This window comes from Pristiophorus japonicus, chromosome 18 (genome assembly GCF_044704955.1).
Source record: "Pristiophorus japonicus isolate sPriJap1 chromosome 18, sPriJap1.hap1, whole genome shotgun sequence".
Taxonomy (NCBI): Eukaryota; Metazoa; Chordata; class Chondrichthyes; family Pristiophoridae; genus Pristiophorus; species Pristiophorus japonicus.
In genome coordinates, this window is record NC_091994.1 from 32119316 (window position 1) to 32191404 (window position 72089).

The following is a 72089-nucleotide window of genomic DNA, read 5'->3' on the forward strand; positions in this document are numbered from 1 at the left end:
CCCAACCCGTGACCAATATGTCGTCCTGAAGGACCACCGTGTGTGGTACCGACTTCAGTAGGCTCTCCATGTTTCTCTGGAAGATCGCTGCAGCCAACCGAATTCCAAATGGGCATCTGTTGTAGATGAACAGTCCCTTGTGCGTGTTGATGGAGGTGAGGCCCTTTGAAGACTCCTCCAGCTCCTGCGTCATGTAGGCCGAAGTCAGGTCAAGCTTGGTGAACGTCTTGCCTCCTGCCAGCATCGCAAATAGGTCGTCTGCCTTAGGTAGCGGGTATTGGTCCTGTAGCGAGAAACGATTAATAGTTACTTTATAATCGCCGCAAATCCTGACCGTGCCATCACTTTTGAGTACTGGAACGATCGGGCTAGCCCACTCGCTGAATTCCACTAGGGAGATGATGCCCTCGCGTTGCAGCCTGTCCAGCTCGATTTCCACTCTCTCCCTCATCATGTGAGGTGCCGCTCGCGCCTTGTGGTGAATGGGTCGTGCCTCTGGAACCAAGTGGATCTGCACCTTCGCCCCGGAAAAGTTTCCAATGCTTGGCTCAAAAAGGGAAGGAAATTTGTTAAGAACCTGGGCACATGAGGCCTCATCAACATGGGATAGCGCTCGGATGTCATCCCAGTTCCAGCGGATTTTGCCCAGCCAGCTCCTTCCAAGCAGTGTGCGGCCATCGCCCGGGGCAATCCAGAGTGGCAGTTCATGCACCGTGCCCTCGCAGGTGACCTTGACCATGGCGCTGCCCAGGACAGTGATAAGCTCTTTGGTGTACATTCTCAGTTTCGTGTGGATGGGGCTCAGGGCTGGTCTGAATACCTTGTTGCACCACAGTCTCTCAACCATCTTTTTACTCATGAAGGATTGGCTTGCGCCAGTGTCCAGTTCCATGGCTATGGGTAAGCCATTCAATTTTACGTTTAGCTTTATAGGTGGACATTTCATCGAAAATGTGTGCACCCCATTACTTCAGCATCTGCCTCCTTTCTCTGAGGCTCGAAATTGCTTTGATCCACCATGGACCGACCTTCCTCTGCCACGTGGTGGTTAGCAGGTTTTTCAGAGCTTGCAGCTCGTTGGAGGTGCCCCATTGTTCCACAGCTCTTGCAAACATACCCTTTGAAGTGGCATGAATAGGCTGAATGGAAGCCTCCACAACGCCAACAAGGTGTGAATTACCTTGAATTCACTCTTTGTTGCGGACTCTGAGTCATCTGGGTCACCTGAGGCCTGCTGGCAGTTGCAGACTCATGGGTTCTGCCCTATACATTTCTGCTCGCAAACACAGTTCCAGTTAATTTAGGAACATTGCTAGCACTTGTGTGCTGAGAGATTTGTTTGGTGTGATCACTGGTGGACATAAACGCCTGTGCTATCGCAATGGCCTTACTGAGGGTCGGTATCTCTACAGTCAAAAGTTTTCGTAGGATGGTCTCGTGGCCAATGCCCCAGTACAAAAAAGTCTCTGAGCATCTGCTCCAGGTAGCCATCAAACTCAAATTGTCCTGCAAGTCGCCTTAGCTCATCGACGTAGCTCGCCACTTCCTGACCTTCAGATCGCTGGCACGTGTAGAATCGATACCTCGCCATCAGCACACTCTCCCTCGGGTTAAGATGCTCCCGAACCAGTGTATACAGCTCCTCATACGACTTATCTGTGGGTTTCACCGGAACCAGAAGATTCTTCATGAGGCTGTAGGTCGGTGTACCGCAGACTGTGAGGAGGACCGCTCTCGTTTTTGCAGCGCTTTCTTCTCCGTCCAGCTCGTTGGCTACAAAGTACTGGTCTAACCGTTCGACATAGGCTTGCCAGTCCTCACCCTCCGAGAACTTCTCCAGGATGCCCACAGTTTGCTGCATCTTTGCCTTGGATTCGTATTCTCATCGCCAGTTATTGTGTTCCTAATACAGATGAGACTGCACACAGAGAGGTTAAAGTAGCAGTGACCTCAGTCTTTAATAAGACACTCCAGAGTGAGTAACAAGTCTTAGGGGCTGGCTTATATACAGTGCTCCCAAGGGATGCTGGGATCCCTTGAGACTTCAGGGGATGAGCTCCCTGGTGGTGGAACATGGGAGTGCATGCTTTACAGATACACAACAGATAAATATTTGGAAAAGATAACATTTAAAAGGCAGGGGAAAGGGGCTAAGTGGTAGCTCTTTCAGAACATTAAGCACAGTTTTACTTCTGTACTGTAACAGTCACACATGCATGCACAGCAGAAGATGCAGATTGCATGCATTGCATTAGGTGCGGATGGCACTGTGTGCAGATTGCATGTATTGTGTGTGTGGATTGCATCTATTGCATTATGTGTGGATCGCATGCATTGCATTATGTGCAGACTGCATGTGTTACATTGTGTGCGGATTATATGCATTACATTGGATGCCGATTGCATACATTGTGTGTGTGCAGATTATATGCATTGAGTGCGTGCTTAAGAACATAGAATTATGAACAGGAGTAGGCCATCTAGCCCCTCGAGCCTGCTCCGCCATTCAAAAAGATGATGGCTGATCTGGCCGTGGACTCAGCTCCAGTTACCCGCCCGCTCCCCGTAACCCTTAATTCCCTTATTGGTTAAAAATCTATCTATCTGTGACTTGCATACATTCAATGAGCTAGCCTCAACTGCTTCCTTGGGCAGAGAATTCCACAGATTCACAACCCTCTGGGAGAAGAAATTCCTTCTCAACTCGGTTTTAAATTGGCTCCCCCGTATTTTAAGGCTGTGCCCCCTAGTTCTAGTCTCCCCTACCAGTGGAAACAACCTCTCTGCCTCTATCTTGTCTATCCCTTTCATTATTTTAAATGTTTCTATAAGATCACCCCTCATCCTTCTGAACTCTAACGAGTAAAGACCCAGTCTTCTATCTGTATGCTGGTTGCATACATTACGTTGAGTGCATATTGCATATATTGCATCGTATGTGGATTGCATTGTGCATATTGTATGTGTGTGCATTGCATTGGGTGTGGATTGCATGCATTACATTATGCGGATTGCATACATTATGTTGTGTGCGAATTGTATGCATTGTGTGTGTGTGGGGGGGGGGGGGGGGTTCAGATTGCATGCATTACATTGTGTGCAGATTGCATGCTTTGCATTGTGTGGGGATTACATCGCGTGCGGATTGCATTGTGTGCGGATTACAGGAGCCCTTTAAACTGTCTGCTTGCCCCACCTGGATCTGCGAGTCTCGCGATGTTTGAGACCATGTTTTAAAATGGCTACATTGTAGCCGGGTTGTGTTGCGAACGTCAGCCAGTGATAGTATCCTTCCTTCTCCAGCAGTGCGCAGCCTGGTGCCGGAATTCCTCCCGGGATTGACGGTGAGTGTCCTGTTCCCGGCGCCTAAAGGTTGTAGCGGTGATTTTACGGTCGGATGTGAGTTTTGCCCCTTTTTATTTCGAGGGAGCGCAGCCCCGGACCTGCCTTGTTTACAATTCCAGTGAAACTGATCAAAGCTTTCCCGCGCACCGAGGGCATTTCACGTTTCCGGGTTTATGTTTCAAATCACTAAATGCTTTTAGGATCGAAGGAATTCCTTCATTTGGATACACTGGGATTTGGAATAACCCTGGGATGTTCCTTGACTATCATGTGGATGTAATTCCGGGAAGTGTTTGGGAGATTTAGTCAGGGTCTCAGTAAACATTTTGGAAGAAACCCTCAACTGCCTTTCACCTGATGAGTATTTGATTTTAGATCTGGGATGCTAAACTTCAGAATAGTCTTTGATCCATAAAGCCTCTTTACCTTAATTACAGGACAAATAAGCCCGCGAAAATAGGACGTAATGTAGCACAGAATTTGTAATTATTATAGTGCAAAAATTCGATTCATGCTATATTTATATTGCTCATCTTTAGTCTGAAATCTGGATTATGTGATCAAAACTGGATTAATAATTCGATGCCCTGCTGCCTTCTGTATCCCAGTGTTATTAAAACATAATGCATGAAGGAATAGGCCTGTAGAATGTTTACACACTATGTTACTAATAAAGCAGATCATATCACAGCATACTACTCTCATGATCCAGCTTTTTTGCATTTATAACGAGTCTTGGTTGGTGCCCTGGGCATGAGGCCTGAGGCCAGTTAGAGTGTGCTTCCAGTTGAAGTTTCTGATTGCCAGGTATTTGCAAATTACATATTCCAAGCCAATCTGCAAACTTTCCTACTTGTAATTCACCTCAACATGGAAATAATTGGGTTTCTTTCTGTTTGCATCTATCACCTTCGGTAGTGTTGCTTATGGCCAATCAGAGGATATGCTGTTTTACAGTAGGGTTGTTGTACAATGTATTAGTTATGGTGACTGTATAGTGGTTTGAAAAAGAGCAATGTTAAAGGTATAGCCATAGAATCATTCAGCCCTACTTTTCACTGTTCAGCAAAAATGGGCAATAGCCTACTTAGATGGGCGATCAAGTGCCAAAAGTCTAGCCCATAGAAATTTACAGCACGGAAGGAGGCCATTTCAGCCCACTGTGTTCGTGCCGATAAAGAGCTATCCAGCCTAATCTCACTTTCCAGCTCTTGGTCCGTAGCCTTGTAGGTTACGGCACTTCAAGTGCACATCTATCGAGGTACTTTTTAAATGGAATGAGGGTTTCTGCCTCTACCACCCATTCAGACCCTCACCACCCTCTGGGTGAAAATAATTCCCCTCAAATTCCCACTATAGTGTAAGCACGAAAATGGGATTAGACTGGTTTAAGTGGAGAAAAACACCAGTGCAGACTTAGTGGAACTTTAATGTTCTAGGATTCTGCATTAAAAATATTACAATAGAATTATGCTTTGCCTCAAATTTTGTATTTCTTAAAGAGCAACAAATCAGAACTACACTTTAAGCAGCGATTAGAGAGGGGGAAAAAACACAAATTGAGCCATTTGTTCCTGTTGCTATTTTGTTCCCTTAGCCTGCTGACTGCACGCAAAATACAATTTAAAACCACATAAAGAATTTGCAAAAATGTCAACCTATTCATCTGATTGTCTAACTTGTTGGAAATGCATCTGTTGAGTGTTGTCCCCTGAAATGTAACCTCTGTCAGGGGCTGAGGGCTGGAGTTTGACTGAGGCTGAGATTTGTGTGTCTGGTCTGGCTCTAAGGATTAGGTGATCCACCCAGCTGCAGTCTGTTTGACAGCCTGAGTCATTTCCAACCAGCTCAAATTGTCCTTGCCTGTTGTAACTCATGCCAACCTGCTATGACTTTGTCCTGAGCCATGAGAATTGCCTGGAGCCTGTTACTGGTCATTAGACAGTGTCTATGCCTAGCACCAACCAGGCTAGTTTTCAGCAGGCTAGTACTGTGTTTTAAAATATGTTAAATGCTGAAAACGAGCTTGTGACCAGGGAACAGTGTGAACAGGCCAGACCTGGGCTAGATCCTGGTCTCATAAACTGTAGATTCTGGAAGATGAAATCCTTTCTAGTGCTGGCTGTCAGACCTCTGGTCCACCCATCCCAGTCTTGCCAGATCCTAGAATTTCTCCGCACCCTGCCATGGTGCCATATTCTGGGAATTCCCCCTGTGAACTGGACCCCACATTCAATTGCCCACTCCCGGTGCTACCAAACCCCAGGACACCAACAAAGCTCCCAAATGCCAGGAACACCACTTTCCCAGCACTGCTCGGTCCCAAAATCCATTCTTGTGTGGGCTGAATTAGCTGATTTTCGTCAGGGTGTTAAGTGCACTAGAATTGACGTCAGCACCCCTGGGCCAAGGAAGGGAAAAATTGTAAGAATTCCAATTTGATCATTATCTAGTAACTTGGTTGTACATCCATACAGACCCCATCTCAAATGTTTTTCTGTATATGTGCGAGTCCACCCATCCCTGACAGTCTTCTGGCATGCTTCAGTATATAATGCACCCTCAATTATTTGCAGTGTTCTGTCTGCGTTCTCGAAATATGTGCATAATGGGAAATCTATGGGAATTGGAACTGCTTATCAAATTCAGACCAGCAATCTGCTGTGTTATTTTGGGGACTCGAGCTAACAATTTATATTATTCTCTGCATTGTGATAGATAGATCATTGAGATTCCACTGTGGCTCACTCTAGGCAAATTTGTAGCAGCTTTCCAACGACCTTTATACTCGCTGCTGCTCAGTAAAACTCCTAACGCAAACTCATGCAAAGATTTGATCGGACTACAGTAGGAATAGGAGAAGTCCATTACAACCCTCGAGCTTGTTCCGCCATTCAATTAAATGATGGCAGATCTGTATCTTGACCCTGTCGGGGGCTCACCAGTGAACTTGCTCTTTTAATTTACAGCAGCTTTCATTTGAAGACCGGATAATTTAATATCAGCATGAAAGTTTACGGAAGCAGCTTCCATCATAAACTTAAACATGGGAATTTATAATGGAAATAAAAAACTAAGAACAGAATGTATGACTTTAAAATAGGTACCGAATTGTCTGTGTGCCTTGGTCTGATTATCCTCCACCCTCTTACAACACCATAAGGGGATATACTCATAAATTAATTAGTCATTTTTTAAATTTAAATTTGCTTAGTTTAAAACTAGAAGTTTTGCTTCCGATCTCTAGAATTTTAAGTACACAACCTGCATATATTTGAAAATCATAAATTAATCTCCCTCAAGACATCATTTTCAAATGTGCACAGTAGAATGAAATAAGTTAGTAGAAGCGCATATCATGCTTGATTATATTCCTTAAATAAACTCTAATTGAATATAGGTATCTTTTTTTTAAAGAAAAAATTGGTTTGGTACCAAAATTGTGAGAAGGCTCTCCGGCTCATCCTTGCACAGCTGGAGCTGTGAGCTCGTTGCCCAAGAGCTCTGCTCTGTTACTGTCTATCTCTTGCATGCATGAACTCCTGAAAGATAGCAACTTTAATCTTGTCATTTGGACCTTTTTGAGTAAAGCTGTGATTGGAATCGTGTTTATATTTGCTGAACTGCATTTCACAGTCTGGTAACTAAATTAAGACGTAATTGTTCTGCTAATTTGTTTAGAAAAAGTCCAGAACAATTGATTTCAATCAAACTTTTGTTTCCTCTCCAGACAGAGGCATCAGATAAAGTCATTTTCTCTGGAGACTGGTGTCGCACCTTCCCCATCTGAGGTATTGTCTTACCATGAGCCCAGTCCCAGTCCTGGCACAAACATGTCTCTCAGGACGGAGCCAGAGAAGGGAGTGGTAGCCACCAGCCAATCAATGGAGGGTATGAAGCACTGAACGGGATTACAACCAGCCTTCCTTTAAACTATTCAGTGTCATTTTGTGTGTTTGAATGCTCCCAAGTGCAGTTTTGTTGAAGTACCATTTTGTTGATTATTTAATTGAGCAGTTTGAGCCATCACAGAAGGCCATTTGATGCTTTGTGTGTGTGTGTGTGTATACTTGGCTCTTTAAGTGAATTCTGCTACTTGAATCCTATTTTCCTGCCCTTCCCCTATATCCTTTATTCTTTCAAACACTCAGCCAGTTCCCTTTTTTTAATAGGTTTTAACCCTGCCCTAATAGTCACTTCTGCGAAAGCAATCCTAGTGCTTGCTTTGCTTTATTATGGCCTTGCTAACCTGTGTTGCAACTTTTAGTGATTTGTGTATTTGTACACTGATCCCTTTATTCCTCTACCCCACCTGGACTCGCACCCTCCAAGTAATATTCTTCCTACCAAAATGTAATACCTCACATTTACATGTGTTGAACTTCATTTGCCCATTCTACAATTTTATTAATGTCCTCCTGTAATTTGTTACAGTTCCCCTCAGTATTGACTCTCGCTCCCAATTTGGTGTCATCCGCAAATCTAGAAATGTGTTTTTGATTGCAGTCTAAATCATTAATATAAATTGTGAACAGCAGCCCCAGCACTGATCCTTGTGGAACAACACTACCCACTTCTGCCACAGTGAATAGCTGCCTTTTACCCCTACTCTCTCTGCTTTCTGTCTTGAAGCCAGCTGACCATCCATTCTGCTACTTGTCCCCTGACTCTGCATTCTCTGACCTTGTTCATCAGTCTATTACGGGATACCTTATCGAAGGTCTTTTGAAAATGTAGTAAATTACATTTACTGCATTACCCTTGTCCACTCTCTCTGTTACCTCTTCAAAAAATTCAATGAGGTTGGTCAAGCAAGACTTTCCATTTTGAAATCCATGCTGACTAATCATTATTATATTTTTGGCTTCTCGCTGTTCTTAATCTACACCACCTTGTTTCCAATTTGCAAATCAGTAGAAACAATGTTATACCATTTACCTTCTCAAAGCTTTATCCATACTCTATTTTTAAAAAAACCTCTTGGATTAATATCCATCCACCCCATTAATTTTCTCTCTCCTGGGGAGAGGAGTGTGTGGATATTATTTTCAGATCTTCATTAGATATAACCTCTCATCCTGGTGTCATTCCAATTAAGCTATCCTGTTTTCCATAGCTCTTAACATTCTTGCTATAATGAAGTGCTGAGAACTGCATGCAATACTCCAACTTTAAAGTAGCTAATGTCTTGTATAAATTTTTATGCCCGTTTTAGCATTCTCTGGCAAAATTTGATACTAGGTTCATCTCTTCCATGAGACTTGCATCTTGCTCCCGCAATCGCCTTCTCCCATCCAAGGCTTCGTTGCCCTTTCTGGCCCTTGTGCTTGCCAACAAAATGAAAGCCCTTCATACTGGCACTCCATTGGAAGAAGGACTAATTTTCCTAAGCTATTAACTCATTGCTTCCTGTGATGTGTGTCTGTGCAATACTGTTTGTCAATCTTTTAAGAGACTGCCTCTATATGAAATGAAAATAATCTAGGAACTCTTCTATTCATTTAGCTTTAATCCTTGCACAGGTCTATAGGAATTCTATAAGAAGTTGTGCATATGTACCATAAGACACTCTGGGCTAGAACTTGCACATTAATTTTAATAGGTGGAAAATTGTGCAGCATATGCTGACTTCACTTAAAGTCTCTATCTCGTCACATTGCACAAAGCTCTCTGCTAGGGGGTGCTAATTCATAAAAATCTACTTTCCATTAAGAATTTACTGAGAGGATCTTTAAAAATTACAGACACTTGGCTCTTTTAGGCCATGGTTGATTTTGTTGTTGGTACATTGCCAATATTATTGCCTCTCTGTTTCTTTTTAAATAAGTCCGGATAAGTGGCTTTAGCCTGTACCCTTTAGTAGTGGTGGTTTCCTGCTTTGAGTTTAATGGAGAATATTGTGGGCATCTCAATAATTTACTGTGATTTCGGGTTAATTGTTAGCTCTGAGCAATACTAACCTACACCTGGCAGAGAATAAATATGTGACTTTTAGCTTATACGAGACTTGGATCTGCTTCTGGAAACTGTAGTCAAGGCAGAAACATAACTGTAACGTGGATATGAGATGAGGATGGACCAGGCGTGATTGTGATGTTCCCATTGATCATAAATCAAGAATGGACATTTGGATCAGGTACCAGATAGATTCTAGTTTCCATGGGAGCATAACCTTCAGGAGAAGAGAAGGCGAGATTTTCTTTTTAAAGTAAGATTCTACATGCACAACAAGGAGATTGTGTTATTTTAAATGTTGTCATCAGAAGGTTTTCACCTCATTATGCAGTGACTAGATAAATATAGGCTGCATTGTATATTTGGGGTGTTCAGTGTAGGTTAAGGTCCCAGATTGGCAATTTGAAACGAATAGTGATGGTGCGATTCAGCCGCTGGAGACTCCCTAAGGACTGCAATCTGGATATTGCTGGCCGTCCCATTGAGGTGTCCAGCAATGAGGGATAACCGGAAAAGGGTCATGTATGAGGCACTAGCTTAGGGTGCCTGTGCTTTCTTCCATTCGGGTTCAAGGACCTGACCATTGCAACACTATTGCAGTATCCAACAGCACCTACCATCACACTTGCTCCTTCTACTCAGCACCTGGACAGAGCCCTAGGTTAAATAGCAGGGCAAGCACACCAATAGTATCACGAGGTGGAGACACGGGCCTTGCAGCGTATGTTTTCTGTAAGTAGCACTAAATAAATAGTGTTTTTTTCTTAGCATAGATATTTTATTGGTCGAACTGTGGAAGGTAATGAGTGCTGGGAAGGGGCTGAAAAATGACAATTTGGCTGCAGTATATGCACTGTGTGCCATCCCCTGGGGAAGGGGGATCAATCTGTTTTCATCATTATAAAAACAAAGTTGGTCCGTGACAGGATACATTTATTATTGGAAGTAGTTCACAATCACCAACCTTCGTTCAAATCTCCTGCACCATCTTGCACTCCTCCTCTTCTTCTTCGGGCCTCCCTTTCTTGTCTTGCTGCCCATTTTTTGGATGCAACAGTATAGTGATAATTTTGAATACTTTGTACTACAGAACCGCACCTATCTGGTCCAACCAACAGAATCTCGCTTCAGCATCCCTGTGGTTTTCTCGACAGCATCTCCAGATTATCGTACGAGCCTCATTTGTTTTGTGCTCTGCTGCTATATGGGGGTCTCTAATTGGAGTATTGGCCATAGCTACAAAGGGTGGTCTCGACCTCTCATGAGCCACCACCTTTCTCTCTGGACTTACAACCACTGCAAGGACCCTGGACTACTGAAGAATAATAAAAGCATTGTGGGTTCTCCTTTTAACATGCAGGATCATACTTCTGTGGTCTTAACCTACCTAAGCATTTATGGAGTGGTGATACTTCCTTGTCATGCATGTGTTTGGGTGACCTGTGGGGCCTGATGGCCAATGAATCAAGCCCCATAGACACTAACTATAATGACCTAGACTATTGGGAAGCCTGTCAGGTGGTAAGGTTCTGTGCCAGTTGGTATCTCCTTTCCATTGAGAGTTGCGAATGTGCTTCCCCTGTCGAATATTGCATCAGTCACGTCATCCGATCGTTTTACTGCAGGCAGACTTATCCTAGATGTCACCTGTGGCAGTTTGGGACGATCATGTTACATTTAGAAGCTTAATACAGGTGTGAAGACCCTGTTACGTTTGACTCTACTCTCATTTCTTTTTGTCTTCCATCTCTTGGTTTACTCTCCTAGGTGAACCAGTTTCCTTTGACCTTGAGCGTATCTTGTAGCCTTTGTATTGGGTAGAAAATTTCAGGAGTTTTACCAAGGGTCGCTGAAGGAAAGGTAATACATGTTCCAAGACATGATGGTGTAATGATTGGAGAGGACTGTTGAGGAAGTGAAGTTAGCATGAGCTTGTTACTCTTATCCTTTGTTGATGGAAGTCGTGAGCATGGGACGTGCAGTCAAAGTTAATTTGGAGTTGCTGTAGTGTATTCTGTAGATCCAGGCTATGCTGTAGCCACATTGCACTGATGGCGGAGGGGTGAATATTGAGCCCAATAACGGGCGCTGATCAAGTCAACTGCTTTGTCTTGGATTCGGTTGAGCTTCTGTAGTATTGCAGCGACTGGTGGTGAGTATTCCATCGTATTCTGACCTGTTCCTTTTTAGATGTTGCCGAGGCTTTGAGCGGTTAGGAAGTGAGCCACTCGTCAGAGTACCCAATATCTGTCTTGCTCTTATAGCCATATTGATGTGACTTGTCTAGGTTAGGAAAAGAGGAGATGCAACGAGACCTGGGTGTCATGGTACATCAGTCATTGAAAGATGGCATGCAGGTACAGCAGGCGGTAAAGAAGGCAAATGGTATGTTGGCCTTCATAGCTAGGGGATTCGAGTATAGGAGCAGGGAGGTTTTACTGCAGTTGTACAGGGCCTTGGTGAGGCCTCACCTGGAATATTGTGTTCAGTTTTGGTCTCCTAATCTGAGGAAGGATGTTCTTGCTATTGAGGGAGTGCAGCGAAGGTTCACTAGACTGATTCCCGATATGGCGGAGAGACTGGATTGACTGGGCCTGTATTCACCTGGAGTTTAGAAGGATGAGAGGGGATCTCATAGAAACATATAAAATTCTGATGGGACGGGACAGGTTAGATGCAGGAAGAATGTTCCTCATGAGGGGGGGCTGTCCAGAATGAACCAGGGGACACAGTCTAAGGATAAGGGGTAAGCCATTTGGGACTGAGATGAGGAGAAACTTCTTCACTCGGAGCGTTGTTAGCCTGTGGAATTCTCTACCGCAGAGAGTTGCTGATGCCAGTTCATTGGATATATTCAGGAGGGAGTTAGATATGGCCCTTATGGCTCAAGGAATCAAGGGGTATGGAGAGAAAGCAGGAACGCGGTACTGAGGTGACTGATCAGCCATGATCTTATTGAATGGTGGTGCAGTCTCGAAGGGCCGAATGGCCTACTCCTGCACTGATTTTCTATGTTAAGCCTCTAGTCAATGGTGACTCCTCCCCTCTCCCCCCCCCCCCTCCCCCCCCCCCCCCACAGGGTGTTGCTGGTGAAGCGGTTGAAGGTTGGAGAAGATTGCTCAAAGTGTGTTTGCAAATAAACTCCTCCCAATCCAATTCTTTTCTAGTTTGTGTCGGATAATTTTTGGTTCTTCGCTTTATCCCCTTTTCAAAGTTGGGTTAAGTAGTGCAGGATTATTAAATCTAGATGAAAAATAACGAACGTGTTGAGAATGGATGAGGTATGTATTCACTTACTAGCGCAAACCTGTCTAGACTGGTAACGGTGATCACAGTTTATGCCAAAGCCGCGGCCTGCATTTGGGGTTTGCTGATTGATTATGTTTAGGCCAGAGGATGGGACGACCTTGGATGTAGCCTGGAGCCAATGAAGGTTGAACAGGTTCCCACTAGTGCTATGGTTTAGTTTCACTCCAGCGGGGAGCTTGTTGAGCGTGAGATGGAGCATTGCAGCGAGGAAGAGCGTCGCCGCGATGATGCAATCATGCTTGACCCCAGTCCGGACGTGGATTGGGTCTCTGGTAGATCGGTTGGTCAGGATCTCGGCTTGCATGTTATCATGAAGCAGGCGGAGGATGGTGACAAACTTTTGGGGGCAGCTAAAACTGAGGCTCCATAGTCCCTCACGGTTGACCGGGTCAAAGGCCTTTGTGAGGCCATGGACCATCTACAGTAGACACCTCAAAGCGCTGGAGAAGTATCACCAACGCTGCCTCCGCAAGATCCTGCAAATCCACTGGGAGGATAGACGCGCCAACGACAGTGTTCCCGATCAGGCCAACATCCCCAGCATTGAAGCACTGACCACACTTGACCATCTCTGTTGGGCGGGCCACATCATCTGCATGCCCGGCATGAGACTCCCAAAGCAAGCGCTCTACTCGGAACTCCTACACGGCAAGCGAGCCCCAGGTGGGCAGAGGAAACGTTTTAAGGACACTCTCAGATCCCCCTTGATAAAGTGCAACATCTCCACCGACACCTGGGAGTCCCTGGCCAAAGAGCACCCTAAGTGGAGGAAGAGCTTCCGGGAGGGCGCTGAGCACCTCTTAAGTCTTGTTGCCGAGAGCTTGCAGAAAACAAGCGCAGGCAACGGACGGAGCGTGCAGCAAACCAGACTCCCCATCCACCCTTTCCTTCAACGCCTGTCTGTCCCACCTGCGACAGCGACTGTAATTCCCGTATTGGACTGTTCAGTCACCTGAGAACTCACTTTTGGTGTGGAAGTAAGTCTGCCTCGATTCTGAGGGACTGCCTATGATGGTGGTGGTGGTAGTGTTTCAACAAGGAAGAAGTGAGCATCCACCTTGAGATTCACCTATGTTGAGAGAATCCAGGGGAGCCATTATTTTGGATATGTGTGATGAAGTATAGTAAAGTTTGTAAATTACTGTAAGTAAACACTCTCATGGACTGAATATAATTCACTTACCTGTTTAATTTTGAATACATTGTATGTTGACTTCTAGCTGCCTGTGTCATAGAATGACCGGCTATAGAATAGCATTGGCGGAGGCCCAGGAACAAGTTCCCCTCTTCTATTTGTTAATGGTGCAAGTTGGAATTGGGGAAATAAAGAAGAAAAATAATGACACAAAAAAATCTTGCGGATGAATTTTTTGGCTTTTACCAATGATTATTTTCTTGTACAAGAGGGTGTAGGCTAAATTAAATAACTGCATTATTTATCTATTTTGTAAAAGAAAGTATTTTGGACGCTTTGATGTAGTGTAATCAAGATTGCAGCAGGGGGCGTACAAGAATAGGAAATGGGAAGTTCAGCTGTACTGAGCTCTGCCATTTTCAGTCTTTTCAATTTAAGATGAATATTCATAGTTTCTGAAGTATAATCAAGCCCTAATGGAAGTCTAATCTGGCCCAAATTCTGGCCACATTTCAATTTGTTTACTTTTGGCCACCTTCTTCTATGATCTATTGAAAACCTGATGTATGAATAATCAAAATAATAAAACATTTTTAATGAGCCCAATCAAACAAACTATATCCCACAAAGGGGCTTGCTGTGGAATTAATCCAGTCTTTGAAGATACATTTGTCTGTTTTTTCTTTAAGTTGATAATTAAGGCTCCAAGGGTTTAAAAAAAATACACACACACACACACCCAACTGAAAGCTATAATTTCCATCAGCTGTTTCAAATCTGAAATTGCCATAGATTCTGGTCAATTATGGGCTCCAGTAATGGTCGGCATCATGTGATGTGGTAATGAATTGGTTAAAAGCTGGTAAAGAAACATGGAGGGGAAAAAATCATTTAGGTTGGTGTACAATACCACTTTTCATTTCCTTTTTTATCTTCAGTCCAAGCCTGCAGGACTGTGCTCCAGTTAAATCAGAAATCTCTTTGTTCTCGCATTTTTCGACCACTGTTAATTGGCAGTCTATTCAGGTTAACATTTCCTCCTGTGCGGGCCAAGAATTGAATTTGTTATAACCAGTTCCATCATTTAATCTTCTAATTGCCTTTGAGAGTTTACAGAACTTCGATTGTCTTTCCTTTCCATCAACCTTTCCTTTTTGTTGTCTATCTCCCACTCCAGGCCTACATTCCCTCCTCCGTGGTTTCTGGTCATAGAATTACAGAAGTTTACAGCACAGAAGGAGGCCATTTCGGCCATCGTATCCACCCAGGCCAACAAAAGGCTATCCAGCCTAATCCCACTTTCCAGCTCTAGGTCCGTAACCCTGCTGGTTACAGCACTTCAGGTGCACATCCAAGTACTTTTTAAATGTGGTGAGGGTTTCTGCCTCTAACACCCTTTCAATCAGTGAGTTCCAGACTCCCACAACCCTCTGCATGAAGAAATTTCCCCTCCAATCCCCTCTAAACCTTCTACCAATTACTTTAAAGTTATGCCTCCTGTTTGTTGACCCCTCTGTGAAGGGAAATAGGCCCTTTTTATCTACTATATCTAGGCCCCTCATAATTGTATACCTCATCAACATAGGCAGTCCCTCGGAATCAAGGAAGACTTGCTTCCACTCTTAAAATGAGTCCTTAGGTGGCGGAACAGTCCAATACGAGAACTACAGTCCCTGTCACAGGTGGGACAAATAGTCGTTGAGGGAAAGGGTGGGTGGGACAGGTTTGCCGCATGCTCTTTCCGCTGCCTGCGCTTGGTTTCTGCATGCTCTCGGCGATGAGACTCGAGGTGCTTGGCGCCCTCCCGGATGCACTTCCTCCACTTAGGGCGATCTTTGGCCAGGGACTCCCAGGTGTCAGTGGGGATGCTGCACTTTTTCAGGGAGGCTTTGAGGGTGTCCCTGTAACGTTTCCTCTGCCCACCTTTGGCTCGTTTGCCGTGAAGGAGTTCCGAGTAGAACGCTTGCTTTGGGAGTCTCGTGTCCGGCATGCAAACAATGTGGCCTGCCCAGCGGAGCTGATCAAGTGTGGTCAGTGCTTCAATGCTAGGGATGTTGGCCTGGTCAAGGACGCTAATGTTGGTGCATCTGTCCTCCCAGGGGATTTGTAGGATCTTGCAGTATACACCTCAATGAGGTCTCCCCTCAGCCTCTTCTGTTCCAACGAAAACAAACCCAGCCTATCCAATCTGTCCTCATAGCTAAGATTCTCCACTCCCGGCAACATCCTCGTAAATGTTCTCTGTACCTTCTCCAGTGCAGTCACATTCTTCCTGTAATGCGGTGACCAGAACTGCACGCAGTACTCCAGCTGTGGCCTAACCAGTGTTTTATACAGTTCAAGCATAACTCACCTCATATTCTATGCCTCGGCTAATAAAGGCAAGCATTCTGTATGCTGCCTTAACCACCTTCTCTACCTGGCTTGCTACCTTTAGGGATCTGTGGACATGCACTCCCAGGTCCCTTTGTTCCTCTACATTTCTCAGTGTCCTACCATTTAATGTGTGTTTCCTTTCCTTGTTAGCCCTCCCCAAATGCATTATCTCACACTTCTCTGGATTAAATTCCATTTACATAAGAACATAAGAATTAGGAACAGGAGTAGGCCATCTAGCCCCTCAAGGCTGCTCCGCCATTCAAAAAGATCATGGCTGATCTGGCCGTGGACTCAGCTCCACTTACCCGCCCACTCCCCATACCCCTTAATTCCCTTTTATTGGTTAAAAATGTATCTGAATGTATTCAAATCATAGATAATGAGCTAGCCTCAACTGCTTCCCTGGGCAGAAAATTCCACAGATTCACAACCCTCTGGGAGAAGAAATTTCTTTCTCAACTCGGTTTTAAATTGGCTCCCCCGTATTTTGAGGCTGTGCCCCCTAGTTCTCGTCTCCCCGACCAGTGGAAACAACCTCTCTGCCTCTGTCTTGTCTATCCCTTTCATTATTTTAAATGTTTCTATAAGATCACCCCTCATCCTTCTGAACTCCAACGAGTAAAGACCCAGTCTACTCAATCTATCATCATAAGGTAACCCCCTCATCTCCGGAATCAGCCTCGTGAATCATCTCTGTACCCCCTCTAAAGCTAATATATCCTTCCTTAAGTAAGGTGACCAAAACTGCACGCAGTACACCAGGTGCGGCCTCACCAATATACTGTACAGTTGCAGCAGGACCTCCCTGCTTTTGTACTCCATCCCTCTCGCAATGAAGGCCAACATTCCATTCGCCTTCCTGATTACCTGCTGTACCTGCAGACTAACTTTTTGGGATTCATGCACAAGGACCCCCAGGTCCCTCTGCACCGCAGCATGTTGTAATTTCTCCCCATTCAAATAATATTCTCTTTTACTGTTTTTTTTCCAAGGTGGATGACCTCACATTTTCCTACATTGTATTCCATCTGCCAAACCTTAGCCCATTTGCTTAACCTATCTAAATCTCTTTGCAGCCTCTCTGTGCCCTCTACACAACCTGCTTTCCCACTAATCTTTGTCATCTGCAAATTTTGTTACACTACACTCTTTCCCCTCCTCCTGGTCATCTATGTATATTGTAAACAGTTGTGGTCTCGACACCGATCCCTGTGACACACCACTAACCACCGATTTCCAACCTGAAAAGGACCCATTTATCCCAACTCTCTGCTTTCTGTTAGCCAGCCAATTCTCTATCCATGCTAATACATTTCCGCTGACTCCGCGTATCTTTATCTTCTGCAGTAACCTTTTGTGTGGCACCTTATCGAATGCCTTTTGGAAATCTAAATACACCACATCTATCGGTACACCTCTATCCACCATGCTCGTTATATCTTCAAAGAATTCCAGTAAATTAGTTAAACATGATTTCCCCTTCATGAATCCATGTTGCGTCTGCTTGATTGCACTATTCCTATCTAGATGTCCCGCTATTTCTTCCTTAATGATAGCTTCAAGCATTTTCCCCACTATAGATGTTAAACTAACCGGCCTATAGTTACCTGCCTTTGTCTGCCCCCTTTTTTAAACAGAGGCGTTACATTAGCTGCTTTCCAATCCGCTGGTACCTCCCCAGAGTCCAGAGAATTTTGGTAGATTATAACCAATGCATCTGCTATAACTTCCGCCATCTCTTTTAATACCCTGGGATGCATTTCATCAGGACCAGGGAACTTGTCTACCTTGAGTCCCATTAGCCTGTCCAGCACTACCCCCCTAGTGATAGTGATTGTCTCCAGGTCCTCCCTTCCCACATTCCTGTGACCAGCAATTTTTGGCATGGTTTTTGTGTCTTCCACTGTGAAGACTGAAGCAAAATAATTGTTTAAGGTCTCAGCCATTTCCACATTTCCCATTACTAAATCCCCCTTTTCATCTTCTAAAGGACCAACATTTACTTTCGTCACTCTTTTCCTTTTTATATATCTGTAAAAGCTTTTACTATCTGTTTTTATGTTTTGCGCAAGTTTACTTTCGTAATCTATCTTTCCTTTCTTTATTGCTTTCTTAGTCATACTTTGCTGTCGTTTAAAATTTTCCCAATCTTCTATTTTCCCACTAACCTTGGCCACCTTATACGTATTGGTTTTTAATTTGATACTCTCCTTTATTTCCTTGGTTATCCACGGCTGGTTATCCCTTCTCTTACCGCCCTTTTTCACTGGAATATATTTTTGTTGCGCACTATGAAAGAGCTCCTTAAAAGTCCTCCACTGTTCCTCACTTGTGCCACCATTTAGTCTGTGTTCCCAGTCTACTTTAGCCAACTCTGCCCTCATCCCACTGTAGTCCCCTTTGTATGCTCGTTTGAGACACTACTTCCTCACTCTCAATCTGTATTACAAATTCAACCATACTGTGATCACTCATTCCGAGAGGATCTTTTACTCGGAGATCGTTTATTATTCCTGTCTCATTACACAGGACCAGATCTAAGATAGCTTGCTCCCTTGTAGGTTCTGTAACATACTGTTCTAAGAAGCAATCCCGTATGCATTCTATGAATTCCTCCTCCAGGCTACCCCGTGCGATTTGATTTGACCAGTCGATATGTAGGTTAAAATCCCCCATGATTACTGCCATTCCTTTTTCACATGCCTCTATTATTCCCTTGATTATTGTCCGCCCCACCGTGAAGTTATTATTTGGGGACCTATAAACTAGGCCCACCAGTGACTTTTTTTTTTTTCCCCCTTACTATCTCTAATCTCCATCCATAATGATTCAACATTTTGTTCATTAGAGCCAATATCATCTCTCTCAACTGCCCTGATATCATCCTTTATTAACAGAGCTACCCCACCTCCTTTCCCTTCTTGTCTATTCTTCCGAATTGTCAGGTACCCCTGTATGTTTAATTCCCAGTCTTGGCCACCCTGCAACCACGTTTCTGTAATGGCCACCAAATCATACCCATTTGTAATGATTTGTGCCGTCAACTCATTTACTTTATTTCGAATGCTGCGTGCGTTTAGGTAGAGTGTTTTAATACTAGTTTTTAAACCATGATTTTTAGTTTTGACTCTTCCTGCAGCCCCCTTATCTTCATACATATTGTCCCTTCCTATCACCTTGTGGTTTACACTTACCCCAGTGCTACTCTGCTCTGTTGCCTCCTGCCTTTTGCATTCTTTCTTGGGGTCCTGTTCATCTGCACTCTCACCCACTCTAACTAGCTCAGAGCCCTCTCCTGGGTTCCGAATACTCCTCACATTGAGGCACTGAGCTTTCAGCTTGCCTTTTTATTACACTTTGACCCTTTAGAATTTTGCGGTACAGTGGCCCTTTTTGTTTTTTGCCTTGGGTTTCTCTGCCCTCCACTTTTACTCATCTCCTTTCTATCCTTTGCTTCTGTTTCCCTGCATTGGTTCCCATCCCCCTGCCATATTAGTTTAATTCCTCCCCAACAGCACTAGCAAACACTCCCCCTAGGACATTTGTTCCGGTCCTGCCCAGGTGCAGCCCGTCCGGTTTGTACTGATCCCACCTCTCCCAGAACCAGTTCCAATGCCCCAGGGGACCCCTGCACTACCTTCCTTGCACTGCTCTTCCTGCTGGTCTTCCATTCCCTATCTGGCTGTGGACCCTTCTCCTGCGGTAAGACCAACTCGCTACATGTGCTACTCACGTCATTCTCAGCATCGTGGATGCTCCGGAGTGAATCCACCCTCCGCTCCAATTTCGCAACGCGGTCCGTCAGGAGCCGGAGGTGGATACACTTCCCGCACACGTAGTCGTCAGGGACACCGGAAGCGTCCCTGAGTTCCCACATGGTACAGGAGGAGCATAACACGTGACCGAGCTCTCCTGCCATGACTTAACCCTTAGATACACTTAAATTGGTGACAACACTGTTACAGGTTACTTACTGATATAAAAAAGAAAAAGAAAAACTACTTGCCAATCACTTACCCCTTTGGCTGTGATGTCACCTTTTGATTCCTTTCTACTACTTTTCTGCTTTTTCTCCCGGCTGGAGCTGTAGAAGCTGGGCCTCACCACGCTGCTCCCGCCGACTGCCGCTGCCTGTGGAACACCCGCTGGGCCTTTTATAGGCCTCGCCACGCTGCTCCTGCCGACTGCCACTGTTCTGCCCACCTGACCAGTTGATTGATATTTTCCTGCAGTCTGCAGCTTTCTTCTTCATTATCAACCACACAGCCTATTTTTGTATCATCTGCAAACTTCTTAATCATACTCCCTATATTCAAGTCTAGATCATTGATGTATACCACAAAAAGCAAGGGACCGAGTACTGAACCCTGCGGAACCCCACTGGAAACATCTTTCCAGTCACAAAAGCACCCATCCACCATTACCCTTTGCTTCCTGCCTCTGAGCCAATTTTGGATCCAATTTGTCACTTTGCCCTGGATCCCATGGGCTTTTACTTTCATGACCAGTCTGCCATGTGGGACCTTATCAAAAGCTTTGCTAAAATCCATATAGATCATCATCATAGGCAGTCCCTCGAAATCGAGGAAGATTTGCTTCCACTCTAAAAGTGAGTTCTTGGGTGACTGAACAGTCCAATACAGGAATTACAGTCTCTGTCACAGATGGGACAGACAGTCGTTGAAGGAAAGGGTGGGTTGGGAGTCTGGTTTGCCGCAAGCTCCTTCCGATGCCTGCGCTTGTTATCTGCATGCTCTCGGCGACAAGACTCTAGGTGCTCTTCCTCCACTTAGGGTGGTCTTTGGCCAGAGACTCCCAGGTGTCGGTGGGGATGTTGCATTTTATCAAGGAGGCTTTGAGGGTGTCCTTGAAAAGTTTCCTCTGCCTACTTGGGGCTCGCTTGCCGTGTCGGAGTTCCAAGTAGAGCGCTTGCTTTGGGAGTCTTGTCAGGCATGCGAACAGTGCGGCCCATCCACCTCAAGGGCCTACTATCAGCAAGGGCAGACATCGACAACAAGGTTCAACACCGCCTCCAGTGCGCCAGCGCAGCCTTTGGCCACCTGAGGAAGAAAGTGTTTGACGATCAGACCCTCCAATATGGCACCAAACTTATGGTCTATAGGGCTGTAGTGATTCCCGCCCTCCTGTAAATCCTGTTAGTCAGACATGACATTCCTTAACAAATCCAGGCTGACTGTCCTTGATTGATCCGTGTCTTCCTAAATGTAGATTTATCCTGTCCTTCAGGATTTTTTCCAGTAATTTTCCCACTACTGAGGTTAGGCTGACTGGCCTGTAATTACTCGGTCTATCCCATTCTCCCTTCTTAAACAAAGGTATTGCAGGCTCAAATTTCCCCAGGAGTTGCACCGTTTTTTTGGAGTAAGTAGCTTTTTTTTGGAGTAACTTAAATCGCAAATTTCCCCATTGCTCCAGTGTAAGTCAGTTAGTTAGGTTTTTTTCTAGTTTTGTTTGTTCTCTCCAAAAGGGGGCGTGAGAAGCCACTTATGCCTCTTCTGGCCATGGAAGCAAATTTGGCCAGCGAAAAGTTACTCCAAACTAACTTAGGCCAGTGTATGTGGCCACTTTTGTAGGCACCGAAAAACCTAACATTTAAGAAATCAGCGCAAGTAGCCAGAGATGGCGGAGGAGTGGTGGTGGGCAGGGGGGGGGGCTAAAGACCTTATCACAACAGCTGCACAACATCATCAAAAATAAATGAAAGATAAATCAGCTACTGAAAATAGAGCAGTCCTACCTTGCCGACTGCAGAACGCTAGTCCTCCTGCCAGGGCTAGGGGCGGCAGACACCATGACTGTAGGGGTGAAGGATTTTTACTTTTTACAGTTGTCCCTAAATGTTGCGTGGTTCTAATGGAACATGATTCAGTTTTAATGCAAAATATCTTTTATTGGATATTTTACAGTGCACTTCAACGACAACAACAACAAAAGCAAAACAAGGCTACACCCATCCCTCACCCACATCTCTGGGAAAGTGCACTTCCTCCTGAGGTCGGTGATGGTGGGGGGCGTTGGGGTCCCGGCTTGGGTCTCGCCGGTGGCTAGTGCGTAGATTGAAGTGGGAGTGGCATTTGAGTATCTGGCCTTTGTGCCCTAATTGCAGAAGCTCGTGGCATCTGCCATCGTTTGCACACCCTCTGAAATGCCCACCCTCACTTCCTGTCTCAGTGCTGAGATTTCAACCGACCGTGTCACTACCTTATCACGCACTCCATTGATGGCCGCCAAGAGTGATCTTGCGAGGGCATTGGTCTCCTCACCCAATGACAGAACCTGATTAATCTCTGCTGAGGGCTGCATCTCAGGAGAGACTGGTCAGTTTCTCCTTCCCCTCGCCGTGGGTCTGCCTAGTGGCACCACTGTACTATGGACTGATCCATATCGCGGTCAACATTCTCCCGTGAACACATTTCCATTGACCCCTCCTCCCCCCACCTGCCTTGGTCTGGAGCGCATGCATCTGGATCTTCTGGTGGATCTTCAGGATGTTGATTGTCGTCTTCTGCAAAATACAACAGAACAGTCAAATGGTTGGCAGGATGGGTGGCATGAGTAGTCTAGCGCGTAGCAGGCCAGTCAGCAGGTTGATTTGAAGGGCCACTATGCATTTTAATGACTCACCCTCACCCTTGCGTGTGGGTCCAGCTTGTGCAGAGCTGATTCTTTTTCTGCCGGTGCGATTCAGCAAGACAGCAACCCTCTGTTCCAGGGGTGACAGTCGATTTGGCCGACCTCCTTCTGTGCTAAGTCTTCTCCTTTTGTTGTGAGCCAGTTTCTTCTGCAAAGATTAATTTTCAGACATGGTGGGACAAATACAGATGGTCACATTTTCAATTGCAATTCAATTTAAAGATGAAGATATTACTTACGCTCACTACTTGACCAACGTCCTGTCATTTCTTCTTGCACTGGCTTCCAGATCTTGCAGTATTGACCCATGCAGAGTATTCTTCTGCAACTAGGTTCCATCTTCTTCTCATTTCCTTGGGTGAAACTTTTGACAGCCCACTCATGCTGATATCCAGCTCCAGCCATTTCTCCACAATGACAGTCACTAGTTTCTCCACTTCCTCATGGAGGAAATTCTTTGTTCGTCTTGCACGCTCTTGCGCCATTCGTGTATCGGACTTACACGCAGGTAATGTTCAAAAATCACACCTCACCTTTCTTCCACCTATCCAGCACTCCTTTCCACTCCCTCAACCACACACAAATCAATATTTAAACCTTACCTTTATATATGGTCCATTACCAATGATACTGAGGAAGCTCTCTCTTTAATTGGCCGATTGCCAAGCTTCCTGTTGCACTGCACATGCACGCACGCTGAAACGCCCATTGTGCATGCGCGCACACTCAAACAGACATGCGTCCCCCTGCCGGCATTCCACAAGACACTGGGCCCAAGCCCCGCCGGCCGCGCTGAGCAAGCGCGGCCGAAGCTCCGCCCCCCGCAGGCTCTACACCGCCACGTCAATGGATCCAGACGACAAGGGAGCAGCCAAAGTGGAAGGTAAGTTTTTGGCGCTTTTCTTGGCTTGGAAAGTCGGCATGCCACCCCTAACTGCACCGCTCTCGGCGGCTGGGAAAATTTGGGCCCGTGATTAGCAGTCCTCCAGTCCTCTAGCACCATGCCTAAAGCCAGATAGGATTGGAAAATGATGGTCAAAGCCTCTGCTATTTCCCTTTTGCTTCGTTTAATGGCCTGGGATACATTTCATCCGGGCCTGGGGACTTACCCACTTTCAAAGCTGCTAAACCCCTTAATACCTTCTCTCTCCCTATGTTTATTTCATCTAATATTTCATACTTCTCCTCCTCCAATAGTAGTGACCCTTTCTTTAGTTATCCTCTTGCTCTTAATATATTTATAAAACATCTTTGGGTTTTACTTGCCAAGAATTTTTTTCATGTGCTCGCTCTCTCTCTCTCTCGCTCTCTCTCTCTCTCGCGCTCTCTCTCTCGCGCTCTCTCTCTCGCTCTCTCTCGCTCTCTCTCGCTCTCTCGCTCTCGCTCTCGCTCTCTCTCGCTCTCTCTCTCTCTTCCTAATATCCCTTTTTGATTTCACCCCTGGACTTTCTATACTCCTCGAGAGATTCTGCAATATTTGGCCGTCGGAATCCGTCATAAGCTTACCTTTTTTTTCTTTATCCTACCCTGTATGTCCCTAGACATCCAGGGAGCTCTAGATTTGTTAGTCCCACCCTTTTCTTTTAAGGGCACATATTTGGCCAAAACCCTACGGATCTCCTCCTTGAAGGCCTCCCACTGCTCTGACACTGATTTACCTTCACGTAGCTGTTTCCAGTCCACTTTGGCTAAATCATCTCTTGGCTTAGCAAAGTTGACTTTTCCCCAATTTAGAACTTTTATTCCTGGTCTAACCTTGCCCTTTTCCATAACTACCTTTAAATCTAACTGAATTATGATAACTAGCACCTAAATGCTCTCCCACTGATAACCGCTCCCTCCCGTTTTGGGCTTGCTACATGTTGGCGAAAAAAATTCTCTTTAATGCATTTTAAGAATTCTGTATTCGATACTCCTTGTCCCAGTTAATATTAGGATAGCTGAAATCCCTTATTATTACTGCCCTATAGTTTTTGCACTTCTTAGAAATGTGCCTACATATTTGCTCTTCTATCTCCCTCTCACTATTTGGAGGTCTATAGCAGTGTGATTGTCCCTTTTTTTTTGTTTTTCAGTTCGACCCATATGGCCTCATCTGATGATCCCGCTAACATATCATTCCTCCTCATAGCTGTAATAGTTTCTTTAATCAATACCATGACCACCCCCCCCACCCTTTTTACCCCCTTTCAGATCAGCCATGATATTGAATGGCGGAGCAGGCTCGAGGGGCTAGATGGCCTACTCCTGTTCCTAATTCTTGTTCTTATGTTCTCTCTATCCCACCTGAAAATCATATAACCAGGAATGTTGAGCTGCCATACCTGCCCCTCTTTTAGCCATGTCTCTGTAGTAGCTGGAATATCATACTCCCAAGTGTCTAGCTGTGCTCTCAGCTCATCTGCCTTATTTGCTATACTCCTTACATTGAAGTATATACCATTTAGTACAGCCAGACCTCCTTGTTGACTACTTTTCTAGCCCTTGTTTGCTCGGTCCTTCAAATTCACTTTCTACACTCTTGCTTTCCAATTCCAGCTTTACTTCCCTTCCTACTGAATCTATTCTCTGGTTCCCATCCCCCTGACAAGCTAGTTTAAACTCTCCCCAACAGCACTTACAAACGACCCCCAGCGAGGATATTGGTCCCGGCTCTGTTGAGGTGCAACCCGTCCGGCTTGTACAGGTCCCACCTCCCCCAGAAGCGGTCCCAATGCCTCAGGAATCTAAAGCCTGCTCTCCTGCATCATCTCTCCAGCCACGCGTTCATCTGCTCTATCCTCCTATTTCTGTACTCACTAGCTCGTGGCACCGAGAGTAATCCGGCGATTACTACCTTTTTTGAGGTCCTGCTTTTTAATCTCCTTGCTCCCTAAACTCTGCCTGCAGGACCTCATCCCTCTTTCTACCTATGTCATTGGTCCTGATATAGACCATGACCTCTGGCTGTTCACCCTCGGCCCCCAGAATGCCCTGCAGCCGCTCGGTGACATCCTTGACCCTGGCACCAGGGAGGTAATATACCATCCTGGAGTCACGTCTGCAGCCACAGAAACTCCTGTCTGCTCCCCTGACTATTGAATCTTCTACCACTACAGCTCTTCCATTATTCTCCCCGCACCCCCCCCCCCCCCCCCCCCCCGAGCCACCCGTGGTGCCGTGGACTTGGCTCTGGCTGCACTCCCCAGAGCCACTATCGCCCCCACCGGTACTCAGAAGAGAATACCGGTTGGAGAGCGAGATGGACTCGGGGGACTCCTGCACTACGAGCCCAGTCCTCTTCTGTCTGTACACTCTTAAGCTGCGGGGTGATCACCTCTATAAACGTGCTATCCACGTTTCTCTCCGTCTCACGGATGCACCGCAGTGACTCCAGCTGCCGCTCAAGCTCCGAAACACGGAGCTCGAGTTGGTGCAGCTGGAGACACCTCTTGCACACGTGGTCGTCCAGGGTCTTCCCGCATGCCACAGGATGTGCAATACACGGGACTGAGCTGCCCTGCCATCCCTCGAGTTACACTCGCAACTATCAAGCGGAAATAAACTCTCAACCTTAGCAAAACACTCCCAGCCGCTACTCGGCAAACAGCTGATTTAATTAATTGGGTATTTTTAGATAATAAATATCACTTATCTATTTAATTGCAGTTCCTAACTTACACCAATGCCCAAGGTTTTTTAACAAAAAAGAAAAAGAAATACTCACCAGTCAACCAGCCAATCGCTTACCTGCTTGGTTGTGACGTCACATTTCGATTCTTTTTACTTTTTGTCTCTTGCACTTGTCGCTGCTGCAGATAGCTCCTCCCACCCTCCCGCAGTGCCTCCGCCTTTTCAAGCCCCCACCCGGTCAGGTGTCTTGGTGCTTCTCCCAATCTGGTATAAAGCATGTCATCCAGTTGTTCTCTTTCTCCCACCTGTGTCTGTTGGGTAAGTGCACTGACCTGTACCGAACATAATGCCTCTCACTCCACGGTTTCCCCATATTACTTTTGGACGTACACTGTGCTCTGTTTATATTCCCTCATGTTTTGTTTCCTTTTATAAACTAGTGCAAAAAAAGATTGATTATATAATAGAGGTATTCAAAATTGAGAGGTTTTGATAGTGGGGAAACTATTTCCACTGGTCGGTGAGTTGGGAACGAGAGGCTCTGGGGCCGAAATTCAGCACCGCCCCAAACGGGGGGCACCTACTGTGTTTGAAAGTATTTTTCCTCCGGCCCAGTCCATGGGGCGGATATACTGGAGAAATTCAGCTCTTTGAAATTTTCATTTCCTCGGTGTTCCGGTCGGCTGCGGGGCGGAAGTGCCCTTAAAGCGGATCCGCTGCCCCGACCAGTCATCAGTGCCGTGTCGACACGTCACAACGTCGCTCCCCTTCAGTTAAAGAGGAGGGCCGCTGCGAACTCTGCAGCCACAGGGCCACCAGGGAGGGTTTTGACCGGGCCAGCAGCCTGGCACCCAAGGGGGGAGGGGGGAGGGGGGGGGGGGGGGGCCAGGCTGCCTGTTGGCGGCCCGGCCGAACCCACGGCCATAATTGTCGGCCTGACCTGGCATTCGGCTAACCATTAAAAAAATAACATGGCGGTGCCACCTTCCCTTTAAGGGCGGCCACGATGCCAAGCCACAGAGTGTATGTCGGGGGCACCGCTCCTACGGGGCGATTCCAGGAAAGGGGCAATTTCTCAAGGGACAATTTTAGGAAGGTGTCCCCCGGCAGTCTGTAAGGAGCCGGCACGTGCTCGCCGCGGTGGGAAAACGGGCGGAGCGGTCCCGGGCACCACTCCAAACCTGAGGATGGGCAATATTTTAAATGGCGCTCCCCTCCGTGGAGACTCCGCATGCATTCCGCACCGACCCATGGCTCCCGCTTTCAGGCGGCCAGAGGCCTTCGAGAAAGGGGTAATTTCGACCCCTATAATTTTTAAAAAGGAATAAAGAAGGTTAGGAGAATTTCACTGCTTTTTAAAAAGAGGATTGTTAGGACATGGAATGCCTTACCAGAACATGGGTGGAGGCAGAATCCACAATAGCTTTTAAGGGAAGTGGATAAATATTTGAAAAATATTTTTTTTTTTAAGTGTATTGGAAAAGAGCAGGAGAATAGCTGTCAGTAGAGAACCCATTAGAGCCAGCACTGCTGTGATGAACCCAATGGCCTCCTGTGTTGAAGATTCTATGATTTGATTGCTAACATTGTTCCTGGGCAAACTATTTAATGATTAATCTTTCATTATTGCCTTTAGTACCCCACTGACAAACCACACTTGTTAGTTGACTAATGACCAACTAATACCTATCCTCTTTGGAGTGGAGGTGGCTCCAAGATAACCTGCCTGGCAACGGAAGTTCCCCTATGTGAATTTCAGTAATTCGACAACTGGAACAGGCAGAACTGTAGGACACAGCTAATGATAGACCAGCCAAACTGGCTCATTATTGGAACCTGACGATTCGGAAAGATAGACAAGAAGGGAAAGGAGGTGGGGTAGCTCTGTTAATAAAGGATGATATCAGGGCAGTTGTGAGAGACGATATTGGCTCTAATGAACAAAATGTTGAATTATTGTGGGTGGAGATTAGAGATAGTAAGGGGAAAAAGTCACTGGTGGGTGTAGGCCCCCAAATAATAACTTCACGGTGGGGCGGACAATAATCAAGGGAATAATGGAGGCATGTGAAAAAGGAACGGCAGTAATCATGGGGGATTTTAACCTACATATCGATTGGTCAAATCAAATCGCCTGGAGGAGGAATTCATAGAATGCATACGGGATTGTTTCTTAGAACAGTATGTTACAGAACCTACAAGGGAGCAAGCTATCTTAGATCTGGTCCTGTGTAATGAGACAGGAATAATAAACGATCTCCGAGTAAAAGATCCTCTCGGAATGAGTGATCATAGTATGGTTGAATTTGTCATACAAATTGAGGATGAGGAAGTTGTGTCTCAAACGAGCGTACTATGCTTAAACAAAGGGGACTACAGTGGGATGAGGGCAGAGTTGGCTAAAGTAGACTGGAAACACAGACTAAATGGTGGCACAATTGAGGTACAGTGGAGGACCTTTTAAGGAGTTCTTTCATAGTGCTCAACAAAAATATATTCCAGTGAAAAAGAAGGGCGGTAAGAGAAGGGATAACCAGCCGTGGATTACCAAGGAAATAAAGGAGAGTATCAAATTAAAAACCAATGTGTATAAGGTGGCCAAGGTTAGTGGGAAAATAGAAGATTGGGAAAATTTTAAACGACAGCAAAGTATGACTAAGAAAGCAATAAAGAAAGGAAAGATAGATTACGAAGGTAAACTTGCGCAAAACATAAAAACGGATAGTAAAAGCTTTTACAGATATATAAAATGGAAAAGAGTGACTGTTGGACTGAAAGTAAATGTTGGTCCCTTAGAAGATGAGAAGGGGGATTTAATAATGGGAAATGTGGAAATGGCTGAGACCTTAAACAATTATTTTGTGTCGGTCTTCACAGTGGAAGACACAAAAACCATGCCAAAAATTGCTGGTCACAGGAATGTGGGAAGGGAGGACCTTGAGATAATCACTATCACTAGGGGGGTAGTGCTGGACAGGCTAATGGGACTCAAGATAGACAAGTCCCCTGGTCCCGATGAAATACATCCCAGGGTATTAAAAGAGATGGCAGAAGTTATAGCAGATGCATTCGTTATAATCTACCAAAATTCTCTGGACTCTGGGGAGGTACCAGCGGATTGGAAAGCAGCTAATGTAACGCCTCTGTTTATATAAAAAAAAAGGGGGGCAGTAACTATAGGCTGGTTAGTTTAACATCTGTAGTGGGGAAAATGTTTGAAGCTATCATTAAGGAAGAAATAGCGGGACATCTAGATAGGAATAATGCAATCAAGCAGACGCAGCATGGATTCATGAAAGTGAAATCATGTTTAACTAATTTACTGGAATTCTTTGAGGATATAACGAGCATGGTGGATAGAGATGTACCGATGGATGTGGTGTATTTAGATTTCCAAAAGGCATTTGATAAGGTGCCACACAAAAGGTTACTGCAGACGATAAAGGTACGCAGAGTCAGAGGAAATGTATTAGCATAGATAGAGAATTGGCTGGCGAACAGAAAGCAGAGAGTCGGGATAAATGGGTCCTTTTCAGGTTGGAAATCGGTGGTTAGTGGTGTGCCACAGGGATCGGTGCTGGGATCACAACTGTTTACAATATACATAGATGACCTGGAAGAGGGGACAGAGTGTAGTGTAACAAAATTTGCAGATGACACAAAGATTAGTGGGAAAGCGGGTTGTGTAGAGGACACAGAGAGGCTGCAAAGAGATTTAGATAGGTTAAGCGAATGGGCTAAGCTTTGGCAGATGGAATACAATGTCGGAAAGTGTGAGGTCATCCACCTTGGGGGGGGGGGGGGGGAGAAACAGTAAACGGGAATATTATTTGAATGGGGAGAAATTGCAACTTGCTGCGGTGCAGAGGGACCTGGGGGTCCTTGTGCATGAAACTCTTTTGAGTTAGTTTGCAGGTGCAGCAGGTAATCAGGAAGGCGAATGGAATGTTGGCCTTCATTGCGAGAGGGATGGAGTACAAAAGCAGGGAGGTCCTTCTGCAACTGTATAGGGTATTGGTGAGGCCGCACCTGGAATACTGCATGCAGTTTTGGTCACCTTACTTAAGGAAGGATATACTAGCTTTGGAGGGGGTACAGAGACGATTCACGAGGCTGATTCCGGAGATGAGGGGGTTACCTTATGATGATAGATTGAGTAGACTGGGTCTTTACTCGTTGGAGTTCAGAAGGATGAGGGGTGATCTTCTAGAAACATTTAAAATAATGAAAGGGATAGACAAGATAGAGGCAGAGAGGTTGTTTCCACTGGTCAGGGAGACTAGAACTAGAGGGCACAGCCTCAAAATACGGGGGAGCCAATTTAAAACCGAGTGGAGAAGGAATTTCTTCTCCCAGAGGGTTGTGAATCTGTGGAATTCTCTGCCCAAGGAAGCAGTTGAGGCTAGCTCATTGCATGTATTCAAGTCACAGATAGATTTTTAACCAATAAGGGAATTAAGGGTTATGGGGAGTGGGCGGGTAAGTGGAGCTGAGTCCACGGCCAGATCAGCCATGATCTTGTTGAATGGCGGAGCAGGCTCGAGGGGCTAGATGGCCTACTCGTGTTCCTAATTCTTATGTTCTTATGTAGGGGTAAGCCTGTCCAAGGGCGCAGTGTGTTTCCCACTCCACGCCAGATAGCTCTGTAAGCTAAAGCTCGAATGAAATGAGTCGGGTGATCCTAGCTGGAAACGCAGGGGATGCTTACCAGTGCGCTCTGTGCAGGTAATCTGCAGGATCTTAGCTGGTCACACTCTTGCATATACTTGGGGCTGCCTCAGCCTTGATCTACCAACATGCATTACTTAGCTAAGTGGGGTGTGCCCCCTGTGTTGGGCGAGGGGCCAGTGTTGCCCCCTGTGTTGGGCGAGGGGCCAGTGTTGCCCCCTGTGTTGGGCGAGGGGCCAGTGTTGCCCCCTGTGTTGGGCGAGGGGCCAGTGTTGCCCCCTGTGTTGGGCGAGGGGCCAGTGTTGCCCCCTGTGTTGGGCGAGGGGCCAGTGTTGCCCCCTGTGTTGGGCGAGGGGCCAGTGTTGCCCCCTGTGTTTGGCGAGGGGCCAGTGTTGCCCCCTGTGTTGGGCGAGGGGCCAGTGTTGCCCCCTGTGTTGGGCGAGGGGCCAGTGTTGCCCCCTGTGTTGGGCGAGGGGCCAGTGTTGCCCCCTGTGTTGGGCGAGGGGCCAGTGTTGCCCCCTGTGTTGGGCGAGGGGCCAGTGTTGCCCCCTGTGTTGGGCGAGGGGCCAGTGTTGCCCCCTGTGTTGGGCGAGGGGCCAGTGTTGCCCCCTGTGTTGGGCGAGGGGCCAGTGTTGCCCCCTGTGTTGGGCGAGGGGCCAGCGTTGCCCCCTGTGTTGGGCGAGTTGCCAGCGTTGCCCCCTGTGTTGGGCGAGGGGCCAGCGTTGCCCCCTGTGTTGCACAAACAGAAATTCTGTATGTTTAGGTTTCTCGGGCTTACTTCAGAGACTCTTAAACTTGGTGATGGGACTCCATTTGTGTTGGCACCCAGTGTTCTAAAAAATGCAATCTGTGCATACGGTCCTTTTCAGTGTTTAATGTGTTTTACCGTCTATCTACACAGTGGCTCTGCCAAGTAAAAGCAGATGAAACAGTACTTCTATAATGAGTTTTGAATGGGATGAGGTGGAAGGTGCAGAGCAGAGTAGATTAAATGAAATTTAAGTGTTTAAGGATATAAATGTAAGATTAACTGCACAGGAAGGGACAGTAATGTGTGGTTCCTGCAGGATGTGGGAGTTTACAGTAGCAGATGTTCACTCCGACACATACTTCTGCAGGAAGCCCCTCCGACTGAAATTACTTGAGTTCAAGATTTCAATAATTGAGGAGGAATTGGGGACAATCTGACACATCAGGGAGTGGGACTGATTTCTGGAACAAGACTTTGCGGGTACACCCTGCTGCAACAGGGAGTTGGCAGTGGTAAAGAAAGGTTGGGGAAGGAGTGGTGATGATGCACAGTTCAAGGAACATGGGGATTCTTTCCGACCAGCATGTAGCACTAGCCTCCTGTAGGGAAGATGAGCACTCGGGCAGGGTCATCAAATAGATTATTATGGCACTAAAGACTGGGCTCCAGGGGTAAAGAGCGATTAGCAATTCATTTAGGAGTGCAGTAGTAAAAAGAGACTTGATAGTGTCCACCCCTCTAGCTATCTTTATCTTTAGTCCAGACAGAGCGTCCTGGATGCTTTGTTAAATCCTAAGTGCTAAATTAAGGGAGAGGAGGTACGATTGCATTTATGAGGGTCCCAGATATAGTGGATAGAAAGGGCTTATTTCCCTTAGCCGAGGGGTCAACAATCAGGGGGCATAAATTTAAAGTAATTGGGAGGTTTAGAGGGGATTTGAGGGGAAATTTCTTCACGCAGAGGGTGGTGGGGGTCTGGAACTCACTGCCCCCCTCTCCCTCCGGACTCTTCCCCGACTCTGCTCCCACCCGCCCAGCCCCCCGACTCACTCCTGCAACCCCATCGACTCTTTTCCCCCCCCCCCCCGCCCCTCCCTGGGGGAAAGGGAGAGAGAGTCGGTGGGAGAGACATGGGTGGAGGGGAGAGAGGGAACGCTGGGAAGATGGACCACATTCTTCCAACACCCTACAAGGGACATCGTTGGAGTGAATGATATCCAGAAGTCACGACACTGTCACTATTCACTTCCTCTCCAATAAACCCGTTGACAATCTGTACACAATATCTGCCCCATCTATGGTGGGGTGGGGGTGGGGAGGCACTTCGGCTGGGGGAGGGATGTACTTGGACTGGAGTAAGACACTTTGGCTGGCCCTTACTGTCTTCTGGGGAGCTCTGTCCTCTGTTGCTTCAGGAAGTCAAAGTGGATCGAGTGACAATTTGCCGAGTCAGTGAGACTGTGGGATGGGCAGTTCAAGTTACGTGTTCCTGTGAAGCTTCAGGGTGTGGCTTATCCTCCAAGGGGACCAATCATAGACAAAGCGTGGAGCATGGTGGCCAATTTTGCAGTACAAATAAACGCATCCAAGGATAAACAGCAGCATAAAGACTGGTTGGCCCAAATGGCCTGTTACTGTGTTTCTATGTAACTCTCGGAGTAATGTCCCCATCATTTAAACATCCTGCTTAACCATAATTACTTGCTCTTGCCAGTTATGATCATTAATAAATATTCTGAACAGTTCGCCTCCCAGCAGCAATCCCTGACGAATTCCGAGTTAATGGCCAACTAATTAGAATATATATATTTTTTAAACTTGGAACACATTTCATTTTTTTTTCTATGTGGGTATTGCTTATATTATCTGTTCAATTGTTGTATAAAACCATGTTTTTAAAGGCATGGCCCAATTCTGATTGGGGTAAGAGAAATCTCCTTTTAATACTTTCAAATCTCAATTCATATTAAAATTCAATTTCAGTTTCCCATCACCGTGAAATCTTTTATCAAGTTAGCTGGTAATAGTCATTACTGACCCCAGATTTGGTGGCTTCTGTAAATATCAGGTTTGAGTTTACTCTACACAGAATATAAAATTAACAGTGACTGCTGCCAATGACCCGCAGCTGTGCAGAAGCGTTCTGCGCATTAATCTGGAAAGTGATATCGATTTTTCACGGAGCCTGTGAGACCTGAAGGCCCGCTCCCAGCTTTTCTTCCCAGGGTCCTTGAGTCCCGAAGCAAACAACCAAAAAAACACTTGAGACTGCACGTGTGCAACTTCATTGGCAGCAGTCGCTGCCTAAAATTAATATGTTGTAATTTTAGTACAATTGCTAACATGTGCTACTTTGTGTCTGACTCTGTTTTCCGTTTAGGGAAAGTGTATAAATGCTGTGCAAATGACTGTAACGAGTCTTTCTCTAGTATGCACCATCTGGTGAATCACATGAGAGTACATCACAAACCTAACCGATACTTCAAGTAAGTTGACCATCGGGCCAAATTGCATTAGTTCCAACACATGTACATTTAGTATAAAAATAGATGTAGAATCTGCTTACCAATTCCAGGTATTAAATTACGTTTTGACTGTTGTGAAATGCCATAAAGTTGTTACCCAACCTCACCGAGATGTGCGAGACCCACCTTGCAGGTGCCAGTCGTGTCTCTCCGATGCAGTGCCACACCTGTCCTTGGACATCCTCACCCCTCTGTGCGGTTGATTTAAATGTACATAGTGTGTCGGTGCTCCTATCTGCAATACATCATTTACATTTTAACCATTGGGATAGAGCCTCTTTTGCATGAGCAGAAAAGAAAGATTTGGATTTATACAGCCCCTTTCACAACCACCAATGTCTCAAAGCGCTTTACAGCCAATGAAGTACTATTGGAGTATAGTCACTGTTGTAAAAGCACTATTACTCTTCAAACTGATCAGCAACAGAGCACTTTCCCTCTGTACCCAGTGATCTTATCGAGCTTTGAGATGTCTTGAGGCCATGACAGTGCGATACAGTCCCTGCCACTATATCAGGCAAGCGCTGCTAACCATTTGTCATTACCATAGGTGTCATTTACAAAGGCACCGTTTAAAATTTGTGCAGTTCAATAAGTACTTGCCAATTTTAAATGCACCGCTGATTTCAGGCAACGTGATACTGCCTGAAGATTTGAATCAGCTGTTCACCACTCTGGAGGCAGTCAGAACGTGAAGCTGCCTGAAGTCTCCAATCACTTTCTGGCTACCTCCCATTGTTGTTAACTGTGCAAGCAGCTGATTGAAGCTGCCCTAAATCTCCATCCGTTGTCGCACTGTCAACAATTAATGTAAGAAAATACACCAAGTTCCCATGTCCCAGTTTGTTAGTTTCCCAGTAGCTGGAAAGCCGAGACTTCAGGCAGCTTTGGGAGTTCGTTCATTACATTGGTTTCACCGTTCACAGTAAAGCAGGCAAATCACATTGGCGTGTATGCAGTGGGGACTGCATAAATACAAGCTTGCTCGCTCCTTTTGAGTTCATTTTCTTCCTAAGCCTAGTCCTTCAGCTAAGGGGGAATTAGCCTGTGGCCAGACCTTAGCCACAGCAATAAACCACGAGGAGGCGTATGAGAGCAACTGAGACTCACTTACCCCCTGTGGAGGAATGCAGTACGTGGCTCTCTGCCATTTATTAAAAATGAAAGATCACCCTGTATTGCAACACCAGGTTAACCCTTTAACAGTATAATTGTTAATTTTTTTTTATATATATATATTTTTTTAAGTACTTCCAAAAATGCAAGCACAGAAACCCCATTGCTTAGAGATTTGGATCAGTCATCTTTTAATTGACATTACAATGATGTACCCAAAATGGCTGGGGTCTGTTACTATGAGGGTCCCAAGTGAGAAATGGGAATGACTTACCTGCGATCGATTGTAGCGTTCTCGTGGCTATCCTGGCTGAGATCAGTCAGCTCAGCACAGATTGGCTCAGTGATCCACCAGACGGCCCATTTATTCAACTGAGCCAATAGGTGAACGTTTGAGATTTTGAATTTGCCTTGAATAATTGAGGTGGTTTTCTTGCCGCCTTTGTATTGTTCCTGAGGAAATCGTGTGTAATGTCCATGATCCAGTCGTTCAAGTCAAAAATTAACATTAAAGTAAAATTTGTAACAAAGTTAGACTTTGCCATCATCCTGATGGTGTTTCAGTACCTGCATGTTTTGGCAGTAGAGAATGATCCTGGTCTCCAGTGACTAGCATCGGGCCATGTACTGCATTCCTCCACAGGAACACGTCGGTCTCTGCTACATTTGTACCTTTTGCCACAGCAATAAATCACAAGGAAAGATCTGGGAACAAATTGTCGCCCTTTGGCTGGAGGACAAGGCTTAGGACTTTAGCACTTTCATAACCACAGAATGCTTCAAAGTAATGTAGCCACTGTTGTAATGTAAGAAAATGCAGCAGCCAATTTGCGTGCAGCATTGTCCCACAAATAGCAATGTGATAAATGACCAGATAATCTATATTGTTCTTCTTGGTTGCGGGATCAATATTGGCCAGGACATCCTGGAGCACCCAATGCTCTTGAAAATAGTGCCATGGGATCATTTACGTCCATCCTGAGCGAGCCGACGGGCTCCATTTAATGCCTAATCCGAAATACGGTACCTCTGACAGTACTACACTCCCTCAGTACTGCACTGAAGTGTCAGCCCAGTTTATGCGCCCGGGTCTATGGAGTAGGGCTCAAACCCCCAACCTTCTGATTGAGGCGCGAGTGCCCCACTGAATCACGTCTTTCAGTAACATTTTAAAAGTTTTTTTCAAAAATGCTGTTCGCACCTTTCATTTCTGGGTTTGTAAATCTAAGAGTCAAAGATTAAGATTAATTTTTGAAATTTTTTTGCAGGTGTGAAGTGTGTAAACTACGTTTTCGAACACATCGATCTCTCTTCAAACATCTGCATGTGTGTTTTAGCACTGCGATGAATACTCTGCCTCAGAAGGTAGAGAAGCAGTGTCCCAGCGCTATATCTGCCAGTGAATCAGATCCTCTGATTAAACAACCAGTCTCTGTGGAGCCAGTGAAATTTCAAAGTGTTATCAAGCAGCTTGATAAGAATAGCAATGTGGCAAGCATGGACACCATCAGCACGGCAACAAATTCAAAGCCAGTCACACCACTCCCAACTCCCCTACCAAGTCTCCATACTTCACTAAATTCAATGCCATTAGTCTCAACAACCCCACATCCATTTTCACTGCTGGAGCCATCTCTGTTTGCCACACCCAGCCTAAGCAGGTTTGCTAGTCAAGCGCACACACCAGTGCCTGGGCCCTTTATTCCATACATGCACCCAGCATCTTACAGCCTCTCCCAAGGTGCCACACAGCCACGCCTTAGGCCTTATGTTCCCTCCGAAAGTCTACCATTCTCCAATGCAGTCTGGAGGAAGAGTGCGGGTAAGGTGTATTTTAATCTTGAGCTACTTTTTTATTTTACTTTTTCCAAAGGAATTATATTTTTCATTTTGCTGTCGGCTTTTCAATATTGAATGCCAAATTTCTGGTGAAAACCCCAATTTGATAATCGATTTTAGTTTTTTTTAAACTGAGTGCCTGTTTTTCTCCATAATTACTGGTCCTCTAATGAAATCACATTCTTCAGAATTGCATGTTTCAAAGTTATCGGGCCATTGCTTATGGTGAAAAAACACAGTTTGGTTGCATGTTGGGTGCAAGCAGTTTAATTCCTGGGCAACGATTTTTGTTTTTTTTTCCAGTCACTTTCTCCATATTTTCTGGCCAATGCATTTCATTGATGTTCTTGCTGATCTGAACTATTGATTTGTACTGAGCAAATTGTCAGCTTGAAGCAAGTCTCTTCCTGCATGACTGGCATTTGAATGTGTTCTTCGTTATATATTACATTTTTAACAGCTGAAAATTAAAAACACGAGGCCAAGGTTGGTTCTTGATACCCAGCACTTTGTTAACTGTGATTCACTGTGGCTGAGGGTGCAGTATTTGTATGGACCCATCACCACATTGTAACAGCAGAAGTGATTTTTCAGGCAAACCTGTCTTTGGTTAGGTAACATGCACTTCTTGTTGGTAAATTTTGACCAAATGTTGTTCATTACCTTTTTGCAGCTCAATCGGCCAACAGCAGGATTGTGTGGGAGCATACCAGGGGTCGATATAACTGCATGCAGTGTCCGTATTCCAGCGCGTCACGGGAAGAAATAACCTTGCACGTGCAAGAGCATAACAAAATCCTCAGCAACAGATTACCAAATGAGATGGGTATGTTCGTAAATGCTGGTGATAACTACGGCGCATTGTCCATGCAATTCAGCGAATCTTTGTTTACTTAAGTTTACATAGACCGGGGCCTGTGTTCAGAAAGGCAGTCACCAATATGTTATGCTTTACAGTTGAAAGTTCAACAGTATGTATTGTGATTGTTGGTGAATTTGGGTCTAGTGATTTTTTTTTTTTCCTTTTGGAAGTTGACACAAAAGTATAAAGACCAGCTTGCACCAAAAGAAGCAACCATTTCTATTTGCCATGGAGACACAGTGTGTAGTGGTGCTCTGGGTTTCTAGAGGCAATAGTGTATTTGATTTATGTTTCAGCACTTAACATTTCATGTGATTTTTCTCCCCTTCTGAAGGCATTGACTCCTTGTTGATGTACAATTTCCTGGGTGTCGAGAGCCCTCTGCAGCATCTCGCCCAGCTCCCTGTCATTCATGTGTCTAAATAATGAGGCCTATTTGACCACCAGGCCCATCAAGCCTGATTCTGTCTTCACCTGACCTTCATGCATTCTCAATTCCAGCAAAGGTCACTGGATCTAAGGCCAGTTGCAGCACTTCTATCTCGGCAAAATCTAGGGATCAAACTTGGGACTTTTCCTGGTTTGTATAGTTCAACTGCTCTGCCTTAACGAGTTAAGTCACCAAGGAGATCTTGAGTCAGAATTCTGCATGCTACCCTTCGCAACTGCACTTTTGTACTAGGGGTCCTAGTTCTTTGGCATTTTGATACTGTGATTATTCATTTCTGGGTCAAGAGCCAATGGGTCTTGTTTGAAAGATATCCTACCATCTTATTGTTGTGCTTTTCCATGGATTTATTTTTCCATTGACTTAATCGGAAGTCCATTATCTTCAATTTCCTTGGAAAGCTAAATACCTTTAACCTTTATTGACCAAGATTTTTAGCTTTCTCGAGAAATGTATTTAAGGCACAATCTTTTTGCCCTTGGCTATATAATACAACATTATACAGTGTCTGAACCCCATGGGTATTTCTCTCATTTGTAATACCTCCGAGCACCAGTTTTGCTACTAGCACACCAGTTATGACATAAAAGATCCCATTAAACTAGCTCTTGTTTTCAAACAGACCCTCAGTGCTCTGTTAAATCACTCCAGTACAGCAATATATCAGTACCACTGATACTGCTGTAATCTTAAAGCATGTTACCAGTAAGTACTGTACAGTGTGAAACCTCTTTGGAAAAGTTGCATACTTCTAAAATGAAAAATCCAATGCTCTTGTGTGGATTTTGATCCTAGTTTGGCCGCTTCTCATTCAAGATTGGTGCCAAAAGATTGGCACTTTCTGCTTGATGGATTTTTCTACAGATGTTCAAAATGGATAATGTAATGTATGTCCATAGCACTATAAGTCTTCCCTTCTGCTGCAACCTACATGTCTGTGGTGCTTGTGCAACATTGTTAAACACTGGGACCATAAAGTTATGCTAAGGGATCATGGGTACAAAGGCTTAAATATCTTTGTCTGAAATTCCCCTCGTCATTCAAGTATGGGTGGAGGCAAAATTTGCTGAGTACCGGGTGTGTCCCGAGGCACCGACACTGTTGTATTTCTTGTGAAGATGGCTTAAATGATGCCATGTGCCTGGAATCAGATGTTGGACAGGGAGAAAATAATCTATTAAATGACCCATTCTGGGGGTGTGGTTCCAGCTCATACCAGATCCTGGTAATAATTTTCTTGCATTAGCAACCACAAAGGAATGATCCTGCATGTGAGCCCAGAAAAATGCCAGCTCCTCCATAGTCTCCCCAGCATAGGTTGAACATCAAAGAACTCAACCAGTGCAGATGTTTTTGGAGTGTGGTTTACTCCAGTCCTCATGAAGGTGACAACATTTTGTTCTAACCGAGAAGTTCTGCAATTTAATGCTTGGCCCTATCATCAGATCTTGGACGATTTTCTTCCATTCTGTCTGTCTGAGAAGCGAATTGTGCCCTGGTTTTGTTGAGCTTAATTTTCAGTAAACCTGGCGATCATCTATATATTGGACGCATGTTGTGCTAGCCTTGACTTGAATATTTCAGATTAGCTGTGGAACGTGGTCTTTAGCCCCCATAGTATGGCTATCAGTAGCCAGCTTAGGGAGAACGTAAGAAATAGGAGCAGGAGTAGGCCATTGGGTCCCTCGAGCCTGCTCCACCATTCAATAAGATCATGACTGATCTGATCTTGGCCTCAACTCCATTTCCCTACCTGCTTCCCATAACCCTTGACTCCCTCATCGTTCAAAAATCTGTTTACACCTTAAATATATTCAATGACCCAGCCTCCACAGCTCTCTGGGGCAGCGAATTCCAAAGATTCGCGACCACCTGAGAGAAAAAATTCCTCCTCATCTCCGTTTTAAATGGAGGATCTGCTTAAAGTTGTTTCAACATACCAATGCGTCTGCACTAGTGAAAGCCCCCCTGATGCCTGATTCATGCTTGAAGGGCTGTGCAGGAGTCTGTTTGCTGCCCAATGCATCATTCTAGGCATGTGGATTGTCTTTGCGATCTGCCTAAATTTCAGGTGCTCTGGCATATAGCTGAGTCGGAGAACATCATTGTTCATTTGTCAGCTGCAGCAAGTGATGTTTTTCAGGACTTGGGGGATAGAAGGAAAGAGGAAATTCATGTTCATTTTAGTCTTTACTAAATTTATTAAGAGCAGGAATTTTATTCCCCGCTTCTCTCCCCCCGCCACACCGCGTCAATTTCTAGGTGTCTAATACTAACCCTCCTGACCAAGATAACATCGTCAGATGTACTTTCTGGGCACGGAGACTGGGCATGGAGGTCTGATGAGACCTTTTTAGCTCTTTGTTCAAGGTGAAAATCATTGCACCAGGAGTCAGCATTGGTGAGCAGAGTACAGCAGAGTTTTGCTGTGCTGCAGATCAAGCCATTTGTTTTAACCGGTTTCTTGCTTTTATTTGGCCTGTTAGAAAATTGCAATCTACAAGCTAGCTCTCTTTGTATAATGTACTTGGGATTAAATGTAATTGTTGAGTGGGAACACAATGTCCTAACTGATCATTGGCATTTGTGGTGTGGACATTGAAGGGTACATTGGGTACTTAATCCTCCCTTCATAGTTGCTTGAAGACCATATATGGGTTTAATTATGTTGGTTGCTTTGCTTATATTATATCCTGTACAGTTATTGAAAATCGTAAATAAATAAAAAATGGAGATAAATGTCATTGACAAGTATTCTGTGCTGCATTGGGCAGTCTATCCCTTGCTTGACAGGGATTTCAGCCTTTTGCAGTTTAGTGCTAATCATAGACCCATCTCAGCCTGCAGCATCTCAAACTAGCAACTGCAATATAAGGTGACAAACTCGTTAATGAAGTCTGACCAGAGCGTTGATGAATATTGACCTTCACTGAGATGGGTATTTCCTTTTGTTGAGATGCATATTAAATTTCACTTTTTATAAGATTTAGATTTTTTTTTAAATGTAAAAAAAATTAGCGTTTACCCTGGACCCAAAGTTACAAAATCTACACAATTAACAGCAACTCAAATATGTGCAGGAAGACACAGTAAATAAACCTCCTTAGCTGCCTTTGTCAATTCCAAGCAGAGAATCTGCTGCAGACTACATCCATCATTGAGGTAAAGTATGTACTATTTATAATTTTTAAAGACACCAGCAACCACAACTAGTAGGTCCAATGCAAAGCTGATGCGATCACATCATTCTTGTCTTCAAAACCAATATCTGATCTTCTCCCCTCCATAATGCACCCTATGGGTAATGAAGTAGGATTCCATAATTTGTGCTTATCAAATACTTTGTGTTTTTTTTTAAACTATCCAGATTTTGACTTATTAGCAAAGGCATAATTAGTGTTTTGTGCTGTACAGAATTCTGTACCAGAAGAAGGGTACTTTTGCTAAATGATAATGGTTGTGGTTTCGCGGTGTGTTATTTCTGTGCATGCCTGCCTATTTTAGTTTGAGACATTCGAGAATTGTGCAATGGGCAGGCTTCCCAACATTGGAGGGCCAATTTGAATTAAAAGCTTGAAACTCAAACTAGAAGTTAACTTTACTTATTAAAATGCTTGTGTGTGTATTGTTATCCTAGTATTTAGGGTGCTTTACAATAATTGTTTTTCAAGCAATTTGAAAGGTGTGGAGGGTAGAAATGTTGTGTTGTGTTTTCTCCCAGCAAATTGGCACGACATTCCGTGCACTTTCATGCTTGGTTCATTGGAATGGCCCAAAGTTACATTTGGTAGTTCATTAGATTTTTTTTTTTCTGTTTGCAAATCCTCTCTCTTCTGGATCACGATACAGTAATTATTGATGAGTAATCTCACCTGACTCTCTTTGTTTTAGAACTGTTTCTCTGTACTATGATTTCCTTGGTCTAATTAAGCCCAGTGTCCTCCCATCAGTTATGTGCAACACATTTCCATGTCTAAAAATATACGCCGCTCCACCTTCTCGAGCCCTAGCCTGTGGGATTTTTCTGACCAAGTTGGAACAAGCCCAGGTTGTTTATTATTTAATATCCACATTTACTAGATACGCAAGTGTATTGGTTGCATGTGTCTCCAAACTTGTGCTACCCAGTAGTGTACAGCAATAGTCTACAATGATGTAGTGTTTATTTTGTGCACACAAGATTAAGAGGACTCTTTCTTTGGGGGGAAAAAAGGAAGTACTAATTTACAAAAAAAAACTTCTAATAAATCTGAAATAAATCAGAAAATGCAGGAACTACAGAGGAGACCCATCACTATCTGCAAATAGAAACCTATGTTCATGTTTCAGTGTAGACTCTTCCTAAAGAACTAGAAATTGGAATTCAATGCACTCTGTCAGGAGTGAACAGTCCTGATTTGTAACTGTGGGTCACCACCTTTCCTTCGTTCAGTCCCATTTGAATACTTGCTTACCTTCTGGACTCTAATTCTGGCAGGTTTACACTGAAACATTAACCCATCTTTACAGATGCTGATGGATCTGCTGTGTAGTTCCAACAGTTTCCATGTATCTTTGTAACCTTCCTACCAAAATCACCAAAATTAGTATTTTTTTACAACCGTGAACCACCGAGTCAAACTCATTCCATCTATGCTGTCACTGTGATTTAGGCCCTTGATTTATCCCCAGGATGATTGGTAGTAGATTCAGCCTGTGTTTTATTTTAAACCTTTCACTCATGCCCTGTACTTTTAGGCCTTAGCCCTTCGATGCTCCAAAAATATCCAAGTACATTTTTTACAGATAACTTTGGGTGGCATTTGGGTAACTGTCTGTGGTAAGTGACATTTTCCAGCTTCACTCTTTGCTGGAATTGTGAAGTTCGAAAATGACTCCTCAAATCTAATTTAATTCGTACTTTTTATGCCAACTAGTGTTTTTGTGCCAACTAGTTTTTTTTGAGTCCTTTTCACATAGGATTTCATCATCAATCATGGCTTTCTCCAGTCAGAGAGAACTTGGCTTTTCTTTTCCATCTCCTCAATAGCAGCATAGATCACGGGAGCCAGAGACCAGAATGTCAGTGGTTGCTAAGGTGTTTCTGGCAAGTGTTTACTGTGCCAGCTTCTATCGCTGGAAGAAGAGGGATTGAAAATCTGCCCGTCATATAAATCTGAATTACTGTTGGCAGAAATCCAAATATCACTAGCAGGAAACTTTCATCCGAAGCTACTTAATTTTAGATGTTTAGGAGTTGACGTGTGTTAGAAAAAGTTTAATTTGTTTTGGAGTTAATGTAGGCTGTTTAAAAAGGGGCATGTTGAGCTATGGAATTGTTTTAATATACTGGTGCGCTATCACTAAATCATTAGTCTTGCTGTGACTCCCAGATCAGCACAAGGAGCATCTGGGGATGTTGTGTTGGTGCAAATATAATGGCAATACTCTATTGTTTTGAAGCCATTACCCCAGTGAAATTCAATTGGTTCTCTCAATGTATATAAATTTCTATAATACATCCTCAAGTATTTGGGGTAAGCCAAACCAGAGTAGTGCCACTCTCCCAATTAGTTTGATTTTAAACTAATACATCCTTTCCTGTATTTCCCACCATTTACATGGTTTGAACACTGGACGCGGGAGTCTCTTAAGCCGAGGTGCCCAGCGATGGGGTTCCAGATTCTTTGCTCGGGCCAGAGTTAAGATTGCAGTCGGGACCCGATGATGTCATCAGACCCTGATCTGCATAGTTAAAGAAAGACCCGCTGGCCTCAGGCAGGTTAAAATGAAAGACGGTGGGATATGAGCATTTAAGCGATCTGGCTGATTTACCTTCCCACCGAGTAGATAGGGTTAAAATCACCCTTGTAGTTTCTACTATTGCAATTTCCAGAACTCCTTTTTATGAATTGCAGCAGTTATTTTTAAGAAAGGACTTCAATTGCACTTTAGAGAATAAACAACAAAAACTAAACGGAGCCAAACCATGTTATGAGCATGTGCGTTATTTCGACTTCTCCACTTCGAACTTACAAATATTTTGTTGTGACCAAAAGAATAATCTTTTCTCCAAAATGTGGAAATACAACTGTAACTCAGCATATTCTACCAGATACTAAGTGTCCTGCCCTAATTTTAGCTGCTCTAATGACCCGATACTAAGTGTGATGCTCTAATAACTCAATGGCTTTGACTTTCCCAACTCTGCAGCAAAAGCTTAAATGCTGGTGCTTGGGTAGGGGGGAAATATCTGAGGGGAAAAAACAAAATTAGTGTTTTATCAAATTTTGGAAGTTTTCAATAGAAACTTCACAACATTTTTTGATTCCTATCTAAATCTTTGCATGTTTTGGAACTATTTTTATGTCCATACTTAAAGATATATGATTGATGAAAGGAATATATTTCCATGGCTGGCATGTCAACTATTAAATTATATTTCTCCTATTACTGTACATAATTCACTGATATACGCATTGTGTAGATTTACTCAAGTTTTACTTTGTAATGCTTTGTTTGAATTTCATACTGTCACATTTATGACACTTGTAAACCCACTGGATTAGTGCACACATCACTGGATAACATCATGCACATGTGTGGGTACAGAATTGACAATGATATAAATGTAATGTGGGACACTTTTCCTCCAATAAAATGTTTTCAAAAAGAATGTTTGACATCCATTTTTGAGGGGCGGTGTCGTTTGTCTGGCACCTAATAATTGACCATTACCTTCCAAGAGAATTGTTTCTTTTAAATCTCCCAGTTTTAGTGCTCACTGCAGAGCCGGTAAAGCTATGACTACAATGGAGTCACAAATTCAATCTCGGATAACTGGATTCCGTTAGAAGAATCTGAATTTAGTCCTGTTAAGATTTTGAAGTGATTTGATGGTGTCATTTTAAAAATATGACCATATGGAGCTGGCCACAAAGCATCTTCCATCTCCATTTCTAAGAAAGCTGCAACTAAAAAGTCCATAACTGGATCTGGAAAGACTGCAAAAGGTATTTTTTTGTGGTGGTGATACTGGGTACTGTTTTAAGTGCAATTGCTTTTCAAAGGATCGCTAGTTGAAAGTGGCTCTGACTAACTAAGTCCTGAACAGACGCCAGTATTCTCTGCAAACACCTTGGGCTAGACTTTCCCTAAAGGCCCTCAACGCCCGATTGCCTGACCGCTAACGTTCGGCGAGAAAAGGTGGCGAGAATTTTCATTTTAAAGGTAAAAGTAAGTAAAACTAATCGCCCAGTGAGAAAATAAGCGTTGCACATGCATTGTCGGCTGTTTTATAGAAACATAGAAAATAGGTGCAGGAGTAGGCCATTCGGTCCTTCAAGCCTGCACCTCCATTCAATAAGATCATGGCTGATCATTCACGTCAGTACCCCTTTCCCACTTTCTCTCCATACCCCTTGATCCCTTTAGTCGTAAGGGCCATATCTAACTCCCTCTTGAATATATCCAATGAACTGGCATCAACGACTCTCTGCGGCAGGGAATTCCATAGGTTAACAACTCTGAGTGAAGAAGTTTCTCCTCCTCTCAGTCCTAAATGGCCTATCCCTTATCCTAAGACTGTGTCCCCTGGTTCTGGACTTCTCCAACATCGGGAACATTCTTCCCGCATCTAACCTGTTCAGTCCCGTCAGAATCGTATACGTTTCTATGAGATCCCCTCTCATCCTTCTAAACTCCAGTGTATAAAGGCCCAGTTGATCCAGTCTCTCCTCATATGTCAGTCCAGCCATCCCTGGAATCAGTCTGGTGAACCTTCGCTACACTCCCTCAATAGCAAGAACGTCCTTCCTCAAATTAGGAGACCAAAACTGAACACAATATTCCAGGTGAGGCCTCACCAAGGCCCTGTACAACTGCAGAAAGACCTCCCTGCTCCTATACTCAAATCCCCTAGCTATGAAGGCCAACATGCCATGTGCCTTCTTCACCGTCTGCTGTACCTGCATGCCAACTTTCAATGACTGATGAACCATGACACCCAGGTCTCGTTGCCCCTCCCCTTTTCCTAATCTGCCACCATTCAGATAATAATCTGCCTTCGTGTCTTTGCCCCCAATGTGGATAACCTCATATTTATCCACATTATACTGCATCTGCCATGCATTTGCCCACTCACCTAACCTGTCCAAATCACCCTGCAGCCTCTTAGCATCCTCCTCACAGCTCGCACCGCCACCCAGTTTAGTGTCATCTAAAACTGGAGATATTACACTCAATTCCTTCATCCAAATCATTAATGCATATTGTAAAGAGCTGGGGTCCCAGCAATGAGCCCTGCGGCACTCCATTAGTTATTGCCTCCCATTCCGAAAAGGACCCATTATCCCGACTCTCTGCTTCCTGTCTGCCAACCAATTCTCTATCCACGCCAGTACATTACCCCCAATACCATGTGCTTTGATTTTGCATGCCAATCTCTTATGTGGGACCTTGTCACAGGACTTTTGAAAGTCCAAATACACCACATCCACTAGTTCTCCCTTGTCCACTCTACTAGTTACATCCTCAAAAAAATTCCAGAAGATTTGTCAAGCATGATTTCCCTTTCTCAAATCCATGCTGACTTGGACCGATCCTGTCACTGCTTTCCAAATGCGCTGCTATTTCATCCTTTAATAATTGATTCCAACATTTTCCCCACTACTGATGTCAGGCTAACTGGTCTATAATTTTCTGTTTTCTCCTTTTTTTAAAAAGTGGTGTTACATTAGCTACCCTCCAGTCCATAGGAACTGATCCAGAGTCGATAGACTGTTGGAAAATGATCACCAATACATCCACTATTTCTAGGGCCACCTCCTTAAGTACTCTGGGATGCAGACAATCAGGCCCCGAGGATTTGTCGGCCTTCAATCCCATCAATTTCCCCAACACAATTTCCCGCCTAAAGGATATCCTTCAGTTCCTCCTTCTCACTAGACCCTCGGTCCCCTAGTAATCCGGAAGGTCATTTTGTATCTTCCTTCGTGAAGACAGAACCAAAGTATTTATTCAATTGGTCTGCCATTTCTTTGTTCCCCATTATTAATTCACCTGAGTCCGACTGCAAGGGACCTACGTTTGTCTTCACTAATCTTTTTCTCTTCACGTATCTATAGAAGCACTTGCAGTCAGTTTTTATGTTTCCGGCAAGCTTCCTCTCGTACTCTATTTCCCCCTCCTAATTAAACCCTTTGTCCTCCTGCTGAATTCTAAATTTATCCCAGTCCTCATGTTTGCTGCTTTTTCTGGCCAATTTATACGCCTCTTCCTTGGATCTAACACTATCCTTAATTTTCCTTGTTAGCCACGGTTGAGCCCCTTCCCTGTTTTATTTTTTATTTGAGACATGGATGTACAACTGTTGAAGTTCATCCATGTGATCTATAAATGGTTGCCATTGCCTATCCACCGTCAACCCTTTAAGTATCATTTGCCAGTCTATCCTAGCCAATTCATGCCTCATGCCGTCGAAGTTACCTTTCCTTAAGTTTAGGACCCTAGTTTTTGAATTAACTGTGTCGCTCTCCATCTTAATAAAGAATTCTACCAAGGGGCCTCACACAACAAGATTGCTAATTAGTCCCTTCTCATTATACATCACCCAGTCTAGGATGGCCAGCTCTCTAGTTGGTTCCTCGACATATTGGTCAAGAAAACCATCCCTAATACACTCCAGGAAATCCTCCTCTACCGCATTGCTACCAGTTTGGTTCGCCCAATCTATATGTAAATTAGTTGCCCATGATAACTGCTGTACCTTTATTGCACGGATCCCTTATTTCTTCTTTGATGCTGTCCCCAACCTCTACTACTAAGGCCTGTACACAATTCGCACCAGCGTTTTCTGCCCTTTGGTATTCCGCAGCTCCACCCATACAATTCCACATCATCCAAGTCAATGTCCTTCCTTACTATTGCATTAATTTCCTCTTTAACCAGCAACGCCACCCCATCTCCTTTTCCTCTCTGTCTATCCTTCCTAAATGTTGAATACCCCTGGATGTTGAGTTCCCAGCCTTGGGCACCCTGGAGCCATGTCTCTTTGATGCCAATTACATCATGTCCATTAACTGCTATCTGCGCAGTTAATTCGTCCACCTTATTCCGAATACTCCTCAGCGGGTAAGTGCAAAGTCAGCAAAATGGGCAGTCGGTGCCGGAATGGACGGTATGCAGTAAAATTTAGTCCGAGGCTGTCGTTGGGCCTAGGGAGGGGGAAACTTTTTTTTTTTAAATTCATTTAAAAAAAAAAATAAACCCTTACAAAGCATTCCCAAGACAGTTTTAACCCTAATCGCCGTGTTAAAATTTTAAAAAATAATTAAAGAACCTTTAACTTGCCTTTCTTTGCAGGGTCCCCCCTTATACCCCTGTTTAAGCAGCTTTTACAGACCGGGTCTCTCGGCGATCTGGACGTCGGCAGTTGAGGCCAAACTTATGCCCTAGCGGTTGTTCTCGGCATTGCACGTGGGCGGTTTGGTCCCGACGGCCAATTTCAGATGTGGTGATAAAGTTGAAAAACTTACGTGGAAACTCCCGCCAAGCAAAAAATCGCCGACAATGAAGCCGAAAGTCTGGCACATTGAACCCAAGAATACTTGATCGTCATCACACCCATTTTTTCCCCCTACATAAATCAGCCTCCGCTATTTACAGACTTTAGCTAATCTGGAACTCAGCAGTCCATGTTCTCCCCTGCGCAGTGTTCCTCTCACTCATAGTCCCTGCCCTCGGGTTCCCTGTGCTCTAACAAATTGACTTCAAAATCCTCATCCTCACTTTTCAAATTCCTCCATGACTTCGCCTCCCCCAAATTCCTTTACTTCTTTCCTCTTGCGATGTACCTACATGTCCTTGTGTCAGCTGTGGCTCAAGTGGGTGACACACTCGCCTCTGAGTCAGTAGGTTGTGGGTTCAAGTCCCACTCCAGAGATTTGAGCACAAATCTAAACTGATACTCCAGTGCAGTGCTGAGGGAGTGCTGCACTGTCAGAGGTGCCGTCTTTTGGATGAAACGTTAAACTGAGGCCTCATCTACTCTCTCCAGTGGACGTAAAAGATCCCGTGGCATTATTTCGAAGAAAAGCAGGGGAGTTATCCCTGGTGTCCTGACCAATATTTATCCCGCAACCAACATCACAAACTATTTTCTGGTCATTATCACATTGCTGTTTGTGGGAGCTTGCTGTGCACAAATTGGCTGCTGCATTTCCCACATTACAACAGTCACTACACTCCAAAAGTACTTAATTGGCTGTAAAGTGCTTTGAGATATCTGCAGGACATGATAGGTGCTATATAAATGTACATCTTTAAATCTTTAATAGATTTGTATGCAAGGTGCAGGTACTGTACTGAGATCTTGACTCACATACTACACTGGTGTCTCTGCATTTTCAATGGTTCAATACAAAGGCTTGATTTAATCAGGATACTCTTTAGTGTATCTGCATATTTTTAAAAGTGAACTGGCTTTTTAAATTTGGGTGCATGAACCAACCAGTGGGGTTTAACACGAGCGAGGTGGTGCCAGATTTAGTTCTTGTTTTGGTGATCAAACCACTTTTTTAAACTAAATTAGATCAGATTAATTCTTGCTTTAGAGGAAACCAGCAATAGGAAGTGATACAAAAGGAATTGACCATTCCAATATTTCTTTTAATGTATTTGTGTTTCAACCATGTAGTACCATATTCTTAAACTAATATTTATGGTTCCTGCATTCGTGTAGAACACTGATAAAAGGCAGCTTAAATTAAATACCTTGCAAATTTTTTTTAAAAGGTGGTCTTTCCTCTGTTTCTCGAGGACAATGATCTAAAGGTTTACTGTCTTTTGAAAACTTGGACTTTAGTAACTCGCCGTCCATTTTTGATTGATTCAAAATTGGGCAATATTGGGCTTGATTAAAAGTCAGCTCTGGCATAGCTACAAAGCAGCAGGCCCTGGGGTTGTGGGACATTAAGTCCCATTTCTAACTGATTTATTTCATCTGTATTTTTTGTGCACATTAAAAGATCACCATGAAAGATTATCAGTGGGGCGATAAACAAACAATATTTTCTCATCTGGGACAATGGAGAAATAAACAAGTTGATTTGCTCCTATCCTAGCAACAGCAGATTATAAGTAGCCCCCAGAGGATACATTAGTGATCTAGAGTAACTCCTGCACACTTGCTGTGGTCCTACTCCACAATAAACAGATTTTAGATAATTGGCAAAAGAACCAATGAGGAAATGAGAATATATTTTTTCTTAACACAGTGAGTCATGATCTGGAATGCATTGCCCGTGGGTGGTGGAAGCAGATTCAATAGTAACTTTCAAAAGGGAATATATACTTCAAAAGGAAATTTTGCAGGAAATGGGACTAATTGGATACTTCTTTCAAAAAGTTGGCATGGGCATGATGGGCTGAATTAAGTCATTTTGTAATAAGAAAACAGAAAATACTGGAACTACTCAGCAGGTTAGGCCGCAACTGTGATTAGAAAAACTGAATTAATGTTTCAGGTCGATGATCTTTTGTCCGAATTGGGAGAAGTTAAAGATTGAACAATTTGTAAGCGAGTGCACAGCGAGGTGGAAGATGGGGAGGAAAGAACAACAGGGAAATTCTGTGATAGGGTGGAAGGCAGGAGAGATTAAATGACAAAAGGGACGATGGTGCAAGGCAAAATGGGGTGGTAATGGGACAGGTAAAGAAAGAAAAGATGGGCCTAGAGGAGTTGTAAATGGCAACAACAGAACCATTACTAGCACCTATCTCCTATCTCGACTCTCCTCCCCTTGTCCACTCTCTTCCCACTTACATCCGCGACTCCTCCGACGTCCTCTGTCACTAACAGTTTCCAGTTTCCTGGCCCCAACCATCTCCTTTTTATCATGGAAGTCAAATCCCTCTACACCTCCATCCCCCACCAGGATGGCCTGAGGGCGCTCCACTTCTTCCTCGAGCAGAAGCCCAATCAGTCCCCACTCCATTCCTCCAAATGAAAGGTGTTGCTATGGGAACCCGCATGCCTAACTTTTTGTGGGATGTGTGGAACATTCTTTGTTCCAGTCCTACTCGGGTCCCCTCCCTCACCTCTTTTTCCGGTACATTGATGACTGTATCGGCGCCGTTTCCTGCTCTCGCCCTGAACTTGAAAATTTCATTCACTTTGCGTCCAATTTCCATCCTTCCCTCACCTTCACATGGTCCATCTCCAACTCTTCCCTTCCCTTTCTCGACTTCTCTGTCTCCATCTCTGGGGATAGGCTTTCGACCAGTATCCACTATAAGCCCACTGCCTCCCACAGCTACCTGGACTACACTTCCTCCCACCCCACATCCTGTAAGGACTCTATTCCATTCTCCCAGTTTCTCCATCTCAGTCGCATCTGCTCTGACGACTCCACCTTTCACAATAGTACCTCTGACACATCTTCCTTTCTCCTCAACAGAGGATTCCCCTATGCCGTGGTTAGCATGGCCCTCGACCGTGTCTGTTCTATTTCCCGCGCCTCTTTTACACCCCCCTCCCGAATCTCTCAGAACCATGACAGGGTTCCCCTTATCCTCACCTTTCAACGGATCATCCTCCACCATTTCCGCCAGCTCCAGCGTGATCCCAACACCAATCACATCTTCCCCTCCCCTCTCAGCATTCCGAAGGGACCGCTCCTTCCGCGACACCCTGGTCCATTCCGCAGTCACCCCCAGCACCCACTCCCCTTCCCATGGCACCTTTCTGTGCAAGCGCAGGAAATGCAACACCTTCCCTTTTACCTTCTCCCTTCCCACTATCCAGGGCCCCAAACACTCCTTCCAGGTGAAACAGCGATTTACTTGTACTTCTTTCAATTTAGTATACTGTATTCACTGCTCACGATGTGGTCTCCTCTACATTGGGGAGACCAAGCGTAGATTGGGTGATCGTTTTGTGGAACACCTCCGTTCAGTCCGCAAGGGTGACCCCGAGCTTCCTGTCACTTTAATTCTCCGCTCAACTCCCACTCTGACCTCGGTCTCCTACACTGTTCCAACGAAGCTCAACGCAAGCTCGAGGAACAGCACCTCTTCCATAGCCGCTGCCAATCTTTGGCTCCCTTCCCCTCCTAACCCCCCTCCCCCCAAAGCTGGTTTCTTTTTTTCTCTCTTTAATGGCAGCTGGTCAATATCCCACCATTCACACCCTATCTTGACTAATGTTTTTCTAACTCCTGGCATTACCATTTGAATTTGGGCCATCATCCCTTTTGTGTCTCATAATTTCTCCTGTCTTCCAACCCATCACTGACCTTCCTGTTTGTTCTTTCTTCCCCTCCCCATTTCAGTCCGTGTTAAGACAGGGTAGATGCAGCGAGGATGTTTCCTCTGGCTGGGAAGTCTAGAACCAGGGGTCACAGTCCCAGAATAAGGGGTCGGCCATTTAGGACGGAGATGAGGAGAAACTTCCTCACTCAGAGGGTAGTGAATCTTTGGAATTCTCTACCGCGGAGGGCTGTTGAGACTCCGTCGTTGAGTATCTTCAAGAGAGAGATCAATAGATTTTTGGATACTAAGGGAATCGAGGGATATGGGAATAGTGCAGGCAAGTGGAGTTGAGGTAGAAGATCAGCCATGATCTCATTGAATGGCAGAGCAGGCTCAAGGGGCCGAATGGCCTACTCGTGCTCCTATTTCTGCATTTTATCAGGTTTGCCATAAATGTAGTTCAAACAAATTCCAAATAGTTGCAGTACAGAAAGGGTTAATGGAGTGCAGCAAAGACAAATTATAGTACCAGTGTTATAATTTGCCAATGGAATCTAAGCATTCAATGCACAATATAAATTTACTTACAATGGCATGACATTTTAAGAAACTGGTTTTTACATTTAACATTTACTCTGGGTGCTTTCTACTGAGCTGGTCAGACTAAACTTTGAATACCCTATACAATTTTGGTCACAGGGCTTCTAAAGAGGCGTGTGCATTGTAATGGGTGCAGGAGCGAGTATGAAGACTATCCGCCCAGGTCTGTGCCTGCATTGCACACAATCCTGTACAAATAGCTTCCAGCACCATCAGGGAAATTGTGACTTCCCAGAAGATTAGTCATGCCTGTAGGCACAGGTCAAACTTTAGCACACGCTGTTCCATAATGGGTTTTACAGCCTCAGCTGATGTAATATTTTGAAGAAATGTCATAATCCTGCATCAAAGTTACGAATCTCACAAAATACATATTGAGCCAGAATCCCCTGTGGGACCAGGTGAAGTTCATCACACAAACTTGAAATAAAAAGTTTCTAAAAGTTTTGCAGTGTGACTTGTTACTTAATATTTACGAAAGGAATTTTTATTCTTGCTTGCCGAGGATTCTGTCTGATATGCAGGTGCCAATCAGCGCCGAAAGAAAGTGGCTGTCCGAGGTTGCAGGGCTGCCCCCTTCAGGTCGGGCATCAGCCAGCACTTGCGTTAATTCTTCAATGCTGTAGGAATGAAGTACCTGTACATGGAATAGAAGGTATTGGGTTGTTGATTTCAGACAAAAAAAATCATAAACTTGCACATCTATAGACCTTTAAAGTATGCAGCACTAAACTGCTGACCTTACCATCCTGGCCTCCATGTTCGCTAATGTAAGCGGATCGTTCTCTCCTCCGGGACTGTGGCCCTCCTTTTCAAATCTGCTGCCATCACCCCCCTCAAAAAAAACCCTTAACTGCCCTGACCTTGCAAACTATCGCCCCATCTCCAACCTCTCTTTCCTCTCCAAAATCCTTGATCATGTCGTCTCCCAAATTCGTGCCCATCATTCCCGCAGCTCCATGTTTGAACCTTTCCAATCAGGTTTGTGCCCCTGCCACAGCACTGATATGGCCTTTATCAAAGTCACAAATTATATCCTATGTGACTGTTACCATGGTGCGCTATCCCTAATCTTTCTCGACCTGTCCGTAGTCTTTGACATGATTGGACATACCATCCTCTTCTAATGCTTCTCCTCCGTTGTCCAGCTGGATGGGACGGCACTCGCCTGGTTCCATTCTTATCTATGCAGTCGCGGCCAGAGAATCTGCAATGACTTCTCTTCCCGTTCTGTTACCTCTGCTGTCCCACAAGGGTCTTTCCTCAGCTCCCTCCTATTTCTCATCTACATGCTGCACCTCAGCAACTTCATCCAAAAATACATCTGGTTCCACGTGTACGCTGAAGGCACCCACCTCTATCCCACTACCACCTCTTTCGATCCCAAAGCCTATGCTTTGTCACGCTATTTGACTAACATCTGGTATTGGATGAGCAGAAATTTCCCCCAATTGGGACAACCAAAGCCATTGTCTTTGGCCCCCACCACAAATTCCATTCCATCGCTACCAATTTCCTCCTCCGCGACCACTCTCTGAGGCTGAACCAGACTGTTGACCCCGAGTTGAGATTCTGATCCCATAATTGTCTCCATCGCCAAGACCGCTTACTTCCACCTCCGTAATAACGCCCGTCTCTGTCCCTGCCTCAGCCCATCAGCTGCTGAAACCATCATCCGTGCTTTTACCTGCAGACTCAACTATTCCAATGCTTACTTGGCTGAGTTCCCATCTTCCACCCTCTGTAATCTTGAGCACATCCAAAACACTGCTGCCATTTCCGAACTCTCACCAAGTCCCATCTGTCCATTACCCCTGTGCTTGCTAACCTACATTGCCTCCCGGTTCAGCAATGCCTTGTATTAAAAATTCACATCCTAGTGTTTAACTTTCTCCATGGCCTCGCCCCTCCCTATCTCTACAACCTCATATATCCTTAAGCTGCGCAGCCAGGTGACATCACAGTCATCTACAATGTCCTGCGCAGGCCACTCTGGGCTTTCACATTGTAGATACTGTGCATGCGCAGAGGTTTGAACGGGCCACGCATTGAGGGATGTAGACAGTGGGGGCGTACGGGGGATGGTGCCTACAACTCTCTGAGAACTCTGCATTCTTCCAATTCTGGCTATTTGTGCATTCCCGATTTCTTCCCCCCACCATTAGTGGCTGTGCCTTCAGTTGTCTTGGCCCTCAGCTCTGGAATTCCCTCCCTAAGCCTTTCTGCTTCTTTACCTCACTCTCCTCTACAACACTCCTTAAAAGCTAGCTCCTAGATCAAACTTTTGGTCACCTGTCCCAATATCTCTTTTTATGTGGTTTGGTGAAAAACTGTTTGGTCTATTCCTGTTCCTATGTTCCATTCAGCCTGTCGCGGATGTTTTGCCATTCAATTAGATCATGGCTGATCTCTAAACTCCATCAACCTGCCTTGGCTCCATAGTCTTTTATACCCTTGTCTAGCAAAAAATCTTATCAATCAGATTTTAAATTATTAATTGTGCTAGCATCTAGCAACTAACTTCTCTCCTGAATGGCCTGGTTCTGATTTTAATGTTAAGTCGCCTTGTCCTCAATTTTCCTACCAGTAGAAAAAATGCCTTGCTATCTACCCTATCAGTTCCTTTGAAAATCCTAAGATCCTTCTGTGAAGCACTCTGTGATAACAACCCGGTGAATTGCATTGGGACATTATACTATGTTAAAGGCACTATATAATGCAAGTTGTTGGTTACATCAGCATCACAACGTTCCACCCCCGATCTGTAGTGGGCGGAGGAGGAGAGGAATGTCTGAGTGGTATTTTATGCATTATCGTTTCAAATTACAGTTACAGTTTTGCTTTGCCAATAAATGGTTTAAAGTTAATGTCTTTAGTAGCCCACATTTGAATTCTAACTACTTTTCCCATTTCAAGTAAGTGTCATTTGTTTCACAATACCATTTCAAATAACAGTTCAGATACTACTTTTACATCTTTTTTCTTTGCTTACTCAACCATCCATTCAGTACAATTCTCCATTCATTTGGTAACAGAGAATCCCTGTAGACTGTTCTAATTCAAACCATAGTGGTTCTTTGGAATTTATTGTAATCTCAATGTTCTCCATTCATAGTTCATGTTTGAGGCCATGTACCATCTTTTAGTTTAACAGTACTCTAATCTGTAACCTAAATCCAAAGCTAATCTTTGTTCATTATTCAAATCCCATTTCTCGGTTGAAACTTTGGTAGCAATACGTTTTGCAGTGCAAGTCACCTTCAATTACATCTACCGCTTCAAGTACATATTCCCATTTTCCTCTTCTGATTTCAAATTGCAAATGTATTTGAATTTAAATCATTCTTAACTCTTTAAAAATAATGCCAATATATACCTTTCATCTCATTATCAATGGCGAATCATTGAGCACTTCTGATTCAATCGACGATGTCACAATACAACTTCTTGCTTCCCAATTTAGAATTGAAACTCTATTGACAATAGCTTTTCTAGTCCAAATTCACATTACAAATGTTTGTGTTTGAAATATGTATTTGCATTCTTGTTCCATTTTGAACTACAAATGAGTTTGCAATTTACTTTAAACTCTTTGTTAGCTCAACAATGCGCTGGAAGGCATTTTACCAGTTTGTCATCAAAAGGGAATCATGCTGTTTTAATTCAAGGCATGGTGCTTAGTCATAATTCAAATTCCTACTTCTCATTTCAGGACTATTGAGGGGGAGTCAGGTTTTTAGAACTAGGACAATTTTAATGCAGGATGAAATTCTACAGAGGGCTAAAGAGAGCAGACCTAGACAGAGAGAAAATAAAGGATGATGCACAAAGAAAAGATATGGAAACCAGGGGGCTGAAGTTCAGCCTTCCGATAAGTCCTGTTACCGCCGGAAAGCGGTGGCCATGCGGTGGTGTTGAATGGCCTCCGATTTTTGTCGAATGGCCGCCGCTCTTGAAATTCTCCTCGGTGGTTTTCCGGTAGTCCCCACTTCTGCCCCACTGCTGCCAACCCCTCCTAAGTGCGTCATCAAAGCGTGCACCGCTGATCTCCCGCCCCGAAGCAAAATTTACCTGGAAAATCTTTGGCCCGCCACTTGGTGTCACCGACAGCTTTTTCTGTCGGTGCACTGTGCGTGCAGTGTCTGCAAAATGGTGGTGCGGCCACCATTAAAGGGGAGGGCACACTGCCGCAGCCGCCAAATTATTCTTGTTTTGTCGGCCGACTGCCAGGTCAGGCCGACAATTATGCCCCCGGGTTCGCAGCCTGGCACCCCCTCTTGGGTGCCAGGCCGTTGGCCCGGCCGAGACCCTCCCTGATGGCCCAGTGGACCTAACTAAACTAATCACTGGGTTCGCAGCGGCCCTTCCCTTTAAGTGAAGGGGAGAGACGTGGTGACTTGCCAGCGTGATGACGTCATCAGCGCTATGCTAATGACTGACATCAGAGGACACTGCGCCCGCCCCCACTTCCACTTCCAGTTTGACGGACATTCCGCTCATGCCTCCTCTATTGCGACGGACTTCTGTCCCGCTGGGAAAAAAAAGACAAAGAGCTGAATTTCGCACTAGAGCGGCGATGAAAACAGCTGAAACACAGTAAGTGCGTCCCATTTCCGGCGGGGGTGGATTTTGGCCCCCAGATGTTATGGTACAGACTAGGAGCTGCTGCATGATAGTTTAAGAGCAGACACCAATACTGCAGGTAGACATAAGGATATGACCATATGGTGAAATAATGACAAGATAAATAAATACATCGGTCTAGCTTTGGGGAAATAAATGCTTCAAAATTCTACATATAAATGTTCGGATTTTTAATAAAATAGAAGACCAACAGAGCCTTGCTGCAGAGGGAGCAACATGGGCATCATAGAGCAAACTTCTCAACCGGGGGTCCACGAGACGAGTTCGGGCGGTCCACCAGTTGGCATATCCCATCAATATACAGGGGAGACTAATGTTTATGACAAACATCAGTAGTCCCCCCTGTATGTTGAGATGAGTGGAATGGTCTCAGCGATACAAAGACTGTGCATGCCTGGTCAATTCAGGTTCTTACTGATGGATGGCAGCTTTAAGGTTAGACAAGTCCCTTTCACTGACTTTGACAGTAGTGTTTATCTCGGTAAGTTTCTTTTTGATCCAGCCCTATTCGCTTCCACGTTCATAAACCATTCACTGCTTTTAACTACTAAATAAAATAGTGGCTGTTATAACTTCTCTTACGGGGAAGTAAAACCTGAGTTGGGGGCGGAGAAATCTACGAGCTAGTCTGGCACTGCGTGGGCTGAGGTAGCCTGAGCCTTCCTTTTCTTGCCCTTCATGTGGAGCCGCCCTGTGTTGGGTGGATGCCACTCGCGCGTTTGAAAAGAGGCCGTTTTTTTGGGGGGGGGGGGTGATTAAACTGGTGTTTGAGACGGGGAGCAAGTGCCATCAATGGAGAGAGTGTGCATCTGCCTCATGGTCTGGGGGGGGGGGTGGGTGGAAGGAAAGAAGGGGATTTTCCAACCTCTGGGCTTGTGGCAAGGCTGTGATAATCGAGATCCGGTATGACTCCTTCAATGTCTTCAGTCTGAGTTAATAACATAGCTGAAGGTATTTTCACAATTTTCTTGTACCTCAGACTCAGAGCTTTATATTCATGGCCATGTGCTTCTCTGATGGATGGATAGGTCTAGTCTAGATACCTCTGGCTATTTGTGAAAGGGTTGGGGAGGAGGTCACTAAAAGATTTATATCGATGAACTCAGGTGGATAAAGTCACTCAGGGCCCTGTTTATTTCTCCATTTCTCTCATCTGCCATCCGCCTCGGCCATTACTGGGGCTGTTAGTTCAGGTCGTTGGCTGTCACTCCCTTGTTGGGGTTTGGTATTGAAACGAGAGGGCAGTTCTGCTTCCGAAATGGAGGATGTGGATCTGGAATTTTAGTCCAGTTTGACCAAATGTGCACAAAACGAGCCTGTAGTGAGCACGGCCTTTGTTGCTGCTGGTTTATTGCCTGTTAAACAGATGGTTGATAGGATGGAGCAACCTCGGGCAGCAAATGGGCACAAAATGTAAATGTCAGATTAAAAACAGGAAATGCTGGAAGATAGATGCATTTAAGGGGAAGCTAAACAAGCAATGGAGGGAGCAGAAAATACAGGGTTATGCTGATAGATTTAGGTGAGGAAAGACGGGAGGAGGCTCGTGTGGAGCATAAACGCCGGCATGGACTGGTTGGGCTGAATGGCCTGTTTCTGTGCCGTATATCCTATGTAATCCTAATGTTAATGTTTCAGGTCAATGACCATTCGTCAGACCTGAAGTGATGACTCTGTTTCTCTCCCCATGGATATTGCCTGACCCGCTGAGTGTTTCCAGCATTTTCTGTTTTTTGTTTATGTAAAATTAGGACTCAATACATTCTTCTTTACATAAGGTAGAATAAAGCTATTAATAACTAATAACTCATTTTTATACAGAAAAAATACATGTGTTACGGGGGTCCATAGAATTTTAATAACAAGGGACGGGGCTTCGGAAGCAAAAGGTTTGCAAACCCCTGTCATAATGAACTGGTTTAACGATAGTCCCGGGTGGGTCATACAGCGTACTTCATAGAGATGGAAAAGGTAATTGGGGAGGGCCTGATAGTCTTTTACGTGAAAGAGAAATTGATTATAATGACAATGAACCTATCTGGTCTGGGTATGAATAAAGTCTGCTAAAGGTCGGGTGGAGGGATTGGGCCAAGAACTTCGTAGTTAAATAAGGAAAGTATATACAGCGAAGAAGCAACCGATGCACCCCCGCTCCGGATTTCCGGGAGCGACGAAGCTACCAATGCACCCCCGCTCCAGAATATTGTGAGCGACGACACCGCAGGGGATGCACACAAGCAACAATCTACACCAGGCGAGGGCAGCCCAGTTGACATGGAGGACCCCCCTGTCAACACTGCTGGTGGCGTCCCCTGGTCGAAGCATCCCCAAGGCAGAGGACAACCCATATCTCAGCCAAGGTGCAGCAGAAGATTTTAAGGTTAACCTATGTATGCGGGAACAGGCCACAGGGCCAAAGGACTGCGTGTTTGTAATGTAATGTTTGGACTGTAATCACCAGTTTAAAAATTGTGTTTAAAGATCGCATCCATTACCGTGCATAGCGTTAAGTCGACTACGCGATGTATTTCCACCTTGGGGTACCTCGCCAAGGTCAAGGCAGACCTGCTGTTCTTGCAGGCTGCCGCACTCCAGCAGTTACCGGCAGTGGCCGCAATGTGATCCGTCTGGTCAGGAGGCAACGATTGCCGTTCCTCCGGCCTGGGCATTCTGTTGCGGGGAGGCCACTTCACCATCACCAAAGTTAAGGAGGTGGTGGGCGGCCACCTCCTCGTAGCAGATATACTGTATAAAAATGTTCCTCTAAGGCTAATTAACGTGTATGCCTCGCCTTTCAGAAGCGAGCGGCTGGCCCTCCTCCAGCAGCTCCCATTGCTGTTGGCAACAACCAGACCGTTCGTTCTGGGCGGTGATTTCAGCTGCATCATCGATGCGGCTGGACGATCCAGCAGAGCCGACAGCAAACTGGACACCACGTCCAAACTCCTAATGGACATGGTAAAAGATGCCAAGCTGTGCGACGTCTTCAGCACCGTGCAGATACACCTGGTCGAGACCAGACGGGTCCATCCGTTCCAGAATAGACTTCCTCTCTGTGTCCCACACACTCAAGGTCAGATCCACCAACATCACGCCGGTGTTCTTCTCCGACCACTGCCTCCTACTGGCCAACTGCCTCCCACAGGAAGGCCAGAAAGTTGGCAGGGGGATATGGAAGCTCAACGTGAAACTGTTGACCCCGGAAAACGTTGAGGAACTCAAGAGGGATTAAAAGTGTCATGTATTCAACTGTCATTGTAACCCATGTATAAACTGACCTAAGTTGTACACCGTGAGAACACTGACCACTAGGTGGTGAACTTGTGGGAGACACTCCTAACCTGGACTTTCAGGTATAAAAGGGGAAGCTCCACCCACCTTCTGCACATCAATGCTGGCTAATAAAGGTTACTGGTCACAGAGTGACCTTCTCTCAAGTATGGGCCTCGTGTGTATTTATACTGTATAGTAAGGACATATTATTGGCAACGAGAAACTGGGATTTAAACCATGCGAGCATGGCCACTAGCAGCACAGATGAGAGGTACTGTGCTGGTGATGATTGGGACGATTTTATTGAGAGACTACAGCAAAGTTTTGTCACTAAGGAATGGCTGGGACAGGATTCGGCCGACAAACGCAGGGCTCATCTCCTGACAGTTTGTGGATCCAGGACGTACTCCCTGATGAAGGACCTTCTAGCGCCAGAGAAGCCGGCGGACAAGACTTTTGAAGAGCTCAGTAAGTTGATCGGGGAACACTTTAAACCGGCGAGCAGCATGCACATGGCGATACACCGGTTTTACACGCACCGGTGGCGAGAAGGGCAAAGCGTTCCAGACTTCATGGCAGACCTCCGGCGACTGGCGAGCCTATGTAAGTTCCCAGATGCATGCAGAGCGGAGATGCTGCAAGACTTTTTTATTGAGGTCATCGGGTACGCTGGGGTTTTCAGGAAACTGATTGAGACCAAAGACTTGACCCTGGAAACGGCAGCTTTGATGGCCTAGACATTTATCTCAGGGGAGGAAGAGACCAGAATGATGTTTGACAAAAATCTTGGTTTAAATGCAGCAAATGGACAGGGAGTCAACATTGTTAACGCGGCACACAATTCCCCAGGCAGACAGGGGCAATCGGACATGCCCGAGCATGTAGTCAAACCCAAAGGGGGAATTCAACAGAGACAATGGCTAGCTGAACGGCGATTCATGCCATCGCAAGGGAAAATGCGGCCAGTAATGGGGCCATCAACACCTGCAAATGGTGCACTTAAGGACAGTTACAGAGACAGTCAAAGACGATCGACTGGTAATGGACCTTTTGTTTCCAACAACGGCTCATGTTGGAGGTGTGGAGGCAAACACACAGCCAGAGCTTGCAGGTATCAGCAATATACCTGCAGAAACTGCAACGTCAGCGGTCACTTGGCGTGTATGTGCAGGAAGCCTGCAGCCAGGTTGATGTACGAGGAGGACGGGCCTGATGTAAGCCCTGAGGGCAAATGGAACTGGGGGAAATCGCTGGAAGCTGAAGTTCAGCGAGTTCATGTGGAGCACATATACAGTTCATACACCAGGACTTCACTGATAATGATGAAAGTGCTCCTCAATGGCATCCCAGTATCAATGGAGCTAGACACGGGGAGCAGCCAGTCCCTGATGGGTATCAAACAGTTCGAAAGGTTGTGGGCGTCCAAGGCCAGGAGGCCAAAATTATTGCCGATTGACGCACAGCTACGGACATATACAAAGAAGATCATTCCGGTGCTAGGCAGCGCCACGGTAGTTGTGACCCACAAAGATTCGGAGAACAGTTGCCACTCTGGATTGTCCCGGGGGTCAGTCCCGCACTGCTGGGGAGGAGTTGGCTTGCTGTCATGAACTGGAAATGGGGCAATGTCAATGCAATTTCTTCTGTGAAGCAAATATCATGCTCACAGGTCCTGGACAAATTTGACTCACTATTTCAACCCGGCATTGGCACTTTCATGGGAACCAAGGAGGTGATTCACATAAACCCGAACACCAGGCCAGTACACCACAAGTCCAGAGCGGTGTCGTACGTGATGCGGGAAAAGATAGAAGGCAAATTGGACCGCCTGCTGAGGGAAGGCATCATCTCGCCAGTCGAATTCAGTGACTCGACGAACCCGATTGTGCCGGTGCTCAAGGCGGATGGGTCGGTCAGGATATGTGGTGATTACAAGGCCACCATCAATCAGGTGTCGCTCCAAGACCAGTACCCGCTACCAACAGTGGAGGACCTCTTTGCGACGCTATACGGTGGCAAACGTTTTTCAAAATTGGACCTGACCTCAGCTTACATGACCCAGGAGCTGGCGAGTGAGTCGAAGAAGCTGGCCACCATCACAACACACAAGGGGTTGTTTGAGTACAACAGATGTCTGTTTGGGATTCGCTCGGCCACCGTGATCTTTCAACGAAACATGGAAAGCCTCCTCAAGTCGATTCCAAGGATGGTGGTTTTTCAAGACGACATCCTCATCACGGGTCGCGATACCGAAGAACACCTCCACAACCTGGAGGAGGTGCTACGCAGACTGGACCGGGTAGGTCTGCGACTGAAAAAGGCGAAGTGCGTCTTCCTAGCTCCAGAGGTAGAATTCCTGGGGATGAGGGTAACAGCAGACGGGATCAGACCCACTGCGTCCAAAACGGAAGTGATCCAGAGAGCACCCAGACCCCGTAACACGATGGAGCTGCGTTCGTTCCTGGGGCTCCTGAACTATTTTGGTAACTTTCTTCCCAAATTGAGCACGCTGTTAGAGCCGCTACACGTGCTCCTATGTAAAGGTCGCGAATGGGTCTGGGGGGACAGCCAGGAAAGGGCTTTTGATAGAGCACGCAATTTGTTATGCTCCAACAATCTGTTAACGCTATATGACCCATGTAAGAAACTTGTTTAAACGCGCGATGCGTCGTCCTATGGGGTCGGGTGTGTGTTGCAGCATGTGAATGCCAATAGTCAGTTACAGCCGGTAGCTTATGCCTCCAGAAGTTTGTCCCAGGCAGAAAGGGGCTACGGGATGATAGAAAAGGAAGTGCTTGCATGTGTATATGCAGTAAAAAAAATGCACCAGTACCTGTTTGGCAGGAAATTTGAGGTGGAGACAGATCACAAACCCCTAACGTCCCTTTTGGCCGACAACAAGGCCATAAATGCAAATGCAGCGGCCCGCATACAGAGGTGGGCACTCACGTTAGCCACCTATGACTACACAATTCGGCACAGACCGGGCACTGAAAACTGCGCCGATGCACTCAGCAGGCTCCCACTAGCGACCACCGAGGGGGCAACCGAGCATGCTGCTGAGAAGGTCATGGCTGTTGAAGCTTTCGAAAGCGAAACCCGTCAGATCAAAGTCTGGACAAATAGAGACCCGCTACTGTCTTTAGTCAAGAAATGTGTCCTGAATGGGGACTGGGCAGCCACGTACGTGGCATGCCCTGAGGAATTTAAACCATTTCACAGGCGCAGGGATGAACTCTCGATTCAGGCCGATTGCCAACTATGGGGAAACCGAGTAGTCATGCAGATAATCAAACGGTATGCTCAGAATCCAAGGGGGTTCCCTACAAAGCCGCTTATCACGCCTCCTGTTAGCAAATAGATCCTGACCACACTCGCTCACAGGGGTTCCACCCACAGAGCTGCTAATGAAAAGGACACTCAAAACCAGGTTATCCCTTATATACCCCACCATGAAAAAAATTGTTGAGAGCAGGCGTCAGTCACAATGTGACTACCATAACGGGAATGCGAGGGCGCGATGTATTGATGTCAATGACCCTTTGTCCTCAACTACGCTGCAGGGCCCAAATGGCTCGCAGGCACTGTGATTGCTAAAGAGTGGAATAGGATTCTGGTAGTTAAACTTACCAATGGACAAATCTGCCGCAGACACGTGGATCAAACAAAAATGAGGTTCAGCAACCCCATAGAAGAAGCAGAGGAAGAACACGATGTAGAGTTCACTCCACCACAGGTGTCCGAACACCGGAACCCAGTGGAGGAGAGCCCAGTCACTGTGGGCAGTCCGGACAGGCCTGAGGCACCGCAAACAGCAGACACTCAGGCCAGCGCCCAACAACCGGAGCCCCAACTCGGGTGCTCTACAAGGGAGCGTAAACCACCAGAGAGACTTAACCTGTGATCCCAATAAGTCTTTGGGGGAGCGGTGATGTCATGTATTCAACTGTCATTGTAACCCATGTATAAACTGACCTAAGTTGTACACCGTGAGAACACTGACCTCTAGGTGGTGAACTTGAAGGAGACACTCCTAACCTGGTATAAAAGGGGAAGCTCCACCCACCTTCTGCACTTCAGTGCTGGCTAATAAAGGTTACTGGTCACAGAGTGACTTTCTCTCAAGTGGATGGGCTTCGTGTGCATCTGTACTGTATAGTAAGGACATATTACGAAGGTTGGAGAACCGTAAAAACCCTCTGTGATTCCCCGATGCACTGGTGGGAAACAATCAAGACAAACATCAAGAGGTTCTTCATCCTCAAAGGTGTTCAGGAGGCAAGAGGAAGACAAAGGGAATTGTCCCAACTCTAGACGAATATGCAAAATCTGCTCCTGCTGCAGTCGATGGGGGTCGATGTCGCGGAGGAACTCCAAGAGGTGAAGGGCCAGCAAGCCTCGCTCTTTGCCTCAGAGTCCTCCAAAATCATCTTCCGCTCCAGAGTCCGCTCCGTCGAGCAGGATGAGACGTGTTCATGTTTCTTCTTCCAAAAGGTATACAGAGGGAGCTCTGTGATCACCAGCCTAAAGGAAGAAGATGGTTCTGTGACATCTTCGCAGCCTGACATGCTGAGGATCAGCAAATCCTTCTATGCTGGACTGGACGATATCAAGCCCACAGACCGCTCGGCCTCCCAGTCTTTCCTGTCGTCTATCTCAGAGGTCTTGACGACAGCGAGTGGGAGAGTCTGGATCATCCACTAACTCTGGATGAGCTGACAAAGGCCATCCAGTCCCTCGCAACGAGTAAAACTCCCGGAAGCGACGGCTTACCGGTCAAGTTGTATTCGCTCTGTGGGACTGGATCGGCCCAGACCTGCTGGAAGTGTACGGGTGTATGCTTCTGGCCGGCAGCATGTCAGAAGCAATGAGGAAAGGCATCATCACCCTCATCTACAGCAGAAGGCGGAGAGGGAAGAAATCAAAAACTGGCGACCATTTCGGTGCTCAATGTGGACGACAAGATCCTGTCAAAGGTCATTGCAAACAGTCAAGTCTGCTCTGGAGCTGGTGATCCAGCTGGACCAGACTTGCGCTGTCCCCAGCAGGAAGATCTCTGATAGCCTCGAGTTACTCAGGGATACGATCACTTATGTGCGGGACAGGAGGGTGGACACCTATTGGACCAGGATAAGGCCTTTGACAGGATATTGCACATGTACCTGATGGACGTGCTCTCCAAGATGGGGTTTGGGGAGTGTATCCGCAATTGGATCAAACTGCTCTACACAGACATCAGTAGCACAGTTCTAATCAACGGGTGGGAAACTGAAAGCTTTCCGATCAGGTCTGGAGTCAGGCAAGGCTGTCTTCTCTCCTCTGTCTTGTTTGTGTGCTGTATCGAGCCCTTTGGCAAGTCCATCAGGAAGGATGCAGGCATTAGAGGGGTGACAATCCCAGACAGCGGAGACGCTCAGGTCATGGCCTCCCTGTACATGGACGACGTCGCCGTCTTTTGCTCGGATCCGCAGTCGGTCCGCGATTTGCTGACAATCTGCGACCAGTTGGAACTGGCCTCGAGGGCGAAGGTAATTCGCAGCAAAAGCGAGGCCATGTTCTTTGGAAGGTTGGCCGACCGATCCTTTATTCCCTTCACCGTGAAGTCAGATTACCTGAAGGTGTTGGGAATATGGTTCAGAGCGGACGGGGCGTGCGCCAAAAACTGGAAGGAGCGTATTGCTAAAGCCAAACAGAAACTGTAATGGTGGAAGCTGCGCTCACTCTCCATTGCAGGAAAGAACCTAGTCTTCAGGAGTGAGGTGCTCTCGGTGTTGTTGTAGGTGGCGCAGGTCTGGCCCATACCCCGCTCCTGTGCCGTGGCAGTCACCCGAGCCGTCTTCCATTTCGTCTGGAGATCGAAAATGGACCGTGTCCACAGAGACACGATGTACAAATCTCTGGACAAGGGAGGAAAGGACGTTTCGAACGTGGCCCCCATCCTGATGGCCACCTTTGTGTGTAGCTGCATCAAGCTGTGCATAGACCCTTCGTACGCAAACACCAAGTGTCAGTACGTGCTGAGATTCTATCTGTCCCCAGTCATGTATTCAACTATTATTGTAACCCAAGTATAAGCTGACCAAAGTTGTACACCTTGAGAACATTGACCACAAGGGGGTGAACTTGTGGGAGACACTCCTAACCTGGACTTTCAGGCATAAAAGGGGAAGCTCCACCCACCTTCATCACTTGAGGTCTTGGTAATAAAGGTAACTGGTCACAGAGTTACCTTCTCTCAAGTATGGGCCTCGTGTGCATTTCTACTGTATAGTAAAGACATATCATTGGTGACGAGAAACTGGGATTTAAACCACGCGAGCATGGCCACTAGCAGCACAGAAGAGAGGTACTGTGTTGGTGATGATTGGGACGACTTTTTTGAGAGACTACAGCAAAATTTTGTCACGAAGGAATGGTTGGGACAGGATTCGGCTGACAAACGCAGGGCTCATCTCCTGACAGTTTGTGGATCCAGAACGTACTCCTTGATGAAGGATCTTCTAGCGCCAGAGAAGCCGGCGGACAAGACGTTCGAAGAGCTCAGTAAGTTGATCGGGGAACACCTTAAACCAACGAGCAGATGCACATGGCGAGACACCGGTTTTACACGCACCGGTGGCAAGAAGGGCAAAGCGTTCCTGACTTCGTGGCAGATCTCCGGCGACTGGCGAGGCTATGTAAGTTCACAGATGCATGCAGAGCGGAGATGCTGCAAGACTTTTTTATTGAGGGCATCGGGCACGCTGGGGTTTTCAGGAAACTGATTGAGACCAAAGACTTGACCTTGGAAGCGGCGGCTCTGATAGCCCAGACATATATCTCAGGGGAGGAAGAGACCAGAATGATGTATGACAAAAATCTTGGCTCAAATGCAGCAAACGACCACGGAGTCAACATTGTTAACGCGGCACATAGTTCTCTAGCTAGACAAGGGCAATCGGACATGCCCGAGCATGTAGTCAAACCCAAAGGGGGAATTCAACAGAGACAATGGCTAGCTGAATGGCAATTCATGCCATCGCAATGGACAATGCGGCCAGTAATGGAGCCATCAACACCTGTTAATGGTGCGCTTAAGGACAGTTACAGAGACAGTCAAAGATGATCGACTGGTAATGGACCTTTTGTTTCCAACAATGGGGCTTCCAGCTCATGCTGGAGGTGTGGAGGCAAACACCCAGCCAGAGCTTGCAGGTATCAGCAATATACCTGCAGAAACTGCATCATCAGCGGTCACTAGGCGCATATGTACAGGAAGCCTGCAGCCAGGTTGATGTACGAGGAGGACGGGCCCGATGTAAGCTCTACGAGGCCAAATGAATACTGGGGGAAATCGTTGGAAGCTGAAGTTCAGCGAGTTCATGTGGAGCACATATACAGTTCATATACCAGGACGCCACCGATAATGATGAAAGTGCTCTTCAATGGCATCCCAATATTAATGGAGCTAGGCACGGTGGCCAGCCAGTCCCTGATGAGTATCAAACAGTTCAAAAGGTTATGGGTGTCCAAGGCCAGGAAGCCAAAATTATTGCCGATTGACGCACAGCTACGGACATATACAAAGCAGATCATTCCGGTGCTAGGCAGCGCCACAGTCGTCGTGACCCACAAAGATTCTGAGAACAGGTTGCCACTCTGGATTGTCCCGGGGGACGGTCCCGCACTACTGTGGAGGAGTTGGCTTGCTGTCATGAACTGGAAATGGGGCGATGTCAATGCAATTTCTTCTGTGGGGCGAGTATCATGCTCACAGGTCCTGGACAAATTTGACTCATTATTTCAACCCGGCGTCAGCACTTTCATGGGGGCCAAGGTAGTGATTCACATAAACCCAGACGCCAGGCCAGTACACCACAAGGCCAGAGCGGTGCCGTACGTGATGCGGGAAAAGATAGAATGTGAATTGGACCGCCTGCTGAGGGAAGGCATCATCTCGCCAGTCGAATTCAGTGACTGGGCAAGCCCGATCGTGCCGTTGCTCAAGGCGGATGGGTCGGTCAGGATATGTGGCGATTACAGGGCCACCATTAATCGGGTGTCACTCCAAGACCAGTACCAGCTACCGAGAGCGGAGGATCTCTTTGCGGTGGCAAACTTTTTTCAAAATTGGACCTGTCCTCAGCTTACATGACCCAGGAGCTGGCGAGTGAGTCAAAGAAGTTGACCAACATCACGACACACAAGGGGTTGTTTGAGTATAACAGATGTACATTCGGGATTTGTTCAGCGAAATATGGAAAGCCTCGTCAAGTCGGTGGTTTATCAGGACGACATCCTCATCACGGGTCGCGCTACTGAAGAACACCTCCACAACTCGGAGGAGGTGCTGCGCAGACTGGACCCGGGTAGGGCTGCGACTGAAAAAGGCGAAGTGCGTCTTCTTAGCTTCAGAGGTAGAATTCCTGGGGAGGAGGGTAGCAGCAGACGGGATCAGACCCACTGCGTCCAAAACGGAAGCGATCCAGAGAGCACCCAGACCCCGTAACACGACGGAGCTGCGTTCGTTCCTGGGATTCCTGAACTATTTTGGTATCTTTCTTCCCAAATTGAGCACGCTGTTGGAGCCGCTACACGTGCTCCTACTCAATGCCCGCGATTGGATCTGGGGGGACAGCCAGGAAAGGGCTTTTGATAGAGCACGCAACTTGTTATGCTCTAACAAACTGTTAACGTTATATGACCCGTGTAAGAAACTTGTTTCAATGTGCGATGCGTCGTCCTATGGGGTCGGGTGTGTGTTGCAGCATGTGAATGCCAATGGTCACTTACAGCTGGTAGCTTATGCCTCCAGGAGTCTGTACCAGGCAGAAAGGGGCTACGGGATGGTAGAAAAGGAAGCGCTAGCATGTGTATATGCAGCAAAAAAAATGCACCAGTACTGTTTGGCAGGAAATTTGAGCTGGAGACAGATCACAAACCCCTCACATCCCTTTTGGCCGACAGCAAGGCCATAAATGCGAATGCATCGGCCCGCATACAGAGGTGGGCACTTACGTTAGCCACCTATGACTACACAATTCGGCACAGACCGGGCACTGAAAACTGCGCCGATGCACTCAGCAGGCTCCCACTAGCCACCACTGAGGGGACAACTGAGCATGATGCTGAGATGGTCATGCCTGTTGAAACTTTCCGAAGCGAAGGCTTACCTGTGACAGCCCGTCAGATTAAAGTCTGGACAAATAAATACCCGCTAATGTCTTTAGTTAAGAAATGTGTCCTGAATGGGGACTGGACAGCCACACACGGGGCATGCCCTGAGGAATTTAAACCGTTTCATAGGCGCAAGGATGAACTCTCGATTCAGGCCGATTGCCTACTGTGGGGAAACTGAGTAGTCATGCCCCAGATGGGCAGAGAGGTGTTCATCAGAGAACTTCACAATGAGCACCCGGGCATTGCCAGGTCGCACGTTTGGTGGCCAGGGATACCTGGAACTTCGTGTTCGCAGGTGCAACACATGTGCTCAGCTGGGCAACGCACCCAGGGAAGCCCCCTTTAGCCCCTGGTCCTGGCCCACCAAGCCATGGTCATGCATCCAAGTGGACTACGCAGGTCCTTTCATGGGAAAAATGTTTTTGGTTGTAGTAGACGCCTACTCCAAATGGATTGAGTGTGCCATTTTAAATTCAAGCACATCCTCTGCCACGGTAGGAAGTCTACGGGCAATGTTCGCCACCCATGGTCTACCGGATGTCTTGGTCAGCAACAATGGCCCGTGCTTCACAAGCACTGAATTCCAGGACTTCATGGCAGGCAATGGAATCAACCATGTCAGAACGGCACCGTTCAAGCCGGCCTCTAACGGCCAGGTGGAACGAGCAGTGCAGATAATCAAACAGGGGATGCTCAGAATCCAAGGGGGTTCACTACAAAACACCTTTGACCACAAGGCCATATAGCAGTGGTTGGCATACAAGGTCCTGGACGCCCTACAAAAGAAGGAGATGATGGATCCTGTCGGATGGTTCGCCGAGCAGACTGTCGAACTCGTTTGGCAGAATGTCTCATCGCCAGAGCTTTCACACAAGCACCAAGACGTAGCTTGGTTGGCAGTGAGAAGGGCCCTACCCGTCAGATCCTTCATGCACAGCCGGGATTTCAGAGACACGGCACTCTGTCCCCGAGTCGGCTGTGGTGTGGACGAGACTGTCATCCATCTCCTTCGGGATTGCCCCTTTGCAAGGCAGGTCTGGAAGGAGATGCAGTGGTTGCTGTCGAGGTTCATCCCGAGCAACTCTGTGCTCTACGAACTGTTCCCAGGGACACACACCAAGACAGACATCATCTGCTGCTGGAGAGCCATCAACTCGGTGAAAAACGCACTTTGGTCTTCCCGAAACTTGTTGGTCTTCCAGAGCAAGGAGATGTCCACAGCCGAGTGTTGCACACTGGCGCAATCCAAGGTCCAGGAGTACGTGCTGAGGGACGCACTAAAGATTGGTGCAGTCGCCGCAAAGGCACGGTGGGGAAGAGCCACAGTTTAAGCCCTTCCGCCATGGTAAACCCAGGGGCTGGAATCAGACCCCCCTCGAGCTGTACTTGTTAATCTGCTTGTATACATAGAGCACCATGTCCGGAAATACCTGTGTTGTGCCATGTATAATGAAAGTCTCTGCACTGTTTAGTAACTTGTAAAGAAATATAAATGTATCCCCATCCATTCCGTGTACTGCTTTTATCTGCATAATGCTACATGTAACGTGATTCGTGATCGGTATTGAAATATAACCTGGAATGTA

General features: G+C 45.8%; 1 protein-coding gene across 2 annotated transcripts; it reads left to right on the forward strand.

Moving 5' to 3' along the window:
- Nucleotides 1-3225: 3225 nt before the first annotated feature.
- On the forward strand, nt 3226-45253 carry LOC139228628 (zinc finger protein 414-like). 2 transcript variants are annotated; one of them, XM_070859821.1, is made up of 5 exons: nt 3226-3344; nt 7076-7236; nt 34189-34294; nt 36718-36814; nt 37962-38153. In XM_070859821.1, the coding sequence occupies exons 2-5, from the start codon at nt 7179-7181 to the stop codon at nt 38055-38057; spliced, it is 357 nt and encodes a 118-aa protein (XP_070715922.1). In that variant the 5' UTR covers nt 3226-3344; nt 7076-7178; the 3' UTR covers nt 38058-38153. The 2 variants fall into 2 exon arrangements, with proteins under 2 accessions (XP_070715922.1, XP_070715921.1); XM_070859820.1 differs by having other exon boundaries at nt 3227-3344; nt 36718-37271; nt 37962-45253.
- Nucleotides 45254-72089: the final 26836 nt, after the last annotated feature.

What these genes read in the sequence shown, in the direction of transcription:
- LOC139228628 (XM_070859820.1), top strand. Translation starts at nt 7,179, where the DNA reads ATGTCTCTCAGGACGGAGCCAGAGAAGGGAGTGGTAGCCACCAGCCAA. An exon ending in CACCAGCCAATCAATGGAGG is followed by an intron (nt 7,237 to 34,188) that starts GTATGAAGCACT and finishes TTTTCCGTTTAG; the next exon opens with GGAAAGTGTATAAATGCTGT. An exon ending in AGTCTGGAGGAAGAGTGCGG is followed by an intron (nt 37,272 to 37,961) that starts GTAAGGTGTATT and finishes ACCTTTTTGCAG; the next exon opens with CTCAATCGGCCAACAGCAGG.